Source organism: Melanerpes formicivorus, unplaced genomic scaffold, assembly GCF_026170545.1.
Source record: "Melanerpes formicivorus ecotype bairdi unplaced genomic scaffold, bMelFor1.0.p_v2 SCAF_45, whole genome shotgun sequence".
NCBI classification, from domain to species: domain Eukaryota; kingdom Metazoa; phylum Chordata; class Aves; order Piciformes; family Picidae; genus Melanerpes; species Melanerpes formicivorus.
The window spans coordinates 2,378,464-2,437,672 of record NW_027142397.1 but is presented as its reverse complement, the minus strand read 5'-3'; the positions used below and the strand labels follow the sequence as shown (position 1 = coordinate 2,437,672).

At 55.2% G+C, this 59,209-nt stretch overlaps 5 protein-coding genes across 16 annotated transcripts; 3 read left to right on the top strand and 2 right to left on the bottom strand.

Annotated features, from left to right (window-relative positions):
• Positions 1-6,037: 6,037 nt before the first annotated feature.
• ZBTB8A (zinc finger and BTB domain containing 8A) lies at positions 6,038-14,377 on the top strand. The gene is made up of 5 exons (XM_068159229.1): positions 6,038-6,106; positions 6,206-6,337; positions 7,464-8,454; positions 10,088-10,257; positions 11,158-14,377. The coding sequence occupies exons 3-5, from the start codon at positions 7,494-7,496 to the stop codon at positions 11,488-11,490; spliced, it is 1,464 nt and encodes a 487-aa protein (XP_068015330.1). The 5' UTR covers positions 6,038-6,106; positions 6,206-6,337; positions 7,464-7,493; the 3' UTR covers positions 11,491-14,377.
• Positions 14,378-17,630: 3,253 nt separating this feature from the next.
• Positions 17,631-22,283, top strand: LOC137451606 (zinc finger and BTB domain-containing protein 8A-like). Of its 2 annotated transcripts, none has more exons than XM_068159231.1 (4): positions 17,631-17,765; positions 18,743-19,698; positions 20,396-20,565; positions 21,839-22,168. In XM_068159231.1, exons 2-4 carry the CDS (start codon positions 18,774-18,776, stop codon positions 22,166-22,168), a joined length of 1,425 nt encoding a protein of 474 aa, XP_068015332.1. In that variant the 5' UTR covers positions 17,631-17,765; positions 18,743-18,773. The 2 variants fall into 2 exon arrangements, with proteins under 2 accessions (XP_068015332.1, XP_068015331.1); XM_068159230.1 differs by lacking the exon at positions 21,839-22,168 and adding an exon at positions 22,203-22,283 and having other exon boundaries at positions 17,688-17,765.
• Positions 18,037-31,583, bottom strand: ZBTB8OS (zinc finger and BTB domain containing 8 opposite strand). Of its 8 annotated transcripts, XM_068159236.1 has the most exons (9): positions 30,886-31,583; positions 29,143-29,167; positions 28,784-28,905; positions 27,967-28,049; positions 27,435-27,487; positions 27,157-27,193; positions 24,462-26,355; positions 24,204-24,366; positions 18,037-18,619 (listed from the first exon to the last, which is right to left on the bottom strand). In XM_068159236.1, the coding sequence occupies exons 1-7, from the start codon at positions 30,971-30,973 to the stop codon at positions 26,269-26,271; spliced, it is 495 nt and encodes a 164-aa protein (XP_068015337.1). In that variant the 5' UTR covers positions 30,974-31,583; the 3' UTR covers positions 18,037-18,619; positions 24,204-24,366; positions 24,462-26,268. The 8 variants fall into 8 exon arrangements, with proteins under 8 accessions (XP_068015337.1, XP_068015333.1, XP_068015339.1 ...); XM_068159232.1 differs by having other exon boundaries at positions 24,204-26,355; XM_068159238.1 differs by having other exon boundaries at positions 24,204-26,355; positions 29,143-29,225; positions 30,886-30,972.
• A 3,704-nt stretch (positions 31,584-35,287) lies between these two features.
• RBBP4 (RB binding protein 4, chromatin remodeling factor) lies at positions 35,288-48,617 on the top strand. 2 transcript variants are annotated; one of them, XM_068159228.1, is made up of 12 exons: positions 35,288-35,482; positions 36,463-36,607; positions 37,301-37,446; positions 38,052-38,225; positions 39,625-39,740; positions 40,644-40,804; positions 41,141-41,267; positions 41,852-41,929; positions 44,613-44,689; positions 44,816-44,873; positions 45,937-46,047; positions 47,442-48,617. In XM_068159228.1, the coding sequence occupies exons 1-12, from the start codon at positions 35,467-35,469 to the stop codon at positions 47,505-47,507; spliced, it is 1,275 nt and encodes a 424-aa protein (XP_068015329.1). In that variant the 5' UTR covers positions 35,288-35,466; the 3' UTR covers positions 47,508-48,617. The 2 variants fall into 2 exon arrangements, with proteins under 2 accessions (XP_068015329.1, XP_068015328.1); XM_068159227.1 differs by having other exon boundaries at positions 36,460-36,607.
• An 842-nt stretch (positions 48,618-49,459) lies between these two features.
• SYNC (syncoilin, intermediate filament protein) lies at positions 49,460-56,663 on the bottom strand. Of its 3 annotated transcripts, XM_068159225.1 has the most exons (5): positions 55,276-55,300; positions 54,455-54,830; positions 52,323-53,811; positions 50,971-51,095; positions 49,460-50,057 (listed from the first exon to the last, which is right to left on the bottom strand). In XM_068159225.1, exons 2-5 carry the CDS (start codon positions 54,481-54,483, stop codon positions 49,994-49,996), a joined length of 1,707 nt encoding a protein of 568 aa, XP_068015326.1. In that variant the 5' UTR covers positions 54,484-54,830; positions 55,276-55,300; the 3' UTR covers positions 49,460-49,993. The 3 variants fall into 3 exon arrangements, with proteins under 3 accessions (XP_068015326.1, XP_068015327.1, XP_068015325.1); XM_068159226.1 differs by lacking the exons at positions 54,455-54,830; positions 55,276-55,300 and adding an exon at positions 56,379-56,663; XM_068159224.1 differs by lacking the exon at positions 54,455-54,830 and having other exon boundaries at positions 55,276-55,425.
• Positions 56,664-59,209: the final 2,546 nt, after the last annotated feature.

Genomic DNA, 59,209 nt, shown 5'->3' with positions numbered 1-59,209 from the left:
TGATTATTATTATTATTCTTATTATTAGCATGATGATCAGCATTCTATTTAGGTATTTATTATTTCTTGGTTATTATTATTGTTGTTGTTATTATTATTATTATATCAATATTAATATTATGGATATAATTATATATACAGTATATTATATATAATGCAATATATAATATAATATTTAATAGATAATATATATTATATATAATATATATTTGTAATATATAATTATAATAAATATATTTTATATTTTTATATATAAAATATATTATTTTTTATATAAAATATATTATTTTTCTACTATATATTATTTATATATAATATATAAACTTATTATATTAATATTAATAGTAATTAATATTATTACTATAATAATAATATCAGCATTATCAGCAGTGTCATAGGTTAAGCCTCACATTTTTGTTATTTGTTTTTTTTTTCATCATCCTTATTATTATCATCATCATCATCATCATTATTATCATATTAATTTATGTATTTGTTCTTTTCCTGTTCCAACGTTGACTGAGCAGACCTGGGAGCGTCACAGATTAAGGCTCACATTTTTGGTACTATTAGTAATAATCATTTTTCTTCTTATTATTTATTTTAATCATCATCTTCAGCATCATTATCATTTTTATGGTATTAATTTAGTTCTTATTTTCCTGTTCCAGCATTGACTGAGCAGACCTGGCAGTGGCCCTAGGTTAAGCCTCACGGTTTTGGTACTATTTATTATTATTATTTCTTTTTATCATCATTATCATCATCATCTTCATCATTATTCCCCTATTTAGTTCTTACTTTCCTGTTCCAGAGTTGACTGAGCAGACCTGGCTCTCTGGCTGAGAGACTGGGGCTGAATAATCTGGAGAGAAGAGTGAGATGGGATTTAATCAGTGTTTACAAATATCTGAGGTCGGGAGGGAGGGGACAGGCTCTGCTCTCTTGCTCCCTGGGTCAGGACAAGGGGCAATGGATAGAAACTCCAGCACAGGAGGTTCCACCTCTACATGAGGAACTTCTTCACTGTGAGGCTCACAGAGCCCTGGAGCAGGCTGCCCAGAGAGGTTGTGGAGTCTCCTGCTCTGGAGACACTCAAGGCCCTTCTGAATGTGTTCCTGTGTGACCTGTGCTGGATTCTATTAGGGTCCTGCTCTGGCAGGGGGGGTTGGACTTGATGATCTCCTTAGGTCCCTTCCAACCCCTGACATCCTGTGACAGGTTGGACCAGATGATCCTTGAGGTCCCCTCCAACCTGGTGTTCTATGAATCTATGAGCTGGCAGTGCCCTAGGCTCAGGCTCACACATCTCAGTTCCTGGGAATTAAAAAAGACTTAAATCCAGCTCTGAAGACTTTGCAAGCAAGAATCTGCTTCGTGGTGAGAAAAGATCCAAAAAGCTGCTCTCAGCTTCACCCCCCAGCCAACCAGGGCCTTTTTCAGAAGGTCTTTTATATCATTAACACTGATTTTTGTTTCCTTGCCAGCCTTTGTTGGTTTATGATCGAGGCCACAAAGATGATCCGAGGGCTGGAGCAGCTCTGCTGTCAGCACAGGCTGGGGCAGCTGGGGTAGCACGGGCTGGGGGAGCTGGGGTAGCACGGGCTGAGGGAGTTGGGTAGCATGGGCTGAGGGAGCTGGGGTAGCACGGGCTGGGGGAGCTGGGGCAGCACGGGCTGAGGGAGCTGGGGTAGCACGGGCTGGGGGAGCTGGGGCAGCACGGGCTGGGGAGCTGGGGCAGCACGGGCTGAGGGAGCTGGGGTAGCACGGGCTGAGGGAGCTGGGGTAGCACGGGCTGAGGGAAGCTGGGGCAGCACGGGCTGGGGAGCTGGGGCAGCACGGGCTGAGGGAGCTGGGGTAGCACGGGCTGAGGGGAGCTGGGGTAGCACGGGCTGAGGGAAGCTGGGGCAGCACGGGCTGGGGGAGCTGGGGCAGCACGGGCTGGGGGAGCTGGGGTAGCACGGGCTGAGGGAGCTGGGGTAGCACGGGCTGAGGGAGCTGGGGTAGCACGGGCTGAGGGAGCTGGGGTAGCACAGGATGAGGGGAGCTGGGGCAGCACGGGCTGGGGGAGCTGGGGCAGCACGGGCTGGGGGAGCTGGGGTAGCACGGGCTGAGGGAGCTGGGGTAGCACGGGCTGAGGGAGCTGGGGTAGCACAGGATGAGGGGAGCTGGGGTAGCACAGGATGAGGGGAGCTGGGGTAGCAGAGGCTGGGGGAGCTGGGGCAGCACGGGTTGAGGGAGCTGGGGCAGCATGGGCTGAGGGAGCTGGGGTAGCACGGGCTGTGGGTGCTGGGGTAGCACAGGATGAGGGGAGCTGGGGCAGCACGGGCTGGGGGAGCTGGGGCAGCACGGGCTGGGGGAGCTGGGGTAGCACAGGATGAGGGGAGCTGGGGCAGCACGGGCTGGGGGAGCTGGGGTAGCACGGGCTGGGGGAGCTGGGGCAGCACGGGCTGGGGAAGAGAAGACACCGAGGGGACCTTAGAGCTGCCTCCCAATACCTGATGGAATCCCACAGGAAGGCTGCAGAGAGACTTTTCATGAGGGTGTCTGGCAATAAGTCAACATAGATGAGCTCCATGCAAATATGCTGCCAGCTGTAGGTGCCAGTTGAGGCTGGGTTGAAGATAAGAATATCATTCTGCTGGCACACATCATCAGCTCTTACTGGTGGTGTTGCTGGCACAGAAAACTCCAAAGTGGAGAGCAGCTGAAGTGCCACAGGTCAAAGGCTGACATGCACTGACTGACAAGGTTCATTTGCTGCAATGAAGGAGAGTCCAGCGTGGAACCACAGAGCTGCTGCAGGCAGTGGAACATCTCCCCGTGAGGCCAGGCTGAGGGAGCTGGGGCTTGGAGCAGAGGACCCTGAGGGCTGGGGATAAAGATGTGCAGGGCTGGAGCCAGGCTCTGCTCAGGGATAGCCAAGGACAACACGAGGGGGCCCTTGGAGGCAAGCTGGAGCAGAGGAGCTGCCAAAGGAATATAAGGAGAAATCTTGTCCCTGTGAGGGTGCTGAGCCCTGGAGCAGGCTGCCCGGAGAGGTTGTGGAGTCTCCTGCTCTGGAGACATTCAAAACCCACCTGGATGTGTTCCTGTGTGCCCTGCCCTGGGTGATGCTGCTCTGGCAGGAGGCTTGGACTGGATGATCTCTGGAGGTCCCTTCCCAACCCCTAACACCCTGTGAGTAATCCACCCAGGGCTTTAGTTTACACTTTGAAAATGACTGAGCATGACCCTGGGCTGAAGCAGCAGCACAAACTGCCGAAGAAAGAAAGAAACCAGCTCCCATTTTTGTTTTCCCCTGGCTCACAACCTGGGGGAACTCATTCATTTACCTTTATTTATCTGATGTGTGTGCTGAAAATGTCCTTAATGAGCCAATGTGCACAGCAGGAATTTTAATCCATCCTCCTGAAAACAAACCCCAAACCCCCCCCAAGCAAATACTGCTTTTAAAGGAGCTTTCCTCCTCTCACAGGAAAAGTCTTTCTTCTGAGACTAGTTTTGCTTGCCTCCAAGCTTGTGAGAAACTTTGGGTGACACAAAGATCAGCATTTTAAAATGCCTTTTAGTAGTATTTTGGTAGCAGTTCATTGGCAAAGTTGCTAATTGTTCCGTGTCAGGAAACCTTTCTGTGTTGCAGGACTTAATGCCTCGAGGAATACGAAGTATGCAAGATAAGAGCAGATCCCTGTCGTGATGAAAGGGCTTTTAAAGCTCCAAAGAGGTGGTTTGGAGACAGGGGAACAAGCAAGACACCCAAAATGGATTGAGGAGGAGATGACAATTTTCACCTAATACTCTGCCAGCTTCTATCTGGCTTCAGCTCATCAGCCCAGTCAGCAGCTTCGCTCTCAGCAGCTTCCCTCTGATGAAGCCAGCAGACTCGGCTGTGGTTTCTGTAGTGCTGTCGTCTCCACCAAGATCCTGGGCTGGGGCCATCCCTACAAGAGGGACATTGAAGTGCTGGAGCAGGTCCAGAGAAGGGCAACCAAGCTGGGGAAGGGGCTGGAGAGCAGCAGCTGAGGGAGCTGGGGGTGTTCAGCCTCAAGAAAAGGAGGCTGAGGGGAGACCACCTGGCTCTCTACAGCTCCCTGCAAAAAGGTTGGAGTGAGGTGGGGTTGGGCTCTTCTCCTTAGTAGCAACAAACAGGGTGAGAGGACACAGCCCCAAGGGATGTTTAGGTTGGACATTAGGAAAAACTTCTCAAAGGGCTGTTGAGGCCTGGATCAGGCTGCCCAAGGCAGTGGCTGAGTCACCATCCCTGGAAGTGTCCAACAACCCACAGAGATGTGGTGCTAAGGGACATCGTTCAGTGATGACTTGGCAGCCTTGGGTTAATGGTTGGCCTCAACGATCTTGGAGGTCTTTCCCAACCTTGACGATTCTCAAACCAGCACAAAATCAGTCCCTCTGCAGACACAGAAGCAAAGCCTCTTCCTGGCCTTTCCCAGCAGCAGGAGCAGGCTCCGGGGCAGGGCTTCTGAAGCACTCCAAGCAGAGCACTTGCAACGTCACTGAGAATTCTGATGGAGCTACTCTAGATACCACTGCATTTTTTCCCCCCTTGGTTTTTAAGATTCTATTGCCTGCTGCTAGCAGATGGAGAACCCTTGAGGCCCTATTAATAGTGATAGCAACTATCAAGTGGAGCACTCTCCATCACCTGGAAAGTCAGCGGAGTCAAGCAGCAAATTCCTTCAAATCCCTACTGATCCTCTTTAATTTTATAGCTCTCCCCTGCTTCATTTTGTCCCTGAGCTTGGACACCTCTCTCTCCACAGCCACTTGCACAGAGCCAGGCCAGGCTTTTACCATTTCTCTTTTCCTTCCCAGATCCATTACAGGTTGCTGCCTCCATGCTTTGGAGCGACCCCAGTGCTGATGGCGCAGGGTTGCCGGCGAGGAGCTGTGAGAAGCTGGCTGCTGGGGCTGAGTGGCCAAGGCAGGATAATGTGTGCCAGCAGAATGGATACTTTAAGATATTCTTATCTTCAACCCAGCTTCAACTGACACCTACAGCTGGGAGCACATTTGCATAGAGCTCATCTGTGTTGATTTATCACCAGCCACCCTCACAGAAAGGACAAAGATGCTGAAGGTCCTCTGGGCCGACTTTGGGAGCAGTTCTGCTAAGGCACTCCTCAGGCTTTGAGACAAAAGCAAGAGAAATGGCATGAAATGCTGAGGGGGTGGCTGCAGCCCAGCAGGGGGACGTGGCTGGCAAAGGCTGGCCACTTGTAGGTACATCAGGCTGAGATGTTTTCAGTTGATCATTAACATCATTACCCAGTGGACTCCAAAGATGAGTGTAAAAGACTCTGAGAGTTCCACTGGCTTCCCTTCTTCAGGAATGATTAACACTGGTCAGGTAGCACATGGAGTCCCACCAGCAGCATGGATCTCCTGGGAAGAGCTCAAAAGCCTGCTGGTGGATGGAGGTGGAACCTGCAAACCTTTGGGTGTTCAGGGGAAAAGGGAGAAGCAGGCTGGTGGGAAAACAAATGTTGGGGCAATGTAAATGGCTATAAATGACCACAAACAATTGTTAGATGGGGCACATGGCCAAGGTTTCTAAAGAGTTTTAGAGTCTTTGGAGGTCTATCCCATTTTTGCTACAGTGGGAAAAGGAATGGAAAGGGTTTCGAGATGGAAAGTCAGAGGGAAGGTGAGGAAGGACACAAAGGATGAGGCTAAGGCAGCTGTTTTCCAGTGGGAGCCATTCTATTTGTGAGCAATAAGTAGGGTGTCAAGAGCACAGAAAAGACCCTGGTGGCAAGAGGAGGAAGGAGAATGATACCAAACTTCGAGTGACAGAAGGTGAGAGGTTCAGGTGCTGGATTTCAGAGAGTTTTTATTCAGAACCTAACAAACATGAACAGGAAAAAAAAAAAATCCCATGTTCCACCTCCTTTGGAGGAAGCTGCAGGCGCATTAAGGAAGGATTTGGGTCATCAAGGCCCCTGCTATAGATAAAGGTGTGAGAAGGAAGCATCTAGGGCATCATCGCATCCCCTCCCGGGCAGGCTGTGGGTGTGGGAAGCAGCGAGGAGCCCCGGCTGCAGGGCGGGCAGCAGAGGAAGCCGCTGGGCTGCGCCTGCAATCGGTGCGTTGCCCCTTTAATTGTGTCCCCAGCCCTCGGGCGGCTCTGTCCAACGCCCACGTCAGCAAATACCTTTTGTTTCTCTCACGTTCGGGCTTGCAGGGCTCGGGGCTGCGGGACCAGCGCGGAGTCGCCTTCAGCCACCGTCAGCCCCGACGCGGGGCCGGGGACCCCCGCACCCATCGCCCGCCGCCGAGGCTCCGCGACCGCCGCCCGCAAGCCAGCACCCAGCCGGTGAGTGGCGGCTCGACGCGCCGGCAAGGCCGGGCTGGGCGTTGTGATTGGGGCGGAAACGGCCCCGGAGCCAGCCTGGCTGCGAGCAGCCGCCATGGGCGGCCGTGGGCGACCTCGGGCTCCGCAGCCTGGCAGGGCGCCGGGGCCCGTCGGTACCGGGGGCCGTTAGCGGCGTCCCGGCGGCAGCCGCCCCGCGCAGCCGGCGGCTTGCGGGGCTGCAGCGCGTCCTCGGCGGGCGCCATTTGCAGCCCCGGGCGCGGCAACAAAGGGCTGCGCGGGAGCGGCGGCGGGCGGCGGGGGCGCGGCGAGCGGGGCCGCGCAGGGGGCGGCTGGGGCACTGCCAGCGCGGGGAGGCGGCGGGAGCGGGGGGCGGCTTGGGCTACGCCGGGCACCGGCCGTGGCAGCGTGCGGGGCGGCCGCGGCTGGACCGGGGCTTGTGCCGAGGCGGGCGGCTGCGGGCTGCGCGCCCGGCTCGGCTCTGCCGGGCCCGGCGGAGGGGAGCGGGGCCGCCCGGAGCCCGGGCGGGCGTGGGCGCTGCGGGCCCCTCGGCGGCAGCGGGGTGGCGCCGGCAGCCCCGGGGCTGGGAAGTGCCTCCGCGCTGTGGCGGGCGGGCCCGGTGCCATCGGGCGTCCCGGGGCTCCCCGGGGCCCAGCGACCAATTCGGGCGGGCGGGCGGGCGGGGGGGGGTGAGTGACAGCCGCCTCGGCCAATGCCGGAGCAGCCCGGGCCGGGCGGGCGCTGCCGCCGAGTCCCCTTTCTGGTGCCTTCGGCGGCGGGGGCGTAAGCGCTGCCCGAGCGGGGCGAGGCGAGGCGAGACGGGCTGATGAAGGCGCGGACGCGGAGCGCAGCCCGAGCTACCGGCAGCGCTGAAGGGCTGTGGAGCTGCCCGGGGAGAGCGCACCCTGGTCCGGAGGTGCCCCCAGCTGCGGCACACATGTCTGTGCCAACAGCCTGTGCGCAGCGGGCAGCTTCACCCCGCTTTTCGTCTTGGAGATAAAACGCGTGGTGGTTGCCTGTTGTCATTTAAAGAGAGTTAAATAAAAGAGGTTATTTGTTGAGACGTCTGTCAGCTTGATCTCACTCCCTTGCACGACGCTCAAGAGTCTCCTCTGATTCTCTTTTGTAGAGCAACTGTTTCCTTCCCATCTCTTCTGGAATGGAGATTTCTTCCCACCAGTTTCACCTCTTGCAGCAACTCAATGAGCAGCGCAGGCAAGATTTGTTCTGTGACTGCAACATCCTGGTGGAGGGGAAGGTCTTCAAGGCCCATCGCAATGTGCTGTTCGCCAGCAGCGGCTACTTCAAGATGCTCCTTTCGCAGGGCTCCAAGGAGACGACTCAGCCCACCACGGCCACCTTCCAGGCCTTTTCTCCCGACACCTTCACAGTCATCCTGGATTTCGTCTATTCAGGCAAGCTGTCCCTGACCGGGCAGAACGTCATCGAGGTCATGTCGGCCGCCAGCTACCTGCAGATGACCGACGTTATCAGCGTCTGCAAGACCTTCATCAAGTCCTCCTTGGACATCAGCGAGAAGGAGAAGGATCGCTACTTCAGCCTCTCGGACAAGGAGGTGAATTCCAACGGCGTGGATCGAGCCTGCTTGTACAGCACCGGCTGGAGGGCGGAGAGCAGCCCCCCGCGCCCGCACCTGAGTCCGGACCAAGGGACTTGTATGATGGGTGGCAACACCTGGAGCAATTTCAGCTACTACCCAGCCTCTCAGAGGAACGCCCAGCAGCAGCAGCAGCAGCCGCCGCAGCAGCTGTCCAAACACGAGCAGAGGCAAGATTCGGGCAAGAAATCCAGGCACCTGGGGCTGCAGCAGCCCTCCGATGTGCCTCACTATAAATCCAGCAAACTGGAGGACAGGGCTGCCGAGCCCCCCGGCCACGTCACGCAGCCCGAAGAGCAAGTTCCGATCGAAGCAGAGGTTGAGTCTCCTCATGTGGGTTACCAGTACAGCCAAGGGGCTGACGTGATGCCCAGGAGCTTGGCTGTGTCACAGCAGGAGCATGAATCACCTCGCTCTTCCAGTAAATCCAAGTCTTCAAAACCAGAGGAGCAGTACGGGAGCATGCCCTCCATTCTGGGGGTGATGGGAAACTGGGCTGAAGGTAAGTGAAGTGTTGGTGCTGTGGCTGCACAGTCACCTGTGAATCCGCTCTGCTTCTCCGTGAGGAAGGGTGCTGGATGGAGCCTGCCAGTGCCAGGAAGTCACCTGGCACTGGCCACAAGTGTAAGCTTGGGAAGTTTAACTCTTTTTAGTGTTTTTGAATGATGGAAGTGCCTGGTTTATTCAGCAGCCTGCTCCAGGTGAAGATGATCCAAGAGCTGGAGCACCTCTGCTGTGAGGATAGGCTGAGGGAGCTGGGGTTGTTAAGCCTGGAGAGGAGAAGGCTCCAGGGGGACCTTAGAGCTGCCTCCCAATAGCTGAAGGGATCCTGCAGGAAGGCTGCAGAGGGACTTTTCATGAGGGTGTCTAGAGACAGGACAAGGGGGAATGGTTTGAAGCTGAGGGAGAGCAGGGTAAGACTGGAGCTTAGGAAGAAGTTCTTCAGTACAAGGATGGTGAGACTCTGGAATAGGTTGCCCAGGGAGGCTGTGGCTGCCTCCTCCCAGAGGTGTTCAAAGCCAGGTTGGATGAGGCCTTGAGCAGCCAAGTCAAGATGAGAGGCATCCCTGCCCATGGCAGGGAGGTTGGGGCAGATGATCTCTGAGGTCCCTTCCAACCTGACCCATTCTGTCATGCTATGAAGATGTCCCTGCTGACTGTAGGGAAATTGCTCTAATGACCTTGAAAGTTCCCTTCCAATCCAAAGCAGTCCAGGATTCTGTGATCCTAGAACTAGCCTTTGAAAACACATGAGCTTCAGTGTCTGTACAGCTCCATCCTCCACATTCAAGTCACCATCTTTTGGGATGTTTTAAAGGTCATTTTAATCCAGCTGATGGTCCACTCCTTTTCCTTTGTAGCACTGCTGTGTAACTGACAGGAAAAGCCAACATTTTGCTCTTGACATATGCTATGGTGATTTATTTATTCTTAATAGAAGTGCTTTGCTCTTCTCAGACTGCCTTTTCCTAGAGCATTTCATGGTGAGAGGAAATGGCCTCAAGTTGCACCAGGGGGAGGTTTAGGTTGGACATCAGAAGAAACTTCTTCCCTGAAAGTATCACAGAATCAACCAGGTTGGAAGAGACCTCAGAGATCATCAAGTCCAACCTCTCACCCAACACCTCCTGACTAACTAAGCCATGGCACCAAGTGCCACATCCAGTCCCCTCTTGAACATCTCCAGGGATAGGGACTCCACCACCTCCCTGGGCAGCACATTCCAATGGCAAACAACTCTCTCTGTGAAGGCTTCTCAAAGACTGGAATAGGCTGCTCAGGGAGGTAGCTGAGTTCCCAACCGTGGAGATGTTTCAAAGAGGCAGAGATGTGGTGCTGAGGGACGTGGTGTAACACAAGTCTTGGTAAGATTGGTTGGAGATGGTCTCAAAGGTTTTGTCCAACCAAAGTGAGTCCATGACTAGCCATGCCATGACTTTATTGCTCTTTCAGTCACACTGGTTTCTAACAGAGGTGTTTGAGAGACACAGATGTGGCGCTGAGGGCCATGGCTCAGCACCAGGCTTGGCAGAGTCAGGTTATGGTGGGCTCAAATGGTCTGTCCCAAGCGGTCCTGTGACTAGACGTTGCCGTGGCTTCACTGCCTTGTGTGTAATCACCTCATTTTCCACCAGATGATCTGCCCAGGATGAGGTTCAAGTGCCCCTTTTGCACTCACGTGGTGAAAAGAAAAGCAGACCTGAAGCGTCACCTGCGCTGCCACACCGGGGAGAGGCCCTACCCCTGCGAGGCCTGCGGGAAGCGCTTCAGCCGCCTGGATCACCTCAGCAGCCACTTCCGAACGGTGAGTAGCCGCTGCTGGCCCCTGCAGCACCACCACACGCAGCACAGGGGCAGCTGGCTGGGGAGCTGACTCCTCTGAAGGAAGAGGCGAGAGGAAGTAGATCTGGTTTTGTTGATCTGAGTTAGCGCAGGAGGGGCTGAATGTCTGTGTTAATTGGTGGCTGACAAAGGCATTGCTCTGCCTGAGCTTAACAGGGCAGCTGCAGCTCAGTGGTGCTTTGGTTTGGCTCCTGACATCTGGTGATGTTCAGTGGTGCCCAGTGACAGGACAAGGGGTGACAGGCACAAACGTGAACATCGTAAGTTCCATCCAAACATGAGGAGAAACTTCTTTAATTTAAGGGTGCTGGAGCCCTGGAGCAGGCTGCCCAGAGAGGTGGTGGAGTCTCCATATCTGGAGACATTCAAAACCCACTGGATGTGTTCCTGTGTAACCTTCTCTAGGTCAGCCTGCCTTGACAAGGCCAGCCAAGTTGAGAGGTGTCCCTGCCCAGGGGGTTGGACCTAGATGATCTCCAGAGGCCCTTTCCAACCCCTGCCTTTCTGCAATCCATAAATTCAGAGAATGGTTTGGGTTGGAAGGGACCTTGAAGATCACCTAGGTCCAAACCCCTGCCATGGGCAGGGACACCTCTTATCTTGACTTGGCTGCTCAATGGCCTCATCCAACCTGGCCTTGAACGCCTCCAGGTAGGGGGCACCCACAACCTCCCAGGGCAACCTGTTCCAGTGTACCTCACTGGAACAGATTTCTTCCTCCTCTCCAGTCTCAGTCTGCTCTCCTCAAGCTTCAGCCCATGACCACAAGTTAACCCTGCTCCAGCCCTACTTTTTTTTGCCATCCTAACCAGTGCTCCTTTGTGGCTCCAGACCTCCAATGTCTTGCTGTTGCTTTCCCCAGATCCATCAGGCCTGTAAGCCCATCTGCAGGAAGTGCAAGCGCCACGTCACCGAGCTGACCGGACAGGTGGTGCAGGAGGGGACGCGACGTTACAGACTCTGCAACGAGTGCTTGGCCGAAGCTGGCATAGACAGTATCCGCATTGACTTGGAGGCTGAGGCACCCCTGGAGTTCCCCCAGGATGGGGAGAAAGATTCCAGGTGGCAGTATGGGGAAGACAACAGATCCGACGTGGAGATCGTGGAGGACGGCTCGACCGATTTGGTCATCCAGCAGGTGGATGACAGCGAGGATGAAGCAGAGGAAAAGGAGGTCAAACCCAATATTAGGTAGCTGTGAGACCACGACTGGGAGTGAGTGTCAGAGGGAGAATGTAGTGTCCTGACCATAAGCCCTCCACCAGCCTCCTCATCCTCCAGAGACACGCTGGTTTCTCTTGAACAGGTCCAGATTTGCATGTTTGTTATGGACACCGTTGAGTCCAAGTCTGAGTTTTGTCATCAGGATACCCATTGCCTGGCTTCAGTGGAAAGGATCCGTCCTTGAAACCATGGGTGGACAAAGAAGCTGAAGTACTACAAGGATAATGTTTTATAGTAGACAAAGGGTCGCTTCTTAAGACCTCATTCCAGGGATTGAGGTCTAAATGCATCAGAAGTCACACACAGTACTGTAAACTGCCCAGTTCTGAGGCTGGAGGGCTGTGGGGTGGGATGTAATGTCTGGGGAGAAACAGGAATACCCTGCCCCCAGGATACTTCTCCTCAGTGGTCAGAAATGAAGAGAATCTTCCATGAAAATTCATAGAATCCTAGAATGCCAAGTTGGAAGAGACCCCCCCCAAAGATCAGCTGGTCCAACCTTAACATTCCTGAAGGCTTCATGTTATGAGGAGGAAGCAAGCAAAGGAAGAAAGGCAGCTCATTAAGGGGAAGCACCTAAAAATGCACCTGGGAAAACATTTTCTTGTAAAGTTTATTAGAGTAAGGAAAGTCTTGAGCAGGTCTTTCAAGACCTCTTCTGTAATAGAAAATACAGACATGGGTGATCAGGAAGCACCTCTGCTACAAGGACAGGCTGAGGCAGCTGGGGCTCCTGGAAAAGAGAAGGCTCCAGGGAGACCTTAGAGCAGCCTTCCAGTACCTGAAAGGGGCTAGAAGCAGGCTGCAGAGGGACTGTTTGCAAAGCTCTGCAGCGATGGGGACAATGGTTTGAGGTTAGAGGAGATTTAGATTGGATGTGAGGAACAGGTTCTGCACCATGAGGGTGGTGGAACACTGCAGCAGGTCTCTCAGGGAGGTAGGTGAGGCCCCATCCCTGGAGGTATTCAAGGCAAGGCTGGACAAGGCTCTGAGCAACCTGCTCTAGTGGAGGATGTCCCTGCTGACTGCAGGGGGCTTGGACTGGATGACCTTTGGAGGTCCCTCCCAACCCAAAGCATTCCATGATTCTATGAATGCTGGTGCTAGGCAGCACCTCTGAGATGAAATGATTACAAATCTTTGATGCTGAGAGATCTTTTATTCATTCTGGAAACTGGGAGCTCAAGACTGGGCAGTGTTTTAATAAGCACTAGGAAAAGTTGTGTCTAAGCACTAAGAAAATGCTTTCTTCTTCTTTTCAACCTCTCCAAAGTGCCAGGCTGCTGTGACTGGCATCCACAGGGCAGTGCCAACGTGAAGGGGGCAACCCTCACAAGGTTCCTTTGAACTGTTGTTTTCTCTTTGCCCACCGTTTTTATTTGCCAGCAACCAGAGGCAGAATGATTTGGGCAGCACATCTGCTCCACCAGAAATGGACCTGAGGAGATCTTCCACCTGAAAGCATTGACTGCTCTTTCTTTCTACTGACCTGTACTCAGTTTGAAACTGAGGGCTGTTAGGATGGAGCTGGAATCAGCTGATACATTCCCAAAGCCAGGAGCAAACCATACCTTAACCTTCTTCAGGCTGTGTTACATGCCAGTGAGAATGAGGTCTGCTGGAAGTTCTAGACATCACCTTGGTAGAGTTTTACCTACAATTAGACCACAGGAGAGGAGATGATTAATGGGGAAGCAAGTTTTCTTCTGTAACAGCATCCCAGCGTGGCGAGGGTTGGGAAGGACCTCTGGAGATCATCCAGTCCAACCCCCCTGCTGAAGCAGGGCCCCCACAGCAGCTTGCCCAGGAGCACAGGGGCCAGGGGGGGTTGGAATCTCTGCACAGAAGGAGACTCCACAACCTCTCTGGGCAGCCTGCTCCGGTCCCACTTGGTTTTGGTGCTCAGAGAGTTCACCTTAACCAGCACTGCAAGCGGGAGAGGAGCCGGAGTGTGCTCCTGGGGTGTTTTTGCTCTGCCTTTGCTTGGCCAGACCTGAGTCTTCATCCCTTGGTCATGGAACTCAGTGGCTACAGGCTTAGAAAGTTTGATTTTTGTTTTCTTTCCTTTTTTTACAACTTTGAAGCATGTTTGGCTGGCACCTGGGAGTCATTCCAGAGCAGCCCCATATATATGTCCTATATAATCTCCTTCCCAGGGACAGCTGCAAAGTCACTATTTTGATTTTTTTGTGTCAAAAAGAGAGAAATTGTATAGCCTTAGTAGTGTCAGCATTAGCAGAGGGTGCAGCATTAGCAGAGGGTGCAGCATTCCCCCTGCAGATGGCCAGCCTGCAAGTCTCTAACATGACAGCTCAGGTGCTTCCTGCTAAGTTCACAGTGTGGGCATTTAAGTGGCCTTCCTGTCAAGGAACAGCCAAGTTGCATATTGCAAGGAGATGAGAAATGAGGTTTTACTCCCCCTACAAAAATCACCATCCCTTGGCTTAGGGGTGGAAGGGGAGAGCTTCCCAAACTCTCTGCAGACCCACATGGAAAAACCATCTTCTCCAAACAGTGAGTGGTGTTTGCCTTGGGTTTTATGTTCCACCCTGGTCAGCAGTTCCCAAAAGGGGCTGGATGTGGAAACAGCTGGTTGAGTTCTGGGGAGTTCCTTACTCCTAGAAATGCCAATTAACAAATGGCTGAGCATCACTCCTGAGCAACCTTGACTAAATCAAAGCTGGAAGAAAGGAAGAGCTACGACCCAGATGGAATGACCTCGCTCAAGCTGCCACAGAGAATGCTTGCTGATGAAATCCAACTGAAGAGATTGGTGGTTGGTTGGGTTTTCTTTTCCTTTCATTTCCCTTTATATTATGCACAATAAATTCCAGGTCATGGTGCCTGCTGTCCCAGAATATCAAGTGGCTGGGAATTTGTGTGTGTTGGGGGGGAGGGGGAAGGTGGATTAAAGAGAGAGGAAAGCAAAAGTCACTCTAGGCCTGGAGTCTGAACTGTTAAGGTAAAAGTATTAAGTGCTTCTTTGTACTTTTGGGGGAGTTCTGAGAAGCAAAGAGATGTGGGGATCAATACCTCAATCTCCTTAGAGAACACTGAGGACCAGATGCTTCAGATGTGGCTGTAAATGGGCAAATGGAAGACTCTCTCCATAGGAAGAGACTTGCTTCACAGATCTGGGCAGATGACTTCTTGGTTTGCCTGGCCCAGGAGGGTTTTCCTTACTTGTATGTTGTTGTTATTCTTCGGTAGCATTAATTAGGTTATCTGTAGCCATGTTTTTGAAGTCCCTTGTTAAGCTTGTGGAGGTTTAGCTCAAGTCTGTGCTTTCCCCCAGAGGTCAGTTATGGTTTTGTGTTTTAAAACAAAAAAAGGTTACCATTTTTTTTACATTTGTTGCCTTCATTTCAGTTGTTGTTCCCTTATTTTTGTATCACCAGACAAGATAAATGTTAAGTGCCTTCTGTTTTCTACGTCCTTCATTTTCTGTTGCCATTTTGCTTGGTTTTCTCTAAAGGAAAGCAATCCTCTTTGGGGTTTGTTTTCCTTCTCATCTCCTTGCACTGCCTCCAGTGAGGTCATTGTCGTGTTTCTTTTGGCATCACACACCACTCATTGCATCAGGGAATGGTTTGGGTTGGAAGGGACCTCCAGAGGTCATCCAGCCCAACCCCTCCTGCAGGCAGCAGGGATGTCCTCCATTAGATCAGGTTCCTCAGAGCCTTGTCCAGCCTCACCTTGAGTATCTCCAGAGATGGAGCCTCAACCATTTCCCTGGGCAACCTGTTGGCAATGTTCCACCACCTTCATGGTGCAGAACTTGTTCCTCACATCCAATCTAGATCTGCTCTGCTCTCCTCTCATTTCAAACTGTTGCCCCTGGTCCTGTCCCTGCAGGCCTTTGCAAACAGTCCCTCTGCAGCCTGCCTGTAGCCCTCTTCAAGTACTGGAAAGCTGTTCTAAGGTCTCCCTGAAGCCTTGTCTTCCCCAGGCTGAACGACCCCAGCTCCCCCAGCCTCAGGCTAACCTAGAGAAGATGACACAGGAACACATCCAAGTGGGTTTTGAATGCTTCCAGGGATGGAGACTCCACCACCTCTCTGGGCAGCCTGCTCCAGTGCTCCATCACCCTTAAACTAAAGAATTGCTCTTCATGTTTAGATGGGACTTCGGATGTCCAAGTCTGTGCCTGTTACCCCTTGTTCTATCACTGGGCACCACTGAAAAAAGCCTGGTCCCATCTTCCTGACACCTACTTTGGAAGGTTTTATAAGCATGGAAAAGATTTCCCCCCCACACCCCAGTCTGCTCTTTTCCAGACTAAAAAAAAGCCCAATTCAGTCTTTCCTCATAAGAGAGGTGTTCCAGTCCCCTCAGCATCTTGGTAGCCTTGAAATCATCGTTGCAGCCCTGAGTACCAAAATGCTGGACTAGAGAATTGGTGAAAATAGAAGCATAGAATCAAGCAGGTTGGAAAAGACCTCAGAGATCATCAAGTCCAACCTATGACCTAACACCTCCTGACAACTAACCCATGGCTCCAAGTGCCACATGCAGTCCTTTTCTGAACACCTCCAGGGACCAGCCTGGGCCACTCCAGTGGCCAATTACTCTTTCTGGGAAGAACTTTCTCCTCACCTCCAGCCTAAACTTCCCCTGGCACAGCTTGAGACTGTGACCTCTTGTTCTGTTGCTGCTTGCTTGGGAGAAGAGACCAACCTCCACTGGTCTACAGTCTCCTTTCAGGTAGTTGTAGAGAGCAAGAAGGTCTCCCCTGAGCCTCCACTTCTCCAGGCTAAATACCCCCAGCTCCCTCAGCCTCTCCTCAACATTCCCAAACCCTTTAGCCCCACAATGTGTCCAATCTGCACACCATTTGCAGGCAATTTCCAAAAGCCCAACCCAAAGCCAAAGTTGTTCATTCGAGCCCCAGGCTGCCAGCCAATCAACTCACCCAAAGAGGGAAGCACAGGGCCCCGGTGCCTGCTGGACTCCCCACGACCCCACTGGGCTGATGAGGATCTGGAAGGTTTGGCTCATCTGGGTGACCAAATTCTGTCTGTGAAAAATCAGAATAGAGGAAACTCTCCAAAGCTCAGAGAGCTGACACCAGCTTGCTGCAGTGCTGGACACATGGAGGATTTCTCCTCCCAGCCAACAGCAGGGTTTAAAAGTTGGCTATTTTTATACCCTCAAGACAAATAACATATTCAATGATTTCCACTGCCTGCCTGCCCGTTTCCAATCAGCCTCACACACATGCAAATTACTTCTGCAATTAGCTCAGCACATGTCCAGATTTATCTATCAGGGGCCAGGTGGTCCTTTGGGGAAGAACATCCTAACTCTGCTTTCACTTAGTGAGCCAGGGCTGAGCTCTGGACACAGCCTGTGGTTTGGCAGCTTTTAGTTCTTTGTTCTCTGCCCAAAGCTATAATCTTACAGTCACAACATCTGGCTATTTTAACCCAAATTCTTGCCTGCTCAGTCTCCTTGTTTCCTGCTAAGCTTAAGTTAGCTGTAACTTGCTATTTTAGTTCAGACTCTCACTGGCTCAGATTCTTCCTTCTTGCTAAGCTCTGCTGAAGCAGCTTGATTTGCAAGGCTGCTGGCATCACCCATCCTCTAACGGGCACAAGATGGAAAGTCTCATCTTCTAAGCAGCACAAGATTGAAGTGTTTTGTCTTGTAGTGGGCACAAGACTGAAGTATTTGTCTTCTAACGGGCATCCTGATTTCATTTCCTTTCCCCACACACACACACAAAAGCAAAGGACAATCTGTTGTCTTGCACTGCCATTCCCAATGCTTCAACACAAAACTCCCCTGCCATAAACCCGCTGCTCTATCGAGGAACATATCCTACAGCACAGAACTACAGGTATTTCTCACTCCGGCGATGCCTTCCTTCCACACACACAGTCCCAGAGTGCCCTTTACAACAGCGCTGCATTGTCTGCGGCTCGGCGGCGGCCTCCCGGGCAGGCTGTGGGTGTGGGAAGCAGCGAGGAGCCCCGGCGGCAGGGCGGGCAGCAAAGGAAGCCGCTGGGCTGCGCCTGCGATCGCTGCGTTGCCCCTTTAATTGTGTCCCCAGCCCTCGGGCGGCTCTGGCCAGCGCCCACGTCACCAAATACTTCGCGGTGCTTTCACGTTCGGGCTTGCGGGACCAGTGCCGAGTCGCCTTCAGCCCACCGCCAGCTTCGACGCGGGGCCGGGGACCCCCGCACCCAACCGCCCGCTGCCGAGGCTCCGTGGTCGGCCGTCCGCCCGCAAGCCAGCACCCAGCCGGTGAGTAGCGGTTCTGCTCTACAGCGACAGGTCGGACCGGGCGTCGGGGCTGGGGACGGCTACGAGCGGGATGCTGCGAGGACAACCCCGGGCTCCGCAGCCTGGGAGGGCGCCGGGGCCCGTCGGTACCGGGGGCCGTTAGCGGTGTCCAGGCGGCAGCCGGCGGCTTGCGGGGCTGCAGCGCGTCCTAGGCGGGCGCCATTAGCAGCCCCCGGCGCGGCAACAAAGGGCTGCGCGGGAGCGGCGGCGGGGGCGCGGCGAGCGGGGCCGCGCAGGGGGCGGCTGGGGCACTGCCAGCGCGGGGAGGCGGCGGGAGCGCCGGCACCGGGGCGGGGAGCTGCGGCCGGGGCCGCGCAGGGGGCGGCTGCGGGCTGCATGCCCGGCTCGGCTCTACCCCGACCGGGGGAGGGAAGCGGGGCCGCCCGGAGCGCTGACCGGCGTGGGCGCTGCGGACCCCGCGGCGGGAGCGGGGGCGGCAGCCCTGGGGCCAGGAGGTGCCTCCGCGCTGCGGCGGGCGGGCCCGGGGCCATCGGGCGTCCCGGGGCTCGCCGGGAGGGTGAGTGGCGGCGGCTTCGGCCAATGCCGAGGCAGTCCGTCCCGGACGGGCTGCGGCCGCCATAGGGCTGCCGCCGAATACGGCTCCGGTGCTCTCGGGCTGGGGCTGTGCCCAGTGAACCAGGGCAAGGCAGTATCAACCGCGGCGCTGCCCCCGGCAGAGGGTCAGAGTTGTCCTTAGCCTGTGAAGCTGTCACCTCCCGGTCCTTTCGCACACGCAGTAACGCTGCCCGAGCACCGTGGTCTCCTCTGGTGAAGTCGTTCAGGTTCTTCTCTCCCGTTTCAACACGAGCTAAGGGCTGCAGGGGGGGATGGAGATGCATTAGGAACGTGGGGACAATGTTAATGTTTTTAAAAACACAGGTAATCTCTTTAAATAGGACTCAGCCACAGCTCATCATTGTATGTGTTTTCCCCTTCAGGCCAAGCCTTCCTTCCCTTCCCCTGCCTGGAATGGAGATTTCTTCCCACCAGTTTCACCTCCTGGAGCAGCTAAACGAACAGCGGAAGCAGGACCTGTTCTGTGACTGCAAGATCCTGGTGGAGGGCAAGGTCTTCAAGGCCCATCGCAATGTGCTGTTTGCCAGCAGTGGCTACTTCAAAATGCTCCTTTCTCAGGGCTCCAAGGAGACGACTCAGCCCACGGTAGTGACTTTTGAGGTCTTCTCCCCAGAGACATTTATGGTTATCTTGGACTTTGTGTACTCAGGTGTGTTGTCTTTAACCGGCCAGAATGTGATCGAAGTCATCTCAGCCGCCAGCTACCTACAGATGACTGATATCCTTCATGTCTGTAAGACATTCATTAAGTCCTCACTGGATATTAATGAGAAGGAAAAGGATCATTACCTCAGCCTTTCAGCCAGGAGCCCCAGCACTGAACCTGCCCGTCCGCCTCTCTACCGCTCAAGAAGGAAAGCGAAGAGCAACCCGCGGCGCTCCTGTTCCGGCCCGGGTGAAAAGGCAGACCCAGCCAATGAGAATTCCTGGAGCAGCTGCAGCGGCTCCCAGGTGGTTCTCCAGCGGGCAGAGACTCAGCTGTCCAAGAGAGGCAGGAAGCAGAGCTCTGCCAGGAGGCGCCGCAAGCTGCTGGGGCTGTCACAGAGCTGCGACCTGGCGCCGCGCAAAGCCAACAGGGGCGAGCGGAGCGGCGCCCCCGCGGCCTCCCAGGACGGAGAGGAGCCTGGGGTGGATGCTGAGAATGATGCTGGGCATGAGTATGGCTACAATCGTGAACCAGAGGTCATCCCCAAGAAGCAGGCTGTGGCTCAGCTAGAACAAGACCTTTCCAGAACTGCTGAGTGTGTGGAACTAAAGGCAGAGGAGCTGTACACCTCAGCACCCACCGTCCTGGGTGTGATGAGTAGTTGGAATGAAGGTAACAAAACCCACAGAGCAGTTGGAGTGAGTCCAGGGGAGGCCACAAAGATGAGCCAAGGGCTGGAGCACCTCTGCTTTGAGGACAAGCTGAGGGAGTTGGGGTTGTTCAGCCTGGAAAAGAGAAGACTCTGGGGGGGACCTTAGAGCTGCCTGAAAGGATCCTACAGGAAGGCTGCAGAGGGACTTTTCATGAGGGTGTCTAGAGACAGGACAAAGGGGAATGGTTTGAAGCTGACTGGAGCTTAGGAAGAAGTTCTTCAATACACAGGTGGTGAGACTCTGGAACAGGTTACCTGGGGAGGTTGTGGATACCTCCTCTCTGGGGGTGGTCAAGGCCAGGTTGGATGAGGCCTTGACCAGACAGATGAGAGGTGTCCTTTCCCACGGTGGGGAGGTTTGAGTAGATGATCTGTGAGGTCCCTTGCAACCTCAGCTGTGCTATGATCATCTGCATGTCTCAGACATCCCCTGAGTGGCAGAGCACACACTGCCCAATCCCTGTCTCCCACGCTCAGTAAGAAATCCTGGCCTCGGGGGCGGCAGGGGGGGATTGTATTTTGGGATTCTTTTTTTTCCCCTATTTAGGGCCAGAGCAGAAGAAAACTGAACTGCTTCATTAAGCTGAAAACCCCCACTCAGAACTGCTGGGTGAGGACAAGAGGGGTGGGTTGTGACCCTGCGTTTGTCTGTCACAGACGAGCTGCCTCGCAGGCGGTTCAGGTGCCCCTTCTGCACGCACACGGTGAAGCGCCGCGCCGACCTGAAGCGCCACCTGCGCTGCCACACCGGGGAGCGGCCCTACCCCTGCAAGGAGTGTGGCAAGAGGTTCACCCGGCTGGAGCACCTAAGGAACCACTTCCAAACGGTATGCCCAGCCCAGAAACCCCCGCCCCACCCTCCCCTCCCAAGCTGTTACTGGGGCCAGCTGTTCTGGGCCCCTCAGGTTAGGAAGGAGGTTGGGTTGCTGGAAGGTGTCCAGAGAAGGGCAACAAAACTGGGGAGGGGTTTGGAGCATAGCTCTGTGAGGAGAGGCTGAGGGAGCTGGGGTTGCTTAGCCTGGAGAAGAGGAGGCTCAGGGGAGACCTTATTGCTGTCTAGAACTCCCTGAAGGGAGGTTGTAGCCAGGTGGGGGTTGGTCTCTTCTCCCAGGCAACCACAGTATCACTAAGGTTGGAAGAGACCTCGAGGATCATCGAGTCAAACCTATCAACACAGACCTCATGACTAGACCATGGCACCAAGTGCCACGTCCAATCTCCTCTTGAACACCTCCAGGGATGGTGACTCCACCACCTCCCTGGGCAGCACATTCCAATGACAAACGACTCGCTCGGTGAAGAACTTTCTCCTCACCTTGAGTCTAAACCTCCACTGGCACAGCTTGAGACAGCACCAGAACAAGAGGACACAGTCTCAAGATGTGCCAGGGGAGGTTTAGGCTGGATGTTAGGAAGAAGTTCTTCCCAGAAAGAGAGATTGGCCCTGGGAATGTGCTGCCCAGGGAGGTGGCGGAGTCACCATCACTGGAGGTGTTTAGGAAGAGACTGGATGGGGTGCTTGGTGCCATGGTTTAGTGGATTAGATGGTAATAGGTGATAGGTTGGACTCCATGATCTCAAAGGTCTTTTCCAACCTGGTGCAACCTCCCCTGGTGCAACTTGAGGCCATTTCCTCTTGTCCTGTTCACTTTTTCCTTGGGAAAAGAGCCCAACCCCCATCTGGCTTCAGCTTCCTTTCAGGGAGTTGTAGAGAGCCAGAAGGTCTCCCCTCAGCCTCCTCTTCTCCAGGCTGAACACCCCCAGCTCCCTCAGCTGCTCCTCACCAGCCCTGTCCAGACTCTTTCCTGGCTTCATTGCCCTGCTCTAGACCTGATCAGTGTCCTTTTTGGAGGGGCCCAAAACTGAACCCAGTATTTGAGGTGTGGCCTCACCAGTGCTGAGTACAGAGGGACAATCCCTCTGCTGTGACTGCTGGCCACACTCTTGCTGATGCAAGCCAGGACGCCGGTGGCTCTTTTGGCCACCTGGGCACATGCTGGTGGCTCTTTTGGCCACCTGGGCACATGCTGGCTCGTTTAGCCGGCTGCCCATGAACCATGTGATGAACACTGACCTCTCCAAACTGTCACATCTCTTTAGATACACCAGGCTGGCAAACTGATCTGCAGGAAGTGCAAGCGTCAGGTCACCGAGCTGACGGGCTGCGTCCTTCAGCAAGGGACCAGACGCTACAGGCTGTGCCACCAGTGTCTGGGGGAAGCTAATTTTGACAGCATCCCTGATGATTTAGATGCAGAACATTCTCCTGTCTCCTCCCTGGCAAACAAACATTCCAGATGGGCTTTGGAGGAGGGGCAGAAATCAGATGAAGAGACAATGGAGGAGGAGCCCTACAACCTGGTTGTCCGCCGGGTTAACGGCGATGGCCTGGATAAAGGAGATGAAAAGGTGAAGCCAAACCTTAGGTAGAAATCTTTGTGTATTTATTACTGTTGTATTCCAGATCAAATGTCTTGGGTATCCTCCCAGCTCACAGGCTGGTTTGCTGCTTTCATTAGAACTAAATATTGCTCAGTGTCTCTGATGAGAAGCCAAACATGGCCTACAAACATGATGGATTTTAGCGACAGGCATGCAACGGTGGAACTGCTTCCAAACAGCACCCAGAAAGGACTTCTAAGCTGGAAGGCAGAGGAATTGTTCCTGCTTCATCAAAGACTTGCTCAGAGCTCCTGTTGGTACTGACAGTGTGAAGCAATTTACAGCTCTAGAGGGATTTGAGGAGTTTTAAACCCCCAAACGTTGACAGAGTGCTTTGGAAAAGCCTCACTGAAGGCAGCAGTTGGTTGAGGAGTTTGTTGGTGGAGGCTGTAATTGACATGCTCAGAAACTTAAGCTTCCTTCACACCTTTCTTGGGAAGGTTCTGAAGTGGAGTTCTTCCTGCTGAAGAACTTACTAAGGAGAACTTTGTTTTCTGAGAGAGCTTACTGCTGCTGCTGGTTCAGAACAGCAGGATGAAAAGTGCCACCCCACAGCCACACAGAGGAAGGAACAAAGCAGCTGCAGCGCACTTGGACAGCGCAAGTTTGCTTCTTTCAGACCTGCTGGGGGTTTGTGCTGTCAATTTCAAAGAGAGAGGCACTGAGGTGGTTCAGAGGAAATCAGAAATGCCAGCACTGGAAGGACAGTTGTCAGGTTCTCTCCATTTCCACACCCCCAGACTGGGGCAAAGCTTGCCTAAATTCCTGTCTGGTTTATGCTAAGACAATAAAGGAGACAAATCTCTTCAGTTGCAGTGGGACAGCTGTGATTTGGATCACAGAGCTACTTGAGCAAAGCTTTCCTGCCTATATAGATTAGGCTGCTTAACAGTTGTTTGACAGCCTGAAAACATTTGTTTAGGAGGGCAATTCCCCTCAGAGCTTAAGCAGCCTTTTCAGTTCTGGAGCCTCTTCAGCATTTTTAGCAAGTGGTTGGTTGGTTGGTTTGTTTTTTCCCCAGTCATAAGGCTCAGAGAATCTCCACTCAGTAGAGAAAAATACAAATGCTCAGTACTGAAATGATAGAAACAGATCTGGGAGAGAATGTGCAGAAGAAACCTTCTGCCTGGGAGCAGCAAATGGCATTCCCAGCAGGTGCTCCAGCTGAAGAGCCACTCTTCAATCTCCTGCCTCATTTTCATGCTATGTTTTCTTTCCTGCTAGCAGAATCTGTAGCCTGAGGTTACTGCCAAGCAAGGCAAAATTCCCTGTGGAGAACGTGAGCAACAGCCACATTGATTCACATCAAGGTCCTCCCTGCCTCCAATAGCTTCCATTAACAGACACCTAGGGAGAAGTGAGAGCAGGGCAAGCCTGGCTCCTCCTTCCCTAATGCTCTCCCAAGCTCCAGCTGCTTTCAGTTCAGGGCACTGTCTCAACTTGGTGTTGATACATTCAGTAGCCACCAGTGCAGCTCTTTTCCAAGTTACATCACCCCTCTACCTTCAAAATAATCTAAACCTCTTGCTTCAACACTTAAGTGTCCTCTGGCAATTGTCTCCACCACAGCTCTGGAATGCTCAGTGAGTCCCCTTTGGACTGGCTCCTAGAGCAGCCCTTGCTGCAGCCAGCTGCTCCCACAGCAATGCACACAAACTCACTACAGAACTTGCTCAGCTAACAGCAAGATAAGAAGGGTTTGCAGTGTAACCACGGGGTTTAATTAGCCACTTTCAGCTAGTTAATTGCCTCAGTGAGAGACAGCCAGGAGGCCTCCACCCCTGCACCCAGCGCCTGCTGTGGCCTCAGGCTCTGCAGAGAACAAAGCTGCCTCAATTCGATGCCCGATTGGCACTTGACCCAGCCAGCCAGGCAGGTGCCAAAGCTGCTGCCACCAGCTCCCACTCTGCCCTGGCCACCAGCTCCCAGCCGTGGGCCTGGCCCTCCCCATCACAGTCCCCACCTTCCCACCACAGTCCTCAGCTCCCCACCATGATCCTTGTCCCCCTGCCAAGGCCCTCACCTCCAGCAGGCTCCAGGCAGTTTGTTGTGCTGAGGTTCAGGTTCCTTTCCTCCTTTTCCTCTCCCAGAGCTGTTCCTTTCCTCCTTTTCCTCTCCCAGAGCTGTTCCTTTCCTCCTTTTCCTCCACAGGGTAGTGGGCATGTGCTGGAACCCTGGGGCTGTACCTTGAGAAGGGAGGAAAAGCCAGGGTGTGAAAATCCTGCTTTGTATCACCAAACACTCTCACCCATCATGCTTATCTACCACAAGGTCTGCTCACCTTAGCAGAGGACAAAGCACAGCTGTCATTCCTTGCTGTTCAAAACTCCCCTGCCCCAAATTACTCACACACAACACTCTTCATTCTTTGCAGTTTTATTTCAGCACTGAAGCTTTCTGGGGAGGAAACACAGCCCAGAGAAGTAAGAGGGATTCCAGCCCTCCCAGCTTTAAAATACGGAATAAAACCTCAGCTAGGTTAAGATGATTTCACAACAAAAGAGAGATGAGAGCCTAGCTCCAGAGGTGAGGCACTTGCAGCACTCACAGTAACAAAAGCATCTCCTGTCCCTCACTCTCTGCAACCCCCTCACACTGCAACAGCAAAGGCATTTGCTGTCCTGTGATTAAAACCAAACCCCACTTTTGATTCTTTCTGATTCAGTCCATGAGCCTTTTGGCACAAAAGGATTGTCTCTATCATCCTTTCCAAAGGAAGCCAGAGAAGCTGATCCAAATCATCTGCTTTGCTAAAGAAAAGAAGCAGCTTTTGCAAGACACAGCTGGGAGTGAACCTGCAGAGAGTCTGCTGTGTCCCCTTCCAGAGCAACACCCAAGCTGCCTACCTTTTAGAGTGCTAATGGCATCCTGAGCTGCATCAAAAGGAGCATGGCCAGCAGATGGAGAGGTGATTCTGCCACTCTGCTCTGCTGAGACCTCATCTGGAGTACTGCAGCCAGATCTGGAGCCCTCAACACAGAAAGGACCTGGACCTGATAGAGCAGGTCCAGAGGTGGCCATGGAAATGCTCAGGGGGTTGGAGCACCTCTCCTAGGACAGGCTGAGGGATCTGGGGTTCAGCCTGGAGAAGGCTATGGGGAGACTTTAGAGCAGCTTTCCAGTACCTGAAGGGGGCTACAGGAAGGCTGCAGAAGGACTGTTTGCAGAGGCCTGCAGGGACAGGACCAGGGGCAATGATTTGAAATGAGAGCAGAGCAGATTGAGATTGGATGTGAGGAACAAGTTCTGCACCAGGAGGCTGCTGGAACACTGCAACAGGTCACCCAGGGAGGTAGGTGAGGTCCCATCCCTGGAGGTATTCAAGGTGAGGCTGGACAAGGCTCTGAGCAACCTGCTCTAGTGGAGGATGTCCCTGCTGATTGCAGGGGACTTGGACTGGATGAGCTTTGGAGGTCCCTTCCACCCCAACCCATCCTATGGAGGTGCTACCTAGGGTTCCATGGACATGCTGACCTGCTTTAGGATGCCAGGTGGGAATTTATTCACAACAATTCAGCACCACCTGCTGGCATGCCTCCTGGGTGGTCTCACTTTGAACTGGCAAACTTTCTCAGGAGGGCTTTGAGCAGATATTTCTACATCAGATCTGGCCCAGAGCAGGCATTTTGGAGCCTTTGTGTAACATGGAGAAGGGATGGCACCTCAGAATTACACCACTTACATCTGCAAAGGAACTCCTGCAGAAGATCATCACCTCCTGCCACCCCACAAACAGGCAATATTTTAGCTAGCAGCTCCACCAATTTCTGTTCAGTTCACACAGCACCCAGCAGCCTTACCAGCTGACCCCTAGCATTCCGGAGAGACTTCCAACCCCTACAACTCTCTTTCTCCTTTTCCACCCCCTCCCCCCCCCCCAAACCCCAACTTGTTTTGTTTTTTCTCCTGGCATGCAGGGATTTCTGTGTCTCATCACCCTCAAGTCAAAGCACAAAGCTGACACTCCCATCCATCCCTCCCTTCCATTTATGATCTCAGCTGGCCAATGTCTTCAGTTACTTCCACAGGGATTACAGTTTTCCAGGGAAACCACTGACAAGTGTCCACTCCACCATGCTTTGCTTGCTTTAGATATCAATGATGACAAAGACTTCTGGCTTCTCATCCTCACAGATCTGCATTGCTGAGTAAGTTATGGCTTTGACCTCTGTGCCCTAGAGAGAAAAAGACACAGGGCCATGGGTCTGTGAAATGCCATCAGCATGTAGCAGCTCAGCAGCACAGAATGGTAGGGCTTGGAAGGGACCTCCAGAGATCAAAGCAGGGTCACCTAGGGCAAGCCCCACAGGAACACTTTCAGGCAGAGTCTCCAGAGGAGACTCCACAACCTCCCAGGGCAGCCTGCTCTTCATGTTGAGGTGGAACCTCCTGTGTTCTATCTTGTAGCCACTGCTCCTGATCCTATCACTGGGTACCACCCAAAAGAGCCTGGCACCTTCTGCTTGCCACCCACCCCTCAGATATTGACAGACATGGATCAGATCCCCCTCTCAACCTTCTCTTCTCCAGATTAAACAATCCTAGGTGTCCTTCTTCAAAGATGTTCAAGTGCCTCAAACATCCTCACAAGTTAACTCATGTCCTGGACTCCATCAGGAGGAGTGTGGCCAGGAGGGCAAGTGAGGAGATTCTACCTCTGCTCTGCTGAGATCCCACCTTGAATAGTGGGCTAGACTGCACCTTAGGAAGCTCTTCAGTATGAGGGTGGTGAGACTCTGAACAGGTTACCCAGGGAGATGGTGGCTGCCCTGGAGGTGTTGAAGGCCAGGCTGAATGAGACCTTGAGCAGCTCAGTCTAACTGAGAGGTGTCCCTGCCCATGGCAGGGAGGTTGGAGCAGATGATCTCTGAGGTCCCTTCCAACCTAAACCATTCTATGACTCTATGATTTAACAGGCACCACCCCTCCCCATCCCAGCACTAAACTGACAGATGCAGAGATGAACCACAGCATACCTGAGGGTGCTTGGATAAAGAGAACTCTTCTCCCCACCTTTAAGGGTAAAAGAAGGAAACAAAAAAGAGATGTGGTTGGCACTTCAGTCACAATGACCAAACCTTCACTCCCCTGACAGGGCAACTTGCACTTAAAAGCTTCAAAGGAAAGGAAAGAAGTCCAGAGTCCACTTTTCAGGCAGCAGCAGTGACCTCCAGCACATCACATGCTGCAGGGTGGGTACTCTGCAGTGTGTTCAGTAAAGGGACTCAGTACTCAAGGGAAGGTTTAAGCTCACCCAATGGATCTGACTTTGAATTGCATTCGGTCAATGTGAAGCACTTTCACCTCCTGCAGAGAGAGCCAGGGCAGAAGTCAGGCAGAGAAAGAAACACAGGAGTGCTTTGCTTGGCAAAGAGCTCTGAGAGCAGTGAGTCCATCCATCATCTACCTCTACCAAGCCTGCTGCTAAACCCTCTTTCTTTGGGTGTTCTTCCTCCTGTCTCTGGGCAGAAATCTCAGCACAGCTCATGGCTCTATTCCACTCTTCAGATGGAATCTGAGAGCAGGGATTCTGAGCAGCTTCAAGTTACACTGCTGCTTGGGAACAGGAAGGAAGCAGAGCTGCCCCTACCCCTTAAGAGCAGCTAAGAATTGGTGTTTGTGGTAATGAAGCTGAGCTCTTTCTTTCTCAAGCCTTTCTGCCCTGCTGTTTTCAATTCTCCATGTGCTGTGGTATCTCTTCTTTTTTCTCCCTAAGGTAACACTGCTTTTAGAGCTGCTGCTACCAGAGACCTGCAAATGGATAATGGTGAGAGCAGAGCACTTACCCTGGGTATAAAGAACTCATTAGCACTGAACTTATACAGCCATTCATCCAAGAGGTGGAAGAGAAGGGACAACATGTCATGTCCTGGGTGGTTGAAGCAGAGAAAACAGTCAAATGATTGCCTCAGCAAGAATCACAGAATGCTTTAGGTTGGAAGGGACCCCAGAGATCATCTGCCCCAACCTCCCTGCCATGGGCAGGGACACCTCTCAACTTGGTTGTTCAAGGCCTCATCCAGCCTGGCTTTGAACATCCCCAGGCAGCAGGCAGCCACAGCCTCCCTGGGCAGCCTGTGCCAGAGCCTCATACTGAAGAACTTCCTCAGCTCCAGTCTCAGCCTGCTCTCCTTCAGCTTCAAACCATTCCCCCTTGGCATGTCTCCAGACACCCTGAGGGAAAAGTCTCTCTGCAGCCTTCCTGCAGGATCCCTTCAGGTCCTGGCAGGCAGCTCTAAGGTCCCCCTGGAGTCTTTTCCTCTCCAGGCTGAACACCCCCAGCTCCCTCAGCCTGTCCTCATAGCAGAGCTGCTCCAGCCCTTGGCTCATCTTTGTGGCACTCCTCTGGCCTCACTCCAGGAGCTCTGTGTCCTTCTTATGCTGGGCACACCAGAACTGGAGGCAGTATTCAAGGTAGGTGTCTCAGAAGAGCACCCAAATGTTTTCAGAGCAGCTCAGCTACAGAACTCCTGCACTGTTAGAAGCTCAGATTAGTGATGCTTGCTTCACTCTAACAGCACTACATGGAAAGATTCAAAGTGCTGGTGCCCTCCTCCCTCAGGGCTCACACAGTTCCAACATGAAAAGTCAACCCAGCCTCACCTTCTGCCTCTACCTCTACTGTATCCACAGGTTCCACAGTCTCTGTGTCAGTCATGTAGCCAAACATGGCCATCACACACTGCTCAAATGCTTCCTCCAAAGTGTCTCCCCAGGCATGCAGCCTAAACAAGACAGGGGGATAACAGGTAAGTTACAACTTCCCAAGCTGTAACAGAACAGCCCACAGAATCCCCCAAAGGCACAGCAGGTGAGCAAGCAGAAGAGGAGAATTCATGCAGGGGAAGTGAATCAACACAAATGGTTGGGTTTCTGTGAGGTGTAAGTCTGCAAGCAGACTTCAAGCAGTCTAAGAAACAACCAATGTGTCACACTGAGAGCCCCCAGCTGCCCATACTTACTGCACATCTGCTGTGTGATCCAAATCTGAGGGGGAAGGAAAAACAGAAGGCAGGACATCAGCACAGGCACTTAATACATGAGGCTTAGAAGAAGAGAATCAAATGTTATTGTTAGAACAAGAACTTGCTGTGCTCATTTTCAGGTCTGAAACAGTGACCACCTATTTTCCTCACCCCCTTGCTCTGGTGAGACCTCACCTGGAATACTCCCTCCAGTTCTGTCACAAAGAGGACACAGAGCTGTTGGAGTGAGTCCAGAGGAAGGCCTCAAAGATGATCCCAGGACTGAAGCATCTCTGCTATGAGGATAGGCTGAGGGAGCTGGGGGTGTTCAGCCTGGAGAGGGAAAGACTCCAGGGGGACCTTAGAGCTGCCTGCCAGGACCTGAAGGGATCCTGCAGGAAGGCTGCAGAGGGACTTTTAATGAGGGTGTCTGGAGACAGGCCAAGGGGGAATGGTTTGAAGCTGAGGGAGAGCAGGGTTAGAGTGGAGATGAGGAAGAAGTTCTTCAGTATGAGACTCTGGCACAGGCTGCCCCTTCCCTGGGGATGTTCCAGGCCACGCTGGATGAGGCCTTGAGCAGCTGAGTCTAGTTGAGAGGCAGCCCTGCCCATGGTATGGAGCTTGCAGTAGATGATCTCAGAGGTCCTTTCCAACCTGAGCCATCCAAGGATTCTATGATTTTTGCAGAGTATTAGAGGAAGTTATCACAGGTGGAATCTTGACTGATTTCTACCAAGCACCAAGCCAGTGTCTCAGAGGATTATGTCAGTGCCTGTGCAAGGCACAGCTGCTGTAGCCCAACAGGCTCCTACAGGTTAACTGCAATAAAAAGAAACTTCACCCAGCAGTTAAAGAGGTTTTGCTGATGTCTGCAGGCCTGGCAATTATTATTCATGCACTGGATGAGATTTGCAAACATTTCCAGCTCAGTGAAGAAATGTGCCTGTCCACACCCCAAACCACCCAGTATGCAAAAAAAGGGAGACTTAAAACAGAAAACAAAGAGTAGTACCAAATAGAAGCAGCAGAATGAACACAGAATCCCAGACTGGGCTGGGCTGGAAGGGACCTTAAAAATCATCCAGCTCCAATCCCCCTGCAGGGACACCTCCCACTAGCCCAGGCTGCTCAAGGCCTCATCCATCCCGAATCCACCCCAAATACATACATATTCTAACAGAGTAACAGACACTGTCCCTCCAGACAGGCACTGCTGGAACACAAAGCAGTCAGACGCTGGAAAGGTCTCCTGTGAGCACCTTACGGCAGCCCTCGGGTTGCCAACCGCTTTGCTTGGCTTGTTCTCCAGGGGTGGAGAAAGGGAAAGAGAAAGCTTGTTGAGCAGGGCATATAGGAGGAGGAGGGGGGCAAACCACAACACTTTCGGATGTCTTTGTCTCCGCAGAGCGATGTACTGCCTGGCTAAAAGAAAATGGCTTGAAACGGGGAAGAATTCAAAGGCAAAGTTAACAAAATTCTTTCTGTCCCCATTCCTTTAGCACCCAAACCCAGCAGGGCATTCCTCTGCGACACAGCAAATGGTAGCTACCTCATCTCTCTTAACGCAACTGCAACTGCACACCTCAGTTTACCGCACACGACCACAACCCCATCACGGCCTCCCCTCCCCCTCCACGTGCCCATAAAGCCTCTCCTGCTGTCCCCTTCCTCCCCACGCTCCTCCCGGCTGCTGTGTCGCACGCAGGCTGCGGGGGGGGGGAGAGGGTTAGCAATACTCACATTCGTACTTCTTGTTGAGCGGGGGGTATTTGGCTTTGGTGGCTTTCTGCTCCGCCGTCAGGTTGTAATCCCTCTCGTCGGCTGCCATGGCTGCCGGGCTGGAGCTGGGAGCTGCGAGCTGCGCCGCCTCACTTCCTGCTGCCTGCGAACGCAGCCCCGGCCGTGCCGTTTAAACCCTGCCTGCAAAGGCAGCCCCGGCCGTGGCGGTTAAACCCTGCCTGCGAACACAGCCCCGGCCGTGGTGCGGAGCTTCCCCGCCGCCTGCAAACGCAGCCCCGGCCGTAGCGGTTAAACCCTGCCTGCAAAGGCAGCCCCGGCCGTGGCGGTTAAACCCTGCCTGCAAACAGAGCCCCGGCCGTGGCGGTTAAACCCTGCCTGCGAACACAGCCCCGGCCGTGGCGTTTAAACCCTGCCTGCAAACGCAGCCCCGGCCGTGGCGTTTAAACCCTGCCTGCGAACACAGCCCCGGCCGTGGCGTTTAAACCCTGCCTGCGAACACAGCCCCGGCCGTGGCGGTTAAACCCTGCCTGCAAACAGAGCCCCGGCCGTGGCGGTTAAACCCTGCCTGCGAACGCAGCCCCGGCCGCGGCGGTTAAACCCTGCCAGCAAAGGCAGCCCCGGCCGTGGCGTTAAACCCTGCCTGCAAACAGAGCCCCGGCCGTGGCGTTTAAACCCTGCCTGCAAAGGCAGCCCCGGCCGTGGCGGTTAAACCCTGCCTGCAAAGGCACCCCCGGCCGCGGCGGTTAAACCCTGCCTGCCAACGCAGTCCCGGCCGCGGTGCGGAGCTTCCCCCCTGCCTGCAAACACAGCCCCGGCCGTGGCGTTTAAACCCTGCCTGCAAACACAGCCCCGGCCGCGGTGCGGTGCGGTGCGGAGCTTCCCCCTGCCTGCAAACGCAGCCCCGGCCCCGGTGCGGTGCGGAGCTTCCCCCCTGCCTGCAGACGCAGCCCTGGCCGCGGTGCGGTGCGGAGCTTCCCCACTGCCTGCCAACGCAGCCCCGGCCGCGGTGAGGTGCGGTGCGGAGCTTCCCCGCTGCCTGCCAACGCAGCCCCGGCCGCGGTGCGGTGCGGAGCTTCCCCCCTGCCTGCAGACGCAGCCCCGGCCCCGGTGCGGTGCGGTGCGGAGCTTCCCCACTGCCTGCCGGGCTGCCTGCGAGCCGCTGCCCGGGGAAAGACGACGAGCGAGCACCTCGCACTTGCCCTGCTCACTCGAGAGCGGCTTCCAGGCAGGCTCAGCTCTTCCAAACGAGCCCCTCAATCTACCTAACTGAAGGGGGTTGCTATCAACGCTGTCACTGGGAGGGGGGCTGCCCAGGGAGGCGGCGGAGTCACCAGCACTGGAGGTGTTTATAAAGAGCCTGGATGGGGCACTTGGTGCCATGGTTTAGTTGATGAGATGGTGTTGGGTGATGGGGTGGACTCGATGATCTCAAAGGTCGTTTCCAACCTGGTTAATTCTATTCTATTCTAAATCCTAGCTTCCCCCCTTCAGCTTTCCCTATAGCAAGGGTGGATTCATGGTCTAGTTGATTAGGTAGGGTTGGGTGATCATTTGGACTCGATGATCTCAAAGGTCTCTTCCAACCTGGTTGATTCTGTGATTTACTTCCTTTTTTTCCTGGGATTTTCCCCCCCTCCCCTGTTTTTTTTTCCTCCCTTCCCCCAAGTTTTTCATTCATTCCTTCATTCTCAAGCAAATCAACCAGAATAACAAAACCAGTTGTAAAGTGGTTTAAGAGCTGAGGGTACACTCAGCCCACTGGTACCTGACACAGCGAGGAGAAAAATGCAAACCAAGCCACAAAATGTGACCTCCTTATCCCAAAGCTGGTTTGGTTTTTTCACCCAGTGTGCAAGGAAAAAAATCAACACAAAGACTCCAAGCATTTATTTTAACCCAGCTGTGTGCAGGAAAGGTGGGTGGGCTGCCTGGGTGAAGAGGCCAGCTTTGGCACAGCCTTACCCAGGAGCTTTCACAAGGAATACAAGTCCAGTTTTCTCTTAGGAGAGGGATTGGGTTTCATCTTCAAACTGAAACCCACCTGGATAGCAAATACTTCTGGTGTGGAAGGGTTCCTAGGATCCTTCTCTTGCAGAATGGGGGGTTCTTTTTAATGGGAAAAACCAGAATAGAACAGAATAGACCTTCAAGATCATGGTGTCCAACCCATCAACCAATCCAACCCACCTAAACAACTAACCCATGGCACCAAGCACCCCATCAACTCTCCTCCTGAACACCTCCAGGGATGGTGACTCCACCACCTCCCCAGGCAGCCCATCCCAATGGGCAATCACTCTCTCTGTGTAGAACTTCTTCCTAACATCCAACCTAAACCTCCCCTGGTGCAGCCTGAGACTGTGTCCTCTTGTTCTGGTGCTGGCTGCCTGGGAGAAGAGACCAACCCCTTCCTGGCTACAACCTCCCTTCAGGGAGTTGGAGAGAGCAATGAGGTCTCCCCTGAGTCTCCTCCTCTCCAGGCTAAGCAACCCCAGCTCCCTCAGCCTCTCCTCCCAGGGCTGTGCTCCAGACCCCTCCCCAGCTTTGTTGCTCTTCTCTGGACTCGTTCCAGCAACTCAACCTCCTTCCTAAACTGAGGGGCCCAGAACTGGACACAGGACTCAAGGTGTGGCCTAAGCAGTGCAGTGTACAGGGGCAGAAAGACCTCCCTGCTCCTGCTGGCCACACTCTTCCTGATGCAGGCCAGGATGCCATTGGCCCTCCTGGTTGCCTGGGCACACTGCAGGCTCATGTTCAGCCTGCCATCAACCAGCACCCCCAGGTCCCTCTCTGCCTGGCTGCTCTCAGCCACTCTGACCCCAGCCTGTAGCTCTGCATGGGGTTGTTGTGGCCAATGTGCAGAACCTGGCACTTGGATGTGTTCAGCCTCCTGCCCTTGGACTCTGCCCATCATCCAAGCAAACACTGAACTGTCTAAAATCTCCATTTGAAAGTCTCAAACCAGATCTCAGCAGCTGCTGCCTCATGCAAGCTTTCATTTGTAAATCCAACACAGACAAATTGCAAAGCCTGATTAACTCCACCCTAATTAGTTTTCATCAGATGAGACCTCCCCAGATCTCCAGGTCAAATAACCACTTTCACTCTTTCTTAATCTTTGTTGTTGTTCAATTTATCCACAGCTGAGCCCAAGCCCCCCCCCCCCCCCCCCCCAGGTAATGCAAACATCAGAGTTACAGAGAGCACACAACATCACCAGGAGTATTTTTAGACACAAGTGGCTCATATTCACAGGATCACAAAAAAAACCACTAAGGTTGGAAAAGACCTTCAAGATCAGCTCCAACCATCAACCCAACACCATCATGCCCAAAAGCCTGGTCCCAAAGTGCCAGGTCTACATCTTTGTGAATGTGTCTGAGCACCCTGCTGTGGTGTGAGGTGTCCCTGCCCATGGCAGGGGGTTGGAACTGGCTGAGCCTTGAGGTCCCAAAGTGCCAGGTCCCAAAGTCCTATGTCTACATCTTTGTGAATGTGTCTGAGCAACCTGATGCAGTGTGAGGTGTCCCTGCCCATGGCAGGGGGTTGGAACTGCACGAGCCTCGAGGTCCCAAAGTGCCATGTCTACATCTTTGTGAATGTGTCTGAGCACCCTGCTGCAGTGTGAGGTGTCCCTGTCCGTGGCAGGGGGTTGGAACTGGCTGAGCCTTGAGCTCCCTTCCAGCCCTGGTTCCACGATGGGGACTCCACAACCTCCCTTACAGACCAGGACACACAGGATTTCCAGCTTCTTCTTCTTTTTTTTTCAGGTAAGCAGCTGGGTATGTTGCAATGAGGCCCTGCACCTGAGAAGCCAGGGAATGAACTCACATTGTGGTTTTAGACCCCTTCAGGCCCTGACTGTGGGCACTCAGATCCACGACTGCTTGCCCCGAGTTGCCCGCTGCAGGCCCACCAGGACCGGCTAGCTGCTAGGGAGGGCTGCCTGCAGGGCCCACCACGGCGCCGAATTAGGGTGAAAGACGTACAGCAGCGGTCACAGACGATTAATAACCCCAGAGCCAGGTGAAGAGGCTCAGGGGCAGCGCTGGGTGTGGAAGGGAAGCCACCGGGGCTGGGCCTCAGCCTCACACACTCACCAGTCCTGCCCAGTCGTGCTCTCCTAACACAGCCTGCCCAGGGCCGCGGTAACCGGGCCGGGGCCGGCTCAGCTGGGTGCGCTGCCGCTTTAAGAGCCGCGAGGGGCGGGCAGCCCGGGGAAAATGGCGGCTCCCAGGGGAGCTTCAGCGGCCCCCCGCGGACAACCCCCCCTCCCCGCGCCTTCTTCCCGGCCGCCCTCCCACGTGACCTCCGGGCGCGCTCGCCTGCCCCTTGTCCCCGCCCCTTACCTCTCACCGATTGGCTACCGCGACCCGGAGGGGTGTTGCGATTGGCCGGCGTTGGCGCGCGAAGGGGTGCGCGGCGGCGGAGCGGCACGCAGCGGGGGCAGGAAACAATAGAGCCGCGGCCGGAGGGGTCCGAGCAGCGAGCGGAGGAACCGGCCGCCCGCCTCACCCAGCCCAGCCCAGCCCGCCCCGCCTCGTACCCCCGCAGCCTCCCCGCTCCCCGCCCCGTCCCGCCATGGCGGATAAGGAAGGTAGGGCTCGCGGCGCGGCGTGGCGCGGGGTAGGCCCCGCGGCGCGGCCTCCTCCGCTTAGGGCTCCGTGAGGCGCGGGGTAACCCTCCGTCTCCTTCCTCCTTCTCCCACCACCTACCGGGCACCAGCCTTCGGTGTGAGGAGGGTGGGGGCGGCTCCACCAGGGGGCGCCCGTCCGCCTCCCCCGGTACTCGCCGCCTCTCGTCGCCCCCGGGCCCTGCGGTGGGGGCGGGGGGAGCCGTGGCCCGGCGCGGGGAGGCCCGGCGGGGGCATTGCCTGCGGCCGGTTTCTTCCGCTCACCCACCGCGCTGCACCTTCACCCCTTGATCCTTGCATATTCACGGCCGAGGCTCGCGTTCTCCGGCGCGCCGGTGGAGGCGGGCAGGCCGCAGGCGCGCCGTGCCCGGTGAAGGGTGTGGGCAGCTGCCTGGCGAGGGCAGACAAAGAGATGTCACCGGCCAGGGCCCCGTGTTCCCTGCGTCTGCCTGCTGCCGCTCCCCTCTTCCCGCGGGGGGGGCGGGCGGCAGATGGTGTGAGAAAGTCTGCGAGGGAACCGAGCGGGAGGAGCCTTGGCAGACCGGATTGGGGGAGCCGGCAGGCTCAGGGCTGTGCCTGGAGCCCTCTGAACTGCACCTCCCGCCCCGAAACATCCTCAACAGTTCCTCCGATGCCGGCTTGTGCTTCCGCACCAGCAACGAGTTTCGGGACTTTTATTGCTCTGCTTCGGCTGCGGTGATGAAATCTACCACAGTTAATAATAATAATAATACCACTTCTCAGCCTTCCAGCCAGAGAGGAGGATTAGTGGGTGCAGCAGAGGGGGTTGAATCACCTAAGCCACTGTTGCAGTAAAGGAGTCGACAGCAAGCAGGGTGTGATGCAGCTGCCTCTTCACTCAGCTGCCCACTCGGCCTGGGGCACTTGTAAACGTGTCCATCGGGGTTAATCCTCTGCCTCTCTCTGCTCAAATCCTTTAGCAGCCTTTGATGATGCAGTGGAAGAACGTGTGATCAATGAAGAGTATAAAATATGGAAGAAGAACACCCCCTTCTTATATGACTTGGTAATGACCCATGCTCTGGAGTGGCCCAGCCTGACTGCTCAGTGGCTTCCTGATATAACCAGGTAAACTGATCCTCTGCCTCCTGGAAAGCAGAGTAACCAGTAGATCTAGGGGCACACTTCTGTTAAAGCTGGAAGAAGGGAGGTTTAGACTGGAGGTCAGGAGGAAACTCTTGACAGTGGGGGTGGTGAGCCACTGGAACAGGTTGCCCCCTCCCTGGAAATGTGCTAAGCCAGGTTGGATGAGGCTTGAAAGAGTCCAGCACAGAGCCACAAAGATGCTGAAGGGAGGGGAGCATTTCCCTGTGAGGCCAGGCTGAGGGAGCTGGGGCTTGGAGCAGAGCAGCCTGAGGGCTGCCCTCAGTGCTGGGGATAAAGCTGTGCAGGGCTGGAGCCAGGCTCTGCTCAGGGATGGCCAAGGGCAGCACAAGGGGCACTGGGGGCACTGAGGTGCCACAGGAGCAGAGGGGAAACCTTTTTCCCTGTGAGGGTGCTGAGCCCTGGGGCAGGCTGCCCAGAGAGGTTGTGGAGTCTCCTCCTCTGGAGACTTTCCAAACCCACCTGGATGTGTTCCTGTGTGACCTGCCCTGGGTGACCCTGCTCTGGCAGGAGGGTTGGACTGGATGCTTTCCCTTCCAGCTCCTTGCATTCTGTGTTTGTGTGAAAGAATGTTTGGAGCTGTCATAAAACCATGTTGCAACAGCCTGGTGAGCAAACCCTTTCCTTTGTGTCTCATTTTACTCTCTTTCCTTGCAGACCTGAAGGCAAAGACTTCAGCATCCACAGGCTAGTGCTGGGCACTCACACTTCAGATGAGCAAAACCACCTGGTCATAGCCAGTGTGCAGCTGCCTAATGATGATGCTCAGTTTGATGCTTCACACTATGACAGTGAGAAAGGAGGTAAGGCACCAGAGGTGTGGATCCAGGAGGACTTTTGACCATTTCTTCTTGTCCCTTTTCTACAGAATATTTCTCTTGCCTTGAAGTTCAGAGAGCAAAGTTCAGATGCTGCTCCTGACCTAATCAAAGTGATGCTTTAAGGAGGGGAATCTTGATGGGGTTTGAAGCTATGCCTTGTCTTGATAATGCAATGATGTGGAAAGCTAGTGACAGGCTTGGTTTAGTGGGGGGAAACCTCACTCCTCCCTCTGTCTGATCAGGAATTGGCACTGGATTCCCTGCAGTGCTGCTCCTGGGTGTTGTTATCATCCCTTTGGGGTTTTATCTGAACCTTTCCAGTGACAAAGTCACTCACCTGAAGGAATGTTTGGTTTCAGAGGAGTGTAACATTTCAGGTCTCCTCTTGCCTGAAGCTGTGCTGCCTGCTGGTTGTGCCCAGCCCCTCCCTGGGATGAAAGGCTTGTTGTGCTGTGGGGGTAGCAGCCTTGAATGTGATACTGAGGGCTGTCTTTAAACATAGCTGCCTGGGTGGTGGTAGCTGAGTCTGGATCTCTGTGTCTTGCTCTGAAATGGACTTCTTGTTTACATCTAATCATTCTTTCCAGAGTTTGGAGGCTTTGGGTCAGTCAGTGGAAAAATTGAGATTGAGATCAAGATCAACCACGAGGGAGAGGTGAACAGAGCTCGGTACATGCCTCAGAACCCCTGCATCATCGCTACCAAGACTCCATCCAGCGATGTCCTTGTCTTTGACTACACCAAGCACCCTTCCAAACCAGGTGTCTGCTGCTTTGTGATGTCTGTGCAGTAGAGGTCAGGTAGCTCTTCACTTGGGAGGAGTGAAAAAGAGCTTTGAGAAGCTTGGTGGCTTGCATCTCAGTTGTGAGTTTAGGAGGCAGTAGGTATTTAGTGTAGGAAATTACTCTAGCTGGAGCTTGACCCTCTGCATGCAGCATGGCTCAGCAGCTGGGTGTGCTTTTTGCTGCTTTATTGCCTGCTTTGTCCTGTCACTCTCTGGGGTGGGGGAAGGTGGCTTTTGGCAGGCAGCTGAGCTGTTGTCCTGATACCCTGTGAGTGTATTAAGCCATTTACTGATGGACACTCCAGGGTCCTGTGGATGGCTCCTTCTGCCACTTGTGGGGAGGGTCAGGAGTGCACTTCTCACTTTCAAAGTGCAGTTGGAGATCACAGAGTGGTTTGGGTTGGAAGGGAGGGACCTCCAAAGCTCATCCAGTCCACCCCCCCCTGCAGTCAGCAGGGGCCTCACAGTATCACCAAGGTTGGAAGAGACCTCAAAGATCATTGAGTCCAACCTGTCACCACAGACCATGGCACCAAGTGCCACATCCAATCCCCTCTTGAACAGGTTGCTCAGAGCCTTGTCCAGCCTCACCTTGAATATCTCCAGGGATGGAGCCTCAACCACCCCCCTGGGCAGCCTGCTGCAGTGCTCCAGCAGCCTCCTGGTGCAGAACTTGTTCCTCACAGCCAATCTCAATCTGCTCTGCTCTCATTTCAAACTGTTGCCCCTGGTCCTGTCCCTGCAGGCCTTTGCACACAGTCCCTCTGCAGCCTGCCTGTAGCCCCTTTCAGGTACTGGAGGGCTGCTGTAAGGTCTCCTCAGAGCCTTAGGTTGGAAGGCATCTTTCAAGGTGATCTCCTCCAATCCTTACACTGCAGTGAGCAGGAAAATGTTCAGCTAGGTTGCTCAGAACCCCAAAACAGCCTGAGCTGGAATGAGATGATGAGAGACAGCAGCAGCAGAATGTTGAGGAAGGCTCTCTCTTTGAGGAGTAACTGAGAGGAGCTTCCCTTCATCCATCCAGCTGGCCCAGGTGACTCATGTCAAAGCAGGGAGGTGACTGCTGAGCTGCTTTGGCTCTGCAGCAGCACTCAGAATGGAGCACTGCTTGGCCAAGACCAGGTGAAACAAACAGAAAAGACAGAGAGGAGCCTGGGGAAAGGTGCACTGTGGGTTCCTCAAGCTGAGAAGGACAAACTCCTCTGTGCTGCCTCGGTGTGTCCTGGGTCACTGGGGTGGCTTCAGTCACACAGAAGGCTAGAGAAGGATTCTGTTGAAAATGGCAAAGCAAAGCTCAGTAAAGCTTACTGCCAGCTGTGGCAGGTTGTGCTGGAAAGGCTCCTGGGCTCTGGAATGCTTACATCACCTCTTTGCAGACCCTTCTGGAGAGTGCAACCCTGACCTGCGGCTGCGTGGCCACCAGAAGGAAGGTTATGGACTCTCCTGGAACCCCAACCTGAGTGGACATCTGCTTAGTGCTTCTGATGATCATGTGAGTAGTTCCCAGCTGGGCTGCAGCCTTGTGGTGAGTTCAATTTCCAACCCCCCCAACATGAAGTCTGCCAGAGCAGCTCAGCTGGAAGCACATGGAAGCTGCATTCACCACCCAAAACTCCAACCTCCAGTGGAATGCAGTCAGTGTGCACAAACAGCCAATGGTTGCAGTGTCTGCAGGGATTTACAGGGAATAAACAGCACAAGGAACCCCCCTGGGGGACAGGGGGTCCCCAAAGACCAGGGGAAGCTTCTAGCTTCTCCCTTCCTGCCTCCCCCTTACCCTCCTGTACAAAAGGGACAAGAGAAAGGAGCAGAGAGATGTTAGACTGAGCCACAGCAATGCAGCCAAGGTCAAGCAGAAGCCAGTTAGAATCTCTCCCAGAGCCAAGAAGCCAGAAGAGAAGGAGTTGTTCCCCAGGAGGGTGGTGAGAGCCTGGCACAGGCTGCCCAGGGGGGTGGTGGAAGCCTCCTGCCTGGAGGTGTTTGCAGCCAGGCTGGATGTGGCTGTGAGCAACCTGCTGTGGTGTGAGGTGTCCCTGCCCATGGCAGGGGGTTGGAGCTGGCTGAGCCTTGAGCTCCCTTCCAGCCCTGACAGCTCTCTGATCCTAGGAGAGAAATTGTTTTGGGACAGCTACTTTGAGTCCCTGATCTCTTCCCCTTGGGTTGTTCAGAGTTAGCCTTGTCTTCCTTTTTGCACCCAAGAGTGATTCATTGACTTTTTTTTTTCCACTACTTTCTGCTCAAGACCTGTGGAAAAGTTTAAAGGCAGAGCCTAAAACTGCCCCAAGCCTGCACTGTGTCCCCCCCTGGCAAAGCTCAGAGGTGTCTGGGGGTTGAGGGCAGGAGGTAAAGGGGGAGTCTGAAGATGCCATGTTGAAAACAGTGTCTTCTTTTAAAGACCATTTGCCTGTGGGACATCAGTGCTGTTCCAAAGGAAGGCAAAGTGGTGGATGCCAAGACCATCTTCACAGGACACACAGCAGTGGTGGAAGATGTCTCCTGGCACCTGCTCCATGAATCCCTTTTTGGCTCTGTTGCTGATGATCAGAAGCTCATGATGTAAGTGGGGGTAATGCCTTAATGCCTTCAGGCTCTGAGCCAGCCTCGTGCCCTCCCAGCCTTGTGCCCCCCTCCCTCCCCTTGGCCCTCCCAGCCTTGTGCCCCCCCCCCCTCCCCTTGGCCCTCCCAGCCTTGTGCCCCCCTGTGCCCCCCCCCCCCTTGGCCCTCCCAGCCTTGTGCCCCCCTGTGCCCCCCCGCCTTGGCCCTCCCAGCCTTGTGCCCCCTCTTCCCTTGGCCCTCCCAGCCTTGTGCCCCCTCTTCCCTTGGCCCTGCCAGCCCTCTCAGGGAGCTGGGCTGGGAGCTTTGGCCTGAGTGCCCTGCTGTTGCCCCCTGCAGCTGGGACACTCGGTCCAACAACACCTCCAAGCCCAGCCACTCGGTGGATGCACACACAGCTGAGGTCAACTGCCTCTCCTTCAACCCCTACAGTGAGTTCATCCTGGCAACAGGCTCAGCTGATAAGGTACATCTGCCCTCCCCTGGGAGTGCCCTTCTTGACTTTCTGATGTGTGAATGTTGATCTGCACCACGTCTACACAGCCTTTCAGATCCCCCCCCAGGGGTGGGGACTCACCCACGTCCCTGGCCAGGCTCTTCCAGTGCCTGAGAGCCCTTGCTGCAAAGAGGTTGTTCCTAATACCCACCCTGAGCCTTCCCTGGCACAACTTGAGGCCATTCTCTCTTGTCCTCTCACTTCTGCATGTGAGAGGAGACCAAGCTCCACCTTTCTCCAGCCTGGTTTGAGAGAGCTGTAGAGGGAGATGCTGGAGTCCCTCCTCAGCCTCTTCTGAAGGCTACCCAGCCCCAGTTCCCTCAGCAATGCATTCCTTGTCTTCAGAGCCCTTCACCAGCTCTGTTGCCCAGCTTTGGGCACACTCCAGCCCCTCAACATCCTTGCAGTGAGAGGCCCAAACCTGAGCAGTGCTGGGGGATGTGCTTTGAGTGGTGGTGGCTCAGGAGTGGGAGCTCTTCAGGGTCTCTCCCATGCTTCTGTGGTCATCACTTTGACAAACCCATGCTTTTGTGGGTTTTTTTTTTTCCCTCTAGACTGTTGCTCTCTGGGACTTGAGGAACCTAAAGCTGAAGTTGCACTCCTTTGAATCACACAAAGATGAAATATTTCAGGTACAACAAAATGTCTTTGCCTTTTATGTCCCTAAAACTGCTTCCACTTAGCTGGGGGAAAAAAGGAAGGAGAAACAGCAACCTTCTCTTCCACTCTGCATGGTGCTCTCTGTTGCATGGGCTTGCACTAACCCTCACATTCCTCTCTCATCTGCTTGTGATTTTCTGGCTGCCTCTTGTGGAGCTGTGCTGGGGTAGAGCTCCACTACAGATAAGGGAGTCATAGAATTGTCAGGGCTGGAAGGGAGCTCAAGGCTCAGCCAGCTCCAAGCCCCCTGCCATGGGCAGGGACACCTCACACCACAGCAGGTTGCTCCCAGCCACCTCCAGCCTGGCTGCAAACACCTCCAGGGATGAGGCTTCCAGCACCTCCCTGGGCAGCCTGTGCCAGGTTGTATCCTGAGAGCCAAGGGCAGGACAGGGCAAGGAAGGAGCCAAGAGCTTTAACCACAAGAGAAGGCTGAAATGCTACCAGTGCAGAGCCAGTGTCAATTATTCATGGAGCAGGTTGAAGCACAAGGAAATGGCTGCAGTGGTTTCATCTTCTCAGCTGCCTCCTGGAGGGTGGCTTTAGCTGCTCCCTATTCAAGATGGTCACCAGAATAGCCTGTGGCCACAAGGAAGGACATCAGAAGGAGGACACAGAGCTATTGGAGTGAGTCCAGAGGAGGCCACAGAGATGATCCCCAAGGGCTGGAGCACCTCTGCTATGAGCACAGGCTGAGGCACCTGGGTTGGTCAGCCTGGAGAAGAGAAGGCTCCAGGAGGACCTTCAGGCTGCCTTCCAGTGCCTGAAGGGAGCCCACAGGGAGGCTGCAGAGAGACTTTTCCTGAGGGTGTCTAGAGACAGCACAAGGGGGAATGGTTTGGAGCTGAGGGAGAGCAGGGTCAGACTGGAGCTGAGGAAGAAGCTCTGCAGTGTGAGGGTGGTGAGACCCTGGCACAGGCTGCCCAGGTAGATTGTGGCTGCCTCCTCCCTGGGGGTGCTCTGTGCCTTGAGCAGCTGAGTCTGGCTGAGAGGTGTCCCTGGGCATGGTGGGGAGGTTGGAGCAGAGCAGCTCTGAGGTCCTTTCCAACCTGAGCCACTCTGTGATTCCATGAACAAACAATTCCTGGGGTAAATATAGAACCTTAGCAGCAGGGCTGGCACCTGCTCAGCAGATACAATATTTCCATCTCCAGCTCAGGCCTTAGTCAGAAGAAAAATATGTAGAGATACTTTTTTTTTCCTTCCCTAGCAGGATTAGTGGTGAAGACTGCAGCTCCCTCCAAATAGAAGTACAGATGGGAGCTTGAAATGTCAGCTTGGTGTGTGGGGAATTAGGTGTTCTTGTTTTAATCCTCTGATCCTCTTAAGTCCTGTGGTGTGGGAGAGGCTGAGCTCCTCAGTGCTATGGTTTGGGAGAGATTGATCTGCAGCAGTAGCAAAGGTGAGGTTTGGAGCAGCTGAGCTTAAAGCCAGGGAGCTCTTCTCCTGTGTAAACTGTCCCTGCCCCCTCAGCAAAGCCCAGTTTACAGCCCCCAGTTAGCTGCTGAGGGGAAGGAGCAGCTGACAGCCTTGAGAGCTGTTTGCACTTCAGAACTCATGGTCTCTGGTAGAGGGAAGGTTACCTTCTGTGGTGCCCCAGATGCCCTGCTGGAGTCTGAGCACTCCCAAAGCAACCTTCTGGCTTAGGCTCTCACAGAATTACAGAACAGTAGGGGTTGGAAGGGACCTCTGGAGATCAACCAGTCCAATCCCCCCAGCCAAAGCAGGGTCACCTAGAGAAGGTCACAGAAACACATCCAGGTGGGTTTTGAATGTCTCCAGAGATGGAGACTCCACCACCCCTCTGAGCAGCCTGCTCCAGGGCTCCATCACCCTTAAAGAAGTTGCTCCTCCTGTTTAGATGAGCTTCTCATGTCCAGGTTTGTGCCTGCTACCCCTTGTCCTGTTGCTGGGCACCACTGAGGAAAGCCTGGTCCCATCCTCCTGACACCCACCCTGGAAGTATTGATCAGCACTGAGGAGCTCTCTCCTCACTTTTCCACACTACAAGGCCCCAATCCCCTCAGCTCTGCCTCATCACAGAGCTGTTCCACTCCCCTCAGCAGCTCTGTTGCCCTGTGCTACCCTCTCCAGTAAGTCAGGGAATCAGGGAAGCATCAGGGTTGGAAGGGAGCTCAAGGCTCAGCCAGCTCCAACCACCCTGCCACGGGCAGGGACTCCTCACACCACAGCAGACTGCTCACAGCCACCTCCAGCCTGGCTGCAAACACCTCCAGGCAGGAGGCTTCCACCACCTCCCTGGGCAACCTGTGCCAGGCTCTCACCACCCTCATGGGGAAAACTTCTTCCTCACAGCCAATCTGAATCTCCCCACTTCTAGTTTTGCTTCATTCCCCCAGTCCTATCCCTCCCTGACACCCTAAAGTCCTTGTCCTTGAAATGAGGAGCCCAGACCTGGCCCAGCTGCTCCAGATGTGGCCTCACCAGGGCAGAGCAGAGGGGAGGGGAGAGGAGAGGAGAACCTCCCTCAGCCCGCTGGCCACAGCACCGCTGCTGCTGCTGTGGGGCACCTTCATCCCTCAGGTTCTTACCCATTTGAGAGCTGTTGTGATACAGAACTGAGCTGGGGCTTGCTGTTGGGTGTCCTGCTGGAGCTTCTGGAACCTGACCTCCTTTCTGCTTTCCTCCTGGTAGGTTCAGTGGTCTCCTCACAACGAAACCATCCTGGCCTCCAGCGGCACTGACCGCAGGCTAAACGTCTGGGACTTGAGGTAAACCCCAACCTTCCTCACACTCTCCTGGCAAAAATGGGATGGATTAGCTGCTTCCCCCAACCAAACATAAAGCCCAAGGAACATCCCCCCCCCCTTCTCATTGTACTCCCTTTTTCCTTGCAGTAAAATTGGAGAGGAGCAATCCCCTGAAGATGCTGAGGATGGTCCCCCAGAGCTGCTGGTAAGGCTTTGGAGTCTCCTGGATTGTTCTGACCCTTGTGCCATGGATCCATGGAATGGGTTGGGTTGGAAGGGGCCTTCAAGATCATCCAGGTCCAGCCCCCCTGCCACAGGCAGGGACACCTCCCACCCAGCCCAGGTTGCTCAAGACCTCATCCAGCCTGGCCTTGAGCACCTCCAGGGAGGGGACAGCCACAGCCTCCTTTGGGCAACCTCTGCCAGTGCCTCACCACCCTCACTGGGAAGAATTTCTCCCTGTCTTTAGTCTGAATCTCCCTTCCTCCAGCTTCAATCCATTCCCTCTCCTCCTACCACTCCCAGCCCTTGTCAGAATTCCCTCCCCAGCTCTCCTGGAGCCCCTTCAGCTACTGGAAGGCTGCTCTGAGGTCTCCCTGGAGCCTCCTCTTTCCCCAGGCTGAACAGCCCCAACTCTCCCAGCCTGTCCCCATGGGGGAGGTTCTTCAGCCCTCTTTTCATCTTTGTGGCCTCCTGGGGACCCTCTCCAGCAGCTCTATGTCCTTATGCTGGGGGCACCAGAGCTGGAGGCAGTGCTGCAGGTGTGGCCTCAGAAGGGCAGAATCCCCTCCCTGGCCTGCTGCTCTCCCTGCTTTGGATGCAGCCCAGGACACAGTTGGCTTCTGGGCTGCCAGTGCCCATTGCTGGCTCCTGGGGAGTTTGTCACCCACTGACACCCCTAAGGCCTTCCCCTCCAGGCTGCTCTTGAGCCATTCCTCACCCAGCCTGGAGTTATGCTTGGGATTGCCCTGACCCAGGTGCAGGACCTTGCCCTTGGCCTTGCTAAACTTCCTGAGGTTGGCTTGAGCTCATCTCTCCATGCTGCCCAAGGCCCTCTGGATGGATCCCTCCCCTCCAGAGTGTCACCCAGACCACACAGCTTGGTGTCATCCACAAACCTGCTGAGGGTGCCTCAGTGCCACTCTCAAGACACTGGTCCCAGTACCACCCCCTGAGGGCCACCACTTGTCACTGGTCTCCAGCTGGGCATTCTTCCTCTCCACAGTGCAGATTTGCAAGCATTCTGCTTTCTCTTTCCCCACCCCCAGTTTATTCATGGTGGTCACACTGCCAAGATCTCTGACTTCTCCTGGAACCCCAACGAGCCCTGGGTAATTTGTTCTGTATCAGAAGACAATATCATGCAAGTCTGGCAAATGGTGAGTGCTGGGGGGAGGGGCTGGGGGTGACAGATAGCTGGGAGGTGGTGCTGAGCTGCCTGGATTGCAGCCTTCCTGCTGGGGTTTACAGCTCTTGGAGCTGGGCACTGGGTTTAAGCACAGCTTAAGCCTCAAGGGGACAATGGAATCCACTTCAGGTCTGGCCAGAACAGTGGGTCAGGAAGTGCTCAGAAGCTGCTTTGTGGTGTCATGATCCAACAGATCAAGCACTGGAGCAGAAGCAAATACAGGCTGGGTGAGGACCAAAGGTGGAGCAGAATAGTTGAGGCTGGAAGAGACCTTTCAGATCATCAAGTCCAAGCCTTACCCCAGCACTGCCAGGTCACCACTAACCCATGGCCCTCAGCACCATTGCTGCACAGCTCTGAAACCTCTCCATGGGTGTGGGGACTCCACACTGCCCTGGGCAGCCTGGGCCAGGGCTTGGCAGCCATTTTGGGGTAGAAACAGTTCCTCATCTCCAATCTAAACCTCCCCTGGCACAACTTTGAGGCAGTTTCCTCTTGTTCTGCTGCTTGTAAGGAGAGACCAAGCCCCACCTGGCTCCAGCCTCCTCTCAGGGAGTTGTAGAGAGTCAGAAGGTCTCCCTTCAGCCTCCTCTTCTCCAAGCTGAATACCCCCAGGTCCCTCAGCTGCTCTTCACAGGACTTGTGCTCTAGAAATTGAGGATTCCTTTAGTGACCTGAAGAGCAAAAGCTTTGCCAAGTGTCCTTCTGAAGCTGGGTGGTGAATAGGAAAAGCTTAGTGGCCCTGGATCAGCACCTCTGGAAGGCTTTGGGACACAATCCCAACTCGTGGACAACCTTTGCCCATCAGACCATGCTAATTTTCAGCTGTGAATTGGCTCAGAGGAGCTTTGTGCTCTGCAGCCTTCCACTCTAGCTCTGGTGGAAGCTGCTGCTGGGTAGAAGATCTCCTAGATGAGCACAGCTGTTGGCTGTGGATTGAAGCAAGTCTGGCAGTGGCCTCTGCCTTGGCCAGGCAGATTCCCATAGCTCCAGTAAGTGACTGGATGCTTCTGGAGCAGGCTGCCCAGGCAGGTGGTGGAAGCCTCATCCCTGGAGGTGTTTGCAGCCAGGCTGGACGTGGCTGTGAGCAACCTGCTGCAGTGTGAGGTGTCCCTGGCCATGGCAGGGGGGTTGGGACTGGCTGAGCCTTGAGCTCCCTTCCAGCCCTAACAATTCTCTGATTCTGAACTGCTTTGGAGCCATGGAAGTGATGACAAAGAACCTTTAGTGTGGCCTTCAGGGATCATGGGTGAGTGATGGCTCTCTGCAAGTGGGAAAACTGCCAGACCTTTGGGCCTTAGCAGGGGGAATCCTCTTCGCTATGGAGGTGAAAGCTTCTTCAGCTCTTCCATCTCTGTCTTGCAGGCTGAGAACATCTACAACGATGAAGACCCTGAAGGAAGTGTGGATCCAGAGGGTCAAGGATCCTAGATGACCTTTTCCTGGGTTTAGTCTATTTTATTGTTGGTTTTTTTTCCCCTTCTCTCCCCTCTCAACCCTGATACTGACTTAACACTGGTTTTGAGACACACGTAGGCTTTGTGTTCAGCCATCCTTCTGTAGATACCATCAGCAGGCTTGGAAACCCCTACAGCTCCCTCAGCAAAGGGCTCAGCTGCTCTCCAAGCTGTAGCTCCTTGGTCAGACTGCCCACAGCCACCTCTGCCCCCCTTCCCCCCCCATTTTTAGCTGCTTTCATCCCGCAGAGCAAACCTGGGTGGGTTTGGCTGCTTTCCTTCCTGCCTTTAGCTTGCTACAGCTGTGGGCTTCTGCCTCACTGAAACAAAACCAATCAGCAGAGCTGCCAGAGGCTGAGGAGCCAGTGGAGATGCTACAAGTGTTAATCCTCTGGCAGTTCAGAGATGGGAGTGTGAAAGGTCTTGTCCTCTTCAGTGGCCTCAGTCTCAGCATTCCTTTGAGTTGCTCTGAACCTTTCCTGCCTCTACACAGCCAAACCTGCAGCTTCATTGTTGAGCTGCAGTGAAATCCTTTTGGATGGTAACCTTGGGGGTTTTCATTCTTCCCTGTTCCCCCCACCCCACCCCCCTCTTTCCTCCCCTCTGCTGGATGCCAGCACTTTGGCTTCCTCTGCTGTTCCTGCAGGGGGGGAGGAGAGCTCGCTCCTCCTTCACCTCCTTCCCTCTCGTGTGTGTTTCTCCAGCTGTCTTTTCCACTTCTGTTTCTTTCCTTTCTGTGAAATGGTTTTTAAAAACAAAAGAAAAAGGAAAACAAACCAAGCAAACTTGGGAGGGGAGGGGGCACCAAGTAGTGCTGTTTCTCCCCCCTGCTGCCCCCCAGCCAGCGTGCCCTGTGCCCTCCCTCCCTCCCCCCACAGCGCCGGCGGCAGCTGGGAGCCGGAGAGCAAATTTCACGTGGAGACAAAACCCAACTTCTCTGTAGGAGTTAGTCCTTGACCACTACTGCTAGTTCCTGCCCACCTTCCACTAGGGTGTCCTGTGCCACCAGCAACCTGTTTCTCTCCATGCTCCTCATGACTAACTGTGTGTAAGTGCTTCAGAGGGAATAAATTTTTTCTACGTAGCTGCGGTGGAGCTGCTGTGATTTGGTCTGGTTGGGAGGGGGGGGGGTGGGGGCTGTGCTCTTCTCCTTCCCTGATTGCTTTGTTCAGGCTGAACTCTACCCCTTCAGAAAGCAAGGGCAGAGAAAGGAGGAGCTGAAGGTGCTCCAGCAAGTCCAGAGGAGGCCACAAAGATGAGTGAAGTGCTGGAGCACCTCTCCTACGAGGGCAGGCTTGGGGAGCTGGGGTGGTTCAGCCTGGAGAAGAGAAGGCTCCAGGGAGACCTTAGAGCTGCATGTCAGTATCTGAAGGGGACCTACAGGAAGGCTGGGGAGGGACTGTGCAGAAGGGCCTGTGGGGATAGGATGAGGGACAGTGGTTTGAACCCGGAGCAGGGGAGATTCAGGTTGAGCAGCAGGAGGAAGCTCTGCACAGTGAGGGTGGGGAGACACTGGAACAGGCTGCCCAGGGATGTGGCTGAAGCTCCTTGCCTGCAGACATTCAAGGTCAAATGATGTAGCCTTGGACAACCTGGTTGGAGGTGTCCCTGCTGACTGCAGAGGGGTTGGACAAGACCTTTGAGGGCCCCTTCCAACCTGCTGCCTCTCTAGCCATCCATGTGCTGGTGTTAGATGCTCCTCTGTAAGCTGTGGCTGCTTCCTTTGTGAAGTAAGTGAGGACCTGCAGTCCCCCAGCAGTCACAAAAGCCCTGAAGGGTGCTGCTGCCTGACTTTGGGCTCTGCTTCCAGCCCTGCCACAGGGCTGTTGGTCTGCAGTGTGAGCAGTTTCACACCTCCCAGGCCCTGGCTCTGACACAAGCTTCTTGGTTCATTTTGGAGACAGAGCTTTGGAGACCTCAAAAGGATCCTTAAACTCCAACCTTTATTTTCAGTGTGAGGCTACCTAAAGTGGAAAGCTGTTACCCACAAACTGGGTTCTCTGGCCCATGCTGGGGCACAAAATGAGGCTGGCAAGGACCTTGAAGCAATGTCACCAATACAGCAGAGACCCTTGAAATACAAAAGGCAATCCTCTCAAAAGGATAAAGCTTCTCCCTGTAAACTTTTAAAGCCCTCAACTGCCTTGGCACTGCCTGCCAGGCTCACACAATTCCACCTGTGGAGCAAAGCCACAGATCCATCCTCCCAGCAGCACACCCAGCCAGCTGCTCTTCTTCATGGAGGTCCTTCATTTCAGTGCAAGTTTCCTTTGCTCTGCTCTGTGGAAAAGCAGTTCTACAGGAGCAACGGCAGCACCTTGAACCACACAGGAGCAAACCACTTTGGTCCTCCTGCCTGCAGGCAGCTGCTGTGCGTCGAGTAGGGGCAGCAGCAAGAGGAGATGGCCCCTGCAGGTGTCCTCTGTCCTTTGGCTCCAAGGAGGACAAGTCCCATGGTTCCTAAGAGTCCTGCTCTGTTTTCTCTTCTGATTTGCAGAGGTGGCCATAGATTTCTAAGCAGCTCCTGTGTGGGGAGAAATGGCAGTTAGGTTACTGACTGCTGGCAGGAAGCACTCTGGAGGGAACAGGGAGAGACTGGATGAGGCCTTGAGCAGCTGAATCCATTTGAGAGGTATCCCTGCCCATGGCAGGGAGGTTGGAGTGGATGGTCCCTGAGGTCCCTTCCAACCTGAGCCAGTCTGTGGTTCCACGCTGTGGAGCTGTTGGGATCTGCTCTGAATTACAAATGCAGTTAAAATGCTCCCCAAAGATAGGGATATTTTCTGGAGCTTTAATTAATCCTCTGGAATTAAGAAGATCTGAGTGACACCAGCAGAGCAGCAGGGAGCCACAAGCAGAGGGTGGTGTCCACAGTGGTGTTTCCCAAACCTAAACCTCAGCTCCTTTCCACATATTTCTGGAGGAAGCTGCCACTTCAATCACAGAATCAGCCTAGAATGGCTTAGGCTGGGAGGGACCTCAGAGCTCATCTGCTCCAACCTCCCCACCGTGCTCAGGGACACCTCTCTGCTAGACTCAGCTGCTCAAGGCCTCATCCAGCCTGGCACTGAACCCCTCCCAGGCTTCCACAACCTCCCTGGGCAGCCTGTTCCAGAGTCTCACCTCCCTTGTACTGAGGAACTTCTTCCTAAGATCCAGCCTAACCCTGCTGCCCCACAGTCTAAACCTAAGTATAAGTTGCTGTGCCTGTGCCTTGGAAAGCAACCCAGCAGCCCCCACTCCTCTTGTTCTGGAGTGTCCATCAAATCCTGGATGGGAAAAGGTCTGCAGTTCCCCCTGGGCTGCCCCTCCAGACCCCTTGCTCACACACCAGCCATGGCACCAGGAGCAAATGGCTGTGTGACCACCAGCTCCTCTTCACCATCCTCCTCCTCATCCCAGCCCCTCCCCACCACAGGGGTGAGACACAAACAGACTTGTAGATGGAGAGCTCCCGGTGGAGGCTGGTCCTCAGCTCCTCCAGCTCCTGATTCTTGCGCTGCTGGAGCTGGACTCCGTTCTTCAGCTCCTTCAGCCTATCTTCCAGCTCCTCAACCTGCTCCTGGGGAGTCAGAGGACAGCTGTGGATTAGCTGGAGGAGGAAGGCTGCTCAGAACCCCCACCCAGCTGCTGCCCAAACTCTCATGGGGGGATCTGCCTGTTGGTGGTGTTGGTCTGGACAAAGCACAGCCAGGCTGAGGGTTGGCCAACCAGCACCTTCCAAAGCCTCTGCAGAAAGGCTTTGGTTTATTCCAAAGATGGGAGCTTGGGCTGAGATGTGAAGCACTCAGGCTTCTCCTGGCTGCTTGGTTCTGTCCCCTAGACTACTCTCTGTGTGTTTTGAGGCTGTATAAACCACTGAGTCAGGAGCAGATAAGCAAGGAATCTGGGAAAAAGAAAACATGGAGCCACGCCAGGAATGCCCCAAAGCCCTCCAAGGGAGAGGAGACCCTGAAACCCAGGAGGAACAGTGTCTCAGTGACCTGATCCCCAGCTCAGCAGGGAGGAGAAGCAATGGAGGGAGGACTCCAGCTTCCAGAAGCTGCCCAGAGCCAGGCTGGGAGGAGGCAGCGACTGCAAGCTGAGAGCAGGGAGTGTTGAAAAGGGGGAGATTAATTGTGGAGCCTCCTTGCCAAAAGTGCTCTTGCAGATATTGAATTCCCTTGTCCCTCAGGGTGAGGTGCTGGGGAGAGGATGCCCAGCACAGCCAGGAATGACCCTCTGAGGAGGCAGCCCAGCCCCTGGGCTGCAGGCACAAGGAGGTGAGACCCTAGCTGGCAGTGGGAAGGGCAGGATCTGGCCTGGCAGGGCTGGGATTTGAAAGGAAAGCCATTTTTATTTCAAACTGACTCTTCCAAGCACTTTGGCTCAGCTCCTGTGCTAGCACAAACTGCAGGGAACGTGCAGTGCATGTGTCCCCTGTCCCCTCTGCCTTCTCCCTGCTTTCTGGGGCCACTTCTGAGGGGCAGGTCAAAACCAAGTCAGAATTTCAACAGGCAAAAACTGTTTGGTTTTTCCGCAGCAGCTCATCAGGTGAAGCCCCAGCACTTTCCCATCACATCCCTGTAACCTCAGCACGTTTGCCGTGTGCCCAGGAGCTGCTGCCTTGGCTGGCCAATGTCTTCAACCAGCAGGAAGTACTCCACCTCCTTACCCTCCTCATCCACCCTTCTCCTCCCCCCTCGGCCCCGTGAGCAAGACCTTCAGCATCCACATTTCCCTGGCTGCGAAGCACAGCTCTGCCTCTCTAAACGAGAGGCTGCGGGGGGCGCCGAGCCGGGGCACGTACCCGGTACTGCCCGACCTCTTCGTCCCGCTTCTGCTTCATGAGGACAATCTGCTCCTCCAGGCTCCGGTTCTGCAGCCGCAGCCTGCTGACCTCCCCCTGCAAGGGCCTCAGGGCTTCCTTCATCCCCTGGATCTCCCCCTGCATCTCCTGCAGCGCCTTGGCCCCCGCCTCACGTCTCTCCAGCAGCCGCAGCAGATGGGGCTCGTAGTGCTCCTCCAGCCCTCGCCGGCTCTCCGCCACGAAGCTCTCGAACTCCATGGAGAGCCGGCGGCTCTCCTGCAGGTACAGATTATCTTGTCGGCATGGTGGAGCCTCCAACCTTTGCCTCAAAACCTCCTTCTCCTTCTCGCAGGTCTCCTTCAGCCGGGAGAGTTCGCCGGAGAGCTGCCCAGCCTGGGTCTCCAGCTCGCCCCGGTAAGCGGCGTGCTGGGAGAGGTCGTGCCGCCGGCTCTCCAGCTGGTACTGGCAAGCCACACACTCCTTCGTCACCTTGAACAGCTTCTGCTTGATCTGCCTGATCTCATCCTTCAGGTTGTCCCTCTCCAGCTCCACCTTGGCCAGCAGCCTGCAGGCCTCCTGGATCTCCTGGTGGGCATGGCGGATCTCCTGCAGCGCCGGCTCCCGCAGCTGGGCCAGCTCCGTGATCAGGCTGTCTCGCTCCTTCTCCAGCTGCTCCACGGCTTCGATGCACTCTTGGAAGAAGTCCCCCAGCTCTTCCAGGGTCAGGCACTGATGCTCTGCACCAGCCGCGTCCAGGGGGCTTCCTCCTGCTCCCTCTGCATCCATGTCCAGTGGGACCCCTGCCCTGCCTGCATCCACATCAGCTGGGATCCCTGCCCCGTCTGTGTCCATGTCCAGTGGCATCCCTGCCCCATCTGCATCAGCTGTGGTCCCTGCTCTCTCTGCATCCATATCCAGTGGGATCCCTGCCCTGCCTGCATCCACATTGGCTGGGATCCCTGCTCTCTCTGCATCCATGTCCAGCAGGATCCCTGCCCTGCCTGCATCCACGCTGGCTGGGATCCCTGCTCTCTCTGCATCCATGTCCAGCAGGATCCCTGCCCTGCCTGCATCCACGCTGGCTGGGATTCCTGCCCCATCTGTGTCCATGTCCAGTGGGATCCCTGCCCCACCTGCATCCACATCCAGCGGGATGCCTGCCCCATCCACATCCAGTGGGATCCCTAATCCATCTGCATCCACGTCCAGCGGGATTCCTGCCGCGTCCTCATCCAGTGGGGTCTTGGCCCTGGCTGTGTCCTCATCCAGCTGGGAGCTTGGCAAGGAAGTGTCCCCACTCTCTGCCTGCATCTCGGGGCAGGTGTCTGGGCTGCCCCCATGCTGGACTGGCACTCCCACACCCACCCCTGGGCTGCGTGCAAGGTCCGGGTGGGGAGCAGCTCCTGCAGCTGCTCCCTGTGAGGCTGAGGATGCTCCAGCTTCATCCAGCTGCAGCTCTGCAGGGGGCTCAGGCTCTGCCATCAGGTCCCTGAAAAGGAGAGGAGATGTGAACCAGAGCAAGGAGTGTAACAGGTCTCAGCCCCTCCTCTCCATCTCTGCAGCAGGCTGAGCTGGGAGTGTCCTGCTGCTGCCACCATCCCCCTGTCACCCGCAGGCTGGGGGAGCTGGGCAGGGCTGTGCTTCCACCCCCTGAGGACCCAAACTTTGACATAAGCCAAAAGAAGGGGGAAAAAACCCTCAACAAACACTTTAAAGCGCCTGGGTGCCAGGGAGAGAGGGTGAGGGAAGCAAACCTGGACCCCAAACCCGAAAGCTACCCCCAGTGCCACGGGAACTGCCACTGTGCCCTGGCTGTGATCTCCCTCAGCAGCACCAATGTGAGTGGCTTGGGGCACCCCCAGTACACCTCGCCGGGATTTTAGCAGCGTGGCAGCACCTCGCAGCAGGGGAATGCGCTGTGAAGCTCAGGCAGGCTCCGAGCTGGCTGATCCTGGTGATCTTAAAAGGATTCTCCCTCCGCAAGCAAAAACTGCTCCACGGTTCTGCGATTCTAAAGCACCACGCAGACAGCACCCGGGCGAGCGGCGGCTCCTGCAGCAGGAGCCGGGCGAGCTCCGCTTTGCAGAGTCATCCCACCCCATCATCATCATCACCATCCCCAGCCCCGGTACCTGCGGCTGCCACCGCCAAACCCTCGCATCTCGCATCCACCCAGGGAACTGTTTGGGGGGTAGGATGAAGAGAACAACCCTCGAGGGCTGGCCGGGGGCTTTTCCTTCTGCGTGCAGGAGCTGGGGCTGGTGGGGCTGGTGAGAGGATGCTGTCAGCTCCCGGCCACGCCGCTGAGCTCATGTCTGGTCATCCCCCAAGGAATGAGCACAGGAATGGCACTCGCAGGCAGCCCTCGGCTCGCAGCGGCGGCTTGAAGGAAAGAGCCGATTTTCACCGATACTTTCTCTCCTAATAAGGTAGTTTTGGGATGTTTCTTTTTTCCCAGCAGTGATGACACATCTCCAGCGGCCGGTGGCTGGAGAAAGGGGACGGAGCCTGGAAAGGTGGGCAAAGGGGTTTGCTGCTTTTATCTCTCATTGCCCCTCTCCGGTGCCAGCCTTTATTTTTCAAAGTTCTGGGCTCTGCTTTGCATCGGAGGGGCAGGAGGGGAGGGGGACACTAAACACCCTCGCAGCGGGGCACAGAGGCTTGCTCCCACCCATCACCCTTTATCCCAGACACCGCCCCCCCCCGCCCCCCAACACTCCTGGGTACCCCAGAGGGGCTGTTCCCTCCCCTGGTCACTCCTGAGAGTCCAGGGATGCTCCCTGGGTGCTGAAACTCAGATCGAGCCGACCCCATCCCTGCACCCCAACCTCGGGCAGCCCCCTCGCCTACTCCCCACCCCCCACCTTGCCAAGGCTCCCGCACCCATGGCACCCTCCTGAGGGTCACCAACCCCTTCTCTGCTCCCCACTGCTGGCCCCGGATGGGCTCTTACCTTCCTCCCCTGGAGCCCAGCGCCTCTGGCTCGGTGCTGCACATGGGTCTAGCATGGGGCGGGGGTGGGGGGTTATTAATAAACGGGGCTGGAAATCAGACTCCCCGGAGCAGCCGCTTCCCCTGGCCACCGCCTGCAGTGCCAGCTGCGGGCGGCTGCCTTCCTCCGCCCCGGGCAGCAGGAGGAGGAGAAGAAAGAGGAGGAGGAGGGCGGGGAAGGCCAAGCTGCCTGCATCCCTAAGCAGCGGCAGCCTCAGGGACAGGCTGCATGCAGCCTGCATCCCTCGCAGCGCCCCCATCTTCCCACCAGGATTTATGGTGGGGATTTGCTTCGTGCAGCCCCAAGTCTGCCCCATCCCACAGCGCCGGGGACTCCCTCCCACCAGCTGAGGGGTCCCATCCTGCCGGGGCCCAGGGTAGGATGCAGAGGGGCAGGATGGGGAGAGTAGGATGCCTGGGTCGTATTGGGGTTCACCTCCAGTGTGGGTGGCTGGAAGGGGAAGTGCTGGAGGACACAGCACATGGCTGCTGAGGGCTGTGGCCTCATCCTATGCACAGAGCAGGGAGCTGGAAGGCAACAGGGTTCTGAACCCCCCTTGGTATTTATTAAAGCAGATTAATGCATTAAATAGCAGAATCCCAGGGGCCTTTAGATGCCCCAAGCAGGCCCCACAAACACCCCAGCAGCACCAGAACGCAGCCTTCACTTCCTCTTCCGCCCATAAGCTCTGCCCTGCCTCTCCTTTCCCCTCTGTTTTGGGGATGGAAAGGGAGGTGGTTCACCCTGCAGAGCCCCGTGGTGGCCACGGCCACATTCCTGGGCACCTGGCAGTGACTCTGCCCACCTCTGCTTCCCCCCACCCCCACCCCATGCCCACAGCTCTGCTTTCCCACGGCGCCCATCCGCACCCTTCCCACAGCAGCCCAAACCACCCCTGCAGGGGCTGTACAGTCTGCAGCTATTTACATCAAACACCTATTTCAGATACATTGCCCCCTTGGCACGAGTGCCAGAGCCCGTGCTGGCGGCATGGGCCAGTGGGCATCCAACCCATCTGCCCCCCCCCTCCACCCCCCACGGCGCTAGAGCCAACCCAAGCCTACCTCTGCCAGGCCCCTGCCCGCTGCCGCCGCCGCTCCTCAGGAAACCAGCTCAGGAAGTCGCCAGCTTACGTACCCCCAAAACCACCCAGCCACAGAGAGCACAGCTCTGCCTCATCCCCCAGTGCCACCCTGTGCCCACGTCACTGACCCCAGCACCGGCACCTCGCCCGTGCCCTGCCTGGCCTGCTAGACTCAGGTCTAAAATAACTGTGCCTGTCCAGCCCTCAGGCTCAGAGCTTTAAAAGGCAAAGGCACATTTGGGTGGGATTAGTTTTCTTTCTTTCTTTCTTCCTTTGGGGTTTTTTATCTTCTTTTTTTTTTTAATCCTCTTGCCTTTTTTTTTTTTTTTTGTTCTCCCCAGCACCTTTTTTTTCTCTATATATATATATATATTTTTATCCTCTCTCTCTCTTTTTTCCATGCAGCTCTACTCGTGCTCAGGCTTTTGACTCAACGGCCAAGGAATGCCGTTAATTGGTGTGAGCTGCGCATATAAATATCCAGCCACAGAGGGTAGGGGAGAAACCTGCGGGTCGTGAGGGCTGGGTCCAACAAACCCCTTGTTAGGGGTCGGAGGGGACGATGCCAAGCGGCGCTGCCAAGCCCCTCCGGGGGTTATGCGATGAGCTGCCAAGGGCAGGGTGGGGATTGAAGAGCCTCAGCTGTTCTCGGCTCAGTAAGAGGATCCCCCTCGCTGTTTTGTGGATATAACCAGGCAACGCTTGGCTCGGGTGTCAGCGCCGGACCCCGACGCGCTCGGCAGAGCCCGGCTGGTCCGCGGGCATGAGCTGGGTTCAGCCGGTGTGGAGAGATTGGCAGCGTCTGCAAACCAGCGCGGACTTTGCTCCGGTAAACAGAGCTGGCGGGGAGCTATCGGCGGCGCTGCTGGAGGAGAAAGCAAAAGGCAGCAGAGAACTTCAGAGACAAAATGTTCTGGCTGCTGGAATCAATGGCGGCAGCTGCGGCTGCTGCCCTGCCCTGCCCTGCTGCCGCCGCGCTCCTGGCACGGCCCCGGCGAGCGGCTGAGGGGGGGCATGGGCAGCACAGAGCAACCTTGGGGCACTTTGACACCCCCCGCAGTGACCTGGCGTTGCTGTGCCACTTCCTGGTGGATTTTTCCTTCCTGTCATGCACGACAAATCTGCCCCACGAGCAGGGAAGGAGCTGGCACCGCAGCTTCACCACCAGCATCTTGGCACCAGCACCCTGACACCGCTACAGCAGCTCTGGCTCTGTCACCATGTTGTGCCCTGCAGTCTTTAGGGACAGGCTTGGGGTACCAGGGAAGTTTGCCCAGCTTCGGGCCAGAGGCTCTGGCAGCACGGGGTACTGACAGGACTGGGCAGTGGTGACCCTGGGCAATGCTGCTAGCGCAGTGCCCTCTGCCCACAGCTCGCCGCGGCTCTGCCGAGGGCACGAGGGTCTGGCTGTGGCAAGGGAAGCAGCGCCAGGGCCGGCACCCTGTGCACTGAAGCTGCAATCTGATCCCAGGGGAAAGTGTGATTCATCGCCGGAGCCGGGAGCGCTTCCAAGGACAGATCCTGGCTTGGAGGAGGGCGGTGGCACCATGTGCCCGCTCCAGCCCTGCCCTCACAAGGTGGCCCTGGGTGGGTGTGGAGTCCCTGGAGCCAAACTGGCCGTGGCTGTGGGGGGATGGCACATGGGGACATTCACCTGAGCCTGGGGAGTTGGTTGCCACTGGCCCCTTGGGAGCAGCCCTTGGCTCACTCTCCCTCCTGTCTCAGTTTCCCCAGCTGAAGTCGGCCTCCCTGTGGGGCAGGGATGCAGGATGCTGTGGGAATGCTGCTGTGGGAACTGGCACGGGGTGAGCACCGTGGCTGAGTCCCAGGAGCTGGCATCTGGAGAGTCATCACACACCTGCCATGGAGATGCTGGTCTGGTCACAAACTCTGGGTGCTCCAGCCTGGGCCAAAAGGCTCAGGACAGTCTCTCAGAGAGGGAGGTGAAGTCACCCAGTGAGGCCTGAAGAAGAGAAGGAGGAGGAAGAAGAGGAGGAGGAAGAAGAGGAGGGTGGTGTGGGCATGTGCCCAGCTGGGGTACAGATGAAAGGGACCTGACAGTGCTGTCTGCCCCATAGGGACCTTGGGAGCTTCACAGGATCAGGGCCAGACCCTGCCCCCAGGCCACAGACGCCAGCAGCTTCTGCTTATCTGAGTGTTGGGTCCTGCTCTGTCCTGCGGCGTGGGGGGATGAGGAGAGCACCGTTCCTGCCATAACTGCTCCTCAGACAGGCACCAGCCCAGCCAGAGGGATTCCAGTGAGGTTCCAGCTGCAGGGACTGAGCCCCTGCCAGCACTCCTGCATTCTGCTCCTCTGGCTTTATCTTTGCTCAGCCCAGACACCTCTCCTTAGCCACCTGCAGATCCTGAGTTTCCCACATTCATGCCAAGGCTGCCTGTGTCAGCTGCTCCCATGGCAGCCCCCACATGTGCCATCCCATTCCACGGGTTTAGGAGTGCCCCAAGCAGGTCAGCCAGTGTGTGCCCAGGTGGCCAAGAAGGCCACCAGCATCCTGGCCTGGCACAGCAATGGTGTGGCCAGCAGGAGCAGGACAAGGGTTGGTCCCCTGTACTGGGCACTGGTGAGACCACACCTCAAATACTGGGTTCAGTTCTGGGCCCCTCACTCCAAGAAGGACATTGAGGGGCTGGAGTGGGTTCAGAGAAGGGCAATGAAGCTGGGGAAGGGTCTGGAGAACAGGGGTGGGGAGGAGCAGCTGAAGGAGCTGGGGTTGTTCAGCTTGGAGAAGAGGAGGCTGAGGGGAGACCTTCTGGCTCTCTACAACTCCCTGAAAGGAGATTGAAGCCAGG

What these genes read in the sequence shown, in the direction of transcription:
- LOC137451606 (XM_068159231.1), top strand. Translation starts at nt 18,774, where the DNA reads ATGGAGATTTCTTCCCACCAGTTTCACCTCCTGGAGCAGCTAAACGAA. An exon ending in GATGAGTAGTTGGAATGAAG is followed by an intron (nt 19,699 to 20,395) that starts GTAACAAAACCC and finishes TGTCTGTCACAG; the next exon opens with ACGAGCTGCCTCGCAGGCGG. An exon ending in TAAGGAACCACTTCCAAACG is followed by an intron (nt 20,566 to 21,838) that starts GTATGCCCAGCC and finishes ACATCTCTTTAG; the next exon opens with ATACACCAGGCTGGCAAACT.
- RBBP4 (XM_068159227.1), top strand. An exon ending in TTAGTGCTTCTGATGATCAT is followed by an intron (nt 39,741 to 40,643) that starts GTGAGTAGTTCC and finishes CTTCTTTTAAAG; the next exon opens with ACCATTTGCCTGTGGGACAT. An exon ending in CTAAACGTCTGGGACTTGAG is followed by an intron (nt 44,690 to 44,815) that starts GTAAACCCCAAC and finishes TTTTCCTTGCAG; the next exon opens with TAAAATTGGAGAGGAGCAAT.
- ZBTB8OS (XM_068159232.1), bottom strand. Translation starts at nt 30,973, where the DNA reads ATGGCAGCCGACGAGAGGGATTACAACCTGACGGCGGAGCAGAAAGCC. An exon ending in GCTCAACAAGAAGTACGAAT is followed by an intron (nt 29,168 to 30,885) that starts GTGAGTATTGCT and finishes CTTCCCCCTCAG; the next exon opens with ATTTGGATCACACAGCAGAT. An exon ending in CTTTATCCAAGCACCCTCAG is followed by an intron (nt 26,356 to 27,156) that starts GTATGCTGTGGT and finishes TTTTCTCTCTAG; the next exon opens with GGCACAGAGGTCAAAGCCAT.
- ZBTB8A (XM_068159229.1), top strand. Translation starts at nt 7,494, where the DNA reads ATGGAGATTTCTTCCCACCAGTTTCACCTCTTGCAGCAACTCAATGAG. An exon ending in GATGGGAAACTGGGCTGAAG is followed by an intron (nt 8,455 to 10,087) that starts GTAAGTGAAGTG and finishes ATTTTCCACCAG; the next exon opens with ATGATCTGCCCAGGATGAGG. An exon ending in TCAGCAGCCACTTCCGAACG is followed by an intron (nt 10,258 to 11,157) that starts GTGAGTAGCCGC and finishes TGCTTTCCCCAG; the next exon opens with ATCCATCAGGCCTGTAAGCC.
- SYNC (XM_068159224.1), bottom strand. Translation starts at nt 55,319, where the DNA reads ATGTGCAGCACCGAGCCAGAGGCGCTGGGCTCCAGGGGAGGAAG. An exon ending in CTGGGCTCCAGGGGAGGAAG is followed by an intron (nt 53,812 to 55,275) that starts GTAAGAGCCCAT and finishes TCTCCTTTTCAG; the next exon opens with GGACCTGATGGCAGAGCCTG. An exon ending in CGGGAGCTCTCCATCTACAA is followed by an intron (nt 50,058 to 50,970) that starts GTCTGTTTGTGT and finishes CTCCCCACACAG; the next exon opens with GAGCTGCTTAGAAATCTATG.